At 43.7% G+C, this 72,089-nt stretch overlaps 1 protein-coding gene across 1 annotated transcript; it reads right to left on the bottom strand.

Moving 5' to 3' along the window:
- Window positions 1-45,062: 45,062 nt before the first annotated feature.
- LOC122926308 (trypsin-like) lies at window positions 45,063-54,496 on the bottom strand. Its single transcript, XM_044277681.1, has 5 exons — window positions 54,457-54,496; window positions 51,191-51,347; window positions 47,951-48,204; window positions 45,311-45,447; window positions 45,063-45,227 (listed from the first exon to the last, which is right to left on the bottom strand). Exons 1-5 carry the CDS (start codon window positions 54,494-54,496, stop codon window positions 45,063-45,065), a joined length of 753 nt encoding a protein of 250 aa, XP_044133616.1.
- Between the last annotated feature and the right edge of the window lie 17,593 nt (window positions 54,497-72,089).

Below are 72,089 nucleotides of genomic sequence, written 5' to 3'. Positions count from 1 at the left end.
TCACTTCTTGCACATTGCAAGAGTTTTTTATTTTGTTTTACAAAGCTGTAAAAAGAGTGACAGTCCATGTCAAAATCGATTTTACCTGGAGTTCCGATTTTATTAGCTCTATGCTGCATCTGTTCCTTGTATCAGACCAGCACAATCCCACCATGCTGAAGACTCTTTCAACTGCTGCATTTGAGCATGGAATGCTGATGACAAAAGCAACCACTTTCAAGAGGTTTGGCAGTTTTTCATGTCCAGCTTTCATGAATATTGTTGACCATATAACATTGGTGTTGAGGTCATCATCTGCTTCAGAACCGGTGGATATTCTTCATAAAGGTCATCCATTGAAAGAGAGTCTTCTAAATTCAGACTTTTAACTGCTGCCACCAGGTTATCAAACGTAAGGTTCTCCTTTAAATTTAAACACTGAATTTTCGACAAATAGTTTTTGTCTGAAAAATCTAACCACTGTTCTAAATAATGAACAGCTTTTTCATAAAATGCTAGGAATTCGGATTCAATTTTCATTGCTTGCAGACGAGGTAGTTTCTTCAAAGCTTTCCCAACAAGGTATCCCAAAAAATGGTCTGTCTGTCTTTGGATTAGTTTGCCTCTCACTGATGTCATGATCTCATAGACATCAACTGCAATCAGATCATTTTTCTCCAGTTTTAATATGGCTGTCTGAAAAATAGGCAAGCAGTTGTGTAAAAACTGAAGATATAACTCAGGAACTGATGGTGGGTCCAGTTCTGTGGTCTCGCTGTCTTCATCCACAATAAATTGCTATATCACCTTAGGTGTTTCGTCCTTACCAATGCTTTGAAAGTAAGCTTTTACAGCTGGCCAATTTTTTAAAACTCTCTCGATTGCTGGATAAAGAGACAACCATCTTGTTGGTACATGTCGAAGAAGTTCTGACCATTCGAGGTCAACAAAGGCCAACATTTCAGTGTGGCAACTCTCTTAGCTGTTATTGAGAAGTGATTATATAACTTCAAAATTAGACTTTACACGTCACAGTTTAAGACATCTGAAGCCTTTTTAGCTGTATTATGAAGTATATGAGCTGGACAGCCAGCTGGCAATATCAGACCATTGATAGCATGAAGCTTCTGGTACACACCATTGTCAGCAGAATATGCAGACATCATATCCACAGATAGGCCATTTGATCTTATCACATGGCAAATTTGCTCTGAAATTGCAGCAGGCCCTTCATAAAAATCCATCAAACTTTTTACTACACCTTTGGAGGGCTTAAAGTAACGCAGAACTAAGGGGAAAAGTTTGGTGTTTCCATGGTTAGATGCATCTGATCCAACACTAAAATAAGCATAGCTGTTTTTCAAGTCATTAACTATCATTTCTACACTGTAAGGAGCCAGCACATTTGTTACAATGGCTTCAGCTTTAGTACGACCACATGACATCTTTGTGGCTTTTGCAGAATCCTTAAACAGAACAGGGAGAAATTTCAGGTGCAGTCCAAAGATCTATACGAGTGACTGTGGCGCAGTGTTTTCTTTGATGGCCGAAAAGTTCAATTTTAGTCTCCTCAGACCAGAGCACCTTCCTCCATACATTTTGGGAGTCTCCCACATGCCTTTTCGCAAAATTACAACGTGCCTTTTTGTTTTTAGCTAAAAGTAATGGCTTTCTTCTGGCCAGTCTGCCATAAAGCCGAACTCTATGGAGCGTACGGCTTATTGCCGTCCTATGTACAGATACTCCAGTCTCTGCTGTGGAACTCTGCAGCTCCTCCAGGGTTACCTTAGGTCTCTGTGCTGCCTCTCGGATTAATGCCCTCCTTGCCTGGTCCGTGAGTTTTGGTGGGCGGCCGTCTCTTGGCAGGTTTGCTGTTGTGCCATGTTCTTTCCATTTGGTTATGATAGATTTTATGGTGCTCCAAGGGATCATCAAAGATTTGGATATTTTTAATATAACCTAACCCTGACTTGTACTTCTCAACAACCTTGTCCCTTACTTGTTTGGAGAAATCCTTGGTCTTCATGGCAGTGTTTGGTTAGTGATGCCTCTTGCTTAGGTGTTGCAGCCTCTGGGGCCTTTCCAAAAAGGTGTGTATATGTAATGACAGATGATGTGACACTTAGATTGCACACAGGTGACATCATTTCACAAATTTTGTGAGTTCTGAAGGTAATTGGTTGCGCCAGAGCTTTTTATGGGCTTCCTAACACATGCCAATTTTCTGTTTTCTGTTTTCTATTTCTAAACAATAGTTTTTCTCATTTCACTTCACCAACTTAGACTATTGTGTTCTGATCCATCACATAAAATTCAGATTAACAAAACATTGAACTTAAGGCTGTAATGTATCAAAACACGGTAAAAGTCAAGGGGGGTGAATACTTTTGCAAGGCACTGTAAATCGCAGAAGCTCTAGACTTAATAACACCTTTACCGGTCACCAGGGAACCTAGAGCTCAGGTATCATCTGCATGGAGACTCAAATACTCAGGAACCCCAGCCAAAAGGCCAGAGGTGAGCGCTGGAGATGAGCAAAGTACTAAAAAATTTGATTTGGCTGCTTTGTCGAATTTTACAAAAAAAAATTGCTTTGTAATTAATTACTTTGTCACAAAGCGCATTTCTATGTAAGTAGTGGGTGCAATGACAGGGAACAATGATCGCGCCGCCGCAGTCATTGTACCCCTCAGATACAGTGTCCATTGCTGATCGCGGCATCTGACAGTAATCTTAAAGTGTCAAATAAAAAGATACATAAAATCATACTTACCTCATCCATTTGATCGTGACCTTGATTGAAGCTATAGTGTGAAATCTTGTGCAGCTCAAGATAACATCACCACGTCAGCCGGCATGGTGACTTCATATTTTACCGCGCACGGGATTTCATGCGGGATCTTCAATCAAGATGGCCGCGGCGGGCTCTTCGCACTCAAACTCATAAGGTAAGTATGTTTTGTTTTTTGTTTTTTTACCCCATTTCAGGGATAATCGATTCGTTATCACGAAGCATGAGGAAATTCGCCTTTGCGGCCAATCAAATTTTCCCTGAAATTCGGATCAACACTAGTGAGCACACCCATGACCTAAGAGAAAGAGGCTGGAGCACAAGGCAGAAGATGCTATCCGTCTATTATTCTATGTGTTTATATCAGTATATACAGTGAACACTGAATGTGTTTTTCTTGTCTTGTCCAGTAGCAGACAGTGTATGATGCTGCTGTTCCTTCTGAATTACAGTCTTTGCATACACTATTCCTGCATCATCTAAGGAGGATTTCTTTCTTTTTCTTTCTTTCTTTCTTTCTTCTGTATATCTGCTTTTATTTTATTTATTTTTTTCTGCTTTTCTTTTTTCCTTTCTTTCTTTCCTTCTGCTTTTCTTTCTGCCTTTCTTTTTTTCTCTTTTTTTTCTGTCTATCTTCTTTTTTTTTTCTTCTATCTACTTTTCTTTGTTTGCTTCTGCTTTTCTTTATTTCTTTCCTTCTGCTTTTCGTTCCTTCCTTATTTATTTTACTTACTTATATAGCGCTGCCATATTCTGCAGCACTTTACAGATGTTATCATCACTCACAGTCTCCAGTGGATCTCGCAATCTACATTCCCTATCAGTATGTCTCTGGAGTGTTGGAGGAAACCGGAGAACCCGGAGGAAACCCACACATACACGGGGAGAACATACAAACTCCATGCAGATGTTGTCCTTGTGCTATGTGATATGTAGCTGGCTGTAATGTGTGTATCCTCTTCTTAACATAGACATATGGTACTACACGTACTCTAATTGGCAGATTACAGTCTGGCAGTGATAGTCCCTCTTCTTGTGTGAAATACGGCGGCCTATATATCCTTGTTGCACCTGTCTGTGACTTTAAAACTGCAGCAGGGACAGAGCACAGGAGGAAATAGCTGCTATTGGTTATTATTAGTTATTGGTAGCGAGGCTACCTCCTTGGTAGACACAGTGCCTCTATCTGTCTCCAGCTGCAGACCTCAGTTACAGGAGGAAGCAGATGGATAAATCTGTGAGGACCTGCAAGAAGTGCAGAGCATTCTTAGTGGTGGGAGGTGGTACTGCAAGGTTAGACAATTTATTTGAAGGACGTGTTATAGAATTGGGCAACAGAACCCAAAATATTGTGGCTTCCATATGCACAAATACTACAAATAATTATTGTATATGAAAGTTTGTGAACCCATAATGAGTCTAAGGGCTACAATGGGGGAGTAATACAATGGGGCTATAAAATAATACAGCTATATGGCTATTATACATTTGACTTAATAGTAGCTATTTTGTGTGTCCATTTAATGGTTTTTCTTCTTGTTCTTATAGATGAGGATAGATCCTGAGGGCTACATTCATTAGCTGACACAGATTCTTACCAATGGAGGTCCGCATTGCTCTTTTCATTTCTCTAGGTAAGTCAAATGTTTCCCCTGCTGCCCTATAAAAAGGCTCTCAGAGGTTACTTTTGGGTAGAGCACCTCTTGGTGAAAGATCGTTGACTGCTGGACATGCCTCTACAATGCACTTGAAGACATTTTGCCCAGATGACAGACTTTAAGAGGGGGTACATCACTGGATTGAAAGAAGCAGGATGGTCATTTCAAAGAATTGCCACCCTCTATGCCATTCTGCCCTAGCTGTTAGGAGCAGTGGTTACATAAGGGCACACACACATAGTGAATGGACTCAGGACAGCCCAGACAGATGACCTGTTGACAGGTTCATTTAATCTGCCGACAAACAGAAGCAGCTCCCACAGTTTTGTTGTACACATCTAGCTACAGGTGGCCCCTTCATTACACACCTCCAGCTCTGCCCGAATCATTTCCAGGCGTTTAGCAGAAGGAAATTCTGTCGTGGAGCCCATTACCTGTTCTGCCACTGACAATCAGCCACCATCACCTTTGTTTGTAGTGGTGCCATGAACAAGAAACCTGGTCTACTATGGACTGGAACCATATCGTCCATAGAAATTTATCTAGGTTCTATTTTAGATCCCAAGACAGTCGGGTTGAAGTACAGAGACCTCGTGAGGAGCTCTTCAACCTGCCTTTGTTGTGGAGCGACACACTGCCCCGCCTGCTGCTGTCATTATCTGCAAAGTCATCACATATGACAGTCGGTCAACCCTAGTAGTGATACCAGGGACACTAACAGCTAAGTGATTTGTGCAGGACTTCCTGACACCACATGTGCTCCTCTCATCACAGGGCTTCCAACTGCATTTTTCAGCACGATAATGCTCGCCACACACAGCAAGGGGTTCCCAAGAATGACCTTGCCAGATTACAACACTTCCTTGGCCTTCCCTTCTCCAAATTTATAAATAAATTAGCATTTATAGTCATCAACCTACAAGTGTGCAGGATCTACAGGCTCAGCTGTGACATCTGTGGAAAAATTTGCTGCAGGATACCATACAGAACCTGTACGCCTCCATAACCAACCATATCTCATCTTGTATCCAGGCTAGATGCAGTATCTCATCATGTATCCAGGCTAAAGGCCGTATATCATTGTGTATCCAGGCTAGAGGCCATATATCATTGTGTATCCAGGCTAGAGGCCGTATCTCATCTTGTATCCAGGCTAGAGGCCGTATCTCATCTAGTATTCAGCCTAGAGGCCATATATCATCGTGTATCCAGGCTGGAGTTCGTATCTCATCTTGTATCCAGGCTTGAGGCTGTATCTCATCAAGTATCCAGGCTAGAGGCCGTATCTCATCATGTATCCAGGCTAAAGGCCGTATCTCATTGTGTATCCAGGCTAGAGGCCGTATCTCATCTTGTATCCAGGCTAGAGGCCGTATCTCATCTTGTATCCAGGCTAGAGGCCGTATCTCATCTAGTATTCAGCCTAGAGGCCATATATCATCGTGTATCCAGGCTGGAGTTCGTATCTCATCTTGTATCCAGGCTTGAGGCTGTATCTCATCAAGTATCCAGGCTAGAGGCCGTATCTCATCTTGTATCCAGACTAGAGGCCGTATCACATCTTGTATCCAGGCTAGAGGCCATATCTCTACTTGTATCCAGGCTAGAGGTCTTATCTAATCTTATATCCAGGCTAGAGGCTGTATCTAATCTTGTATCCAGTCTAGAGGCCGTATCTCATCTAGTATCCAGGCTAGAGGCCATATCTCATCTAGTATCCAGGTTAGAGGCCATACCTCAACTTGTATCCATACTAGAGGCCATATCTCATCTTGTATCCAGGCTAAAGGCCATACCTCATCTTTTATCCAGACTAGAGGCCGTAAATCTTTGTGTATCCAGGCTAGAGGTGGCAATAAAGTGTCCTAGAACCTCCTGTCTATTGTACAGTTTTCCCAATAAATTTTTGCTCTAACGTTGTGATCCCTTACATATATCATCACTATAGTCACACATAGAAAGTTTCATTCCATTTCAACAACTCTGTATTGGTCTGCTATTTTTTGTGTCACTAGTACTTGAAAGTATGTGAATTTGACCTAAAACTACATTGTATTCTCACACAAGACCTACAAGTAGATAAAGATAACCAAATAAAATAAATGAGTCAAAAAAAATTTAAACTTGGGGGGGCGGAGCTAGCGCCAGACCTGAATGGACGTGTGCGCCTGAGCTCTGCACTCAGACCCGGCATATTAGCAGCTAAAGTCAGTTTTTCAACCTGAAAGATGGTCAAGATTGGCCAGCAACGAACAGGAGACGCGTCCCTCCACCCCAAGCACCAGTCAAATTGTGGCGACATGGATAAATTTGTCAAAAAAGCTGCAGCGATCTGTGCCGCGAGGGAGACTAAAATGGCGCCGGAGCCTAGCAGAGAGACGGAGGAGAGCGAGACCGAGATACATGCTGACACCAGCGATATGGAAGAATCAAGGCATCGCAAGCATCTCCCTATCTCCAGAAAATACCTGGACTCTGCTCTTCAACGGGCTATGGAACCGCTGATTAGCGAACTCTCCTCCATGAGGCAAGACGTCAGACATATTGGAGGCAGAGTGGAGGCCTTAGAGAATAATCAGGCCGCAATCCTGGACTTTCAAACGGCAACGGCCCTAAACCTTCAAAAATGCCAAGCTCACCTAAATGTAATGTACAACGCCCTGGAAGATCAGGAGAATCGTGGGAGAAGGAATAACCTCAGATTCAGAGGAGTTCCAGAGACCGAAGCCGCACAAGATTCCTCCGCCATAGTGAAGGAGATATGCGAGGAATTATTGGGCCAAGAGCGTTCCTCTTCAATTATAATTGAGAGAGCCCACAGAGCACTGCGCCCGAAACCACAAGGCAACGAACCCCCCAGGGACATAATTTGCCGGTTCCTCCACTTTCAGGATAAAGAAGCCATAATAAACAAGGCACGTCTGCCAGGTGGAGCTAAGTACAATGGGGTGCCGATAAATATCTATCAAGACCTTGCTCCGATGACCCTGCAGAAACGAAGATCTCTCAAGCCCCTCACAGATTGGCTTAGAAACAACAAGATCCTATACCGTTGGCAGTTCCCGTTCGGTTTGTCTTTTGCGCATCAAGGCAGGAGGATCACCATCAAGTCGCACGTGGACCTAGGCCCAGCATTCGATTTACTTGATATCAATCCCCTGGATATTGAAGATTGGGACGCCATCCAAGACATTTCTGCTCTTCCTAAACTGCCTAAGGTGACGACGTTTGAGCTGAAAGGGACACCCAAAGCACAAAGGCAGAAAGAGAAAAAGAAAAGTCATCCTCTTACCCCTAGGCGTATTGCGACCGAAGCCTTCTGAAATTGGGACTGTTCGCGGCTTAACAGTTATATTCGCATCGGATGAGTATTAGCTAATCTATCTCCTTTCCTTCCTTACTTTCCTTGACCCCCTGTAATTTGTATCTGTCATACTTTCAGATTTCCCCAATGTTATCCCTTACCACCTCTCTGACCAGTTAAACCTGCCGTATGTCATACTCTATTGTAGCTTTCAATTTGATCTGAAATGCATATCATTTGTTCGCATGCTGCGACTGGATGCGACCATTGAGCATGTACCATAGCGTGTTATTCATTAGGTTTGCTTGACGCGACATTACGTGTTTAAAACGATGTCCGTCTAGCAAATATTGTATCTAGTTGAAGGCTGTTAACTGTTTCAGTGAGCTTTTCAAAGAGCCTTCTGCTAGCTTTGTCGATAATTATTTGCCGTTATGCGCATTATTACTTCGCAGTTCATGATTTTTCGCAAGCTTTATTAGCCTGGACAAGGTGTATTCGACCTATCGTGTATCTAATAGCTGGTTGTCTAGCCGTTTAATGTTAAATGCCTAGTTATGCTGCTCGTAATGTCCTTTGCTGCTTAACGAAGGGATTTAGTGATCGTTTCGCGCTCTAACATATTCCGGTTAGGTTTCTTATTCGCAAGATTTAGTCGTATCAAGACCTCAATATTTCGGGTGTCACTGGTTTATGCGCATCATGCGATTTTGCTTATGGTATACTCCGGTGATACTAGATCGCAAGGCAGGACTTAGGCTATCGCAGCGATCGTGGTTTTACGCAGGCCCATCATTCCGACTTTTGTCCGACTTCTTGACTGTCTGAATGGTAATGTTTGACCTTTATTGCCGGGTCCAAACTAGGTGAATGCCATTTTCCCCCCTCAAGGGTGTCCTTCGGGACCATTATATAGATTCCAATTTTTCTTTGTTTGTTTTACTTATAGAGTTTATTTGTTTTCGCAGGTCTTTCATTGTGTGGAGCACTTTCCATCCGAGACAGGTCACTCCCTCATTTGGTCTCCATCCTTTCACTTGGCTGTGTTATCCCATTTTTAAGTATTGTGCTTACACTTTTATTTTGACTAATATACAGACACGCATGCTTCAGCATTTTTGTCCTTTCTCATTGTTCCCATGATGGCTTTAAAAATTGCCTCCTATAATGTAAAAGGCTGTAATTCGCCTTCAAAAAGAAGCCAGATTTTTGGAATTTTGAGAAAGGATAAAGCTAATATTGTTTTCCTACAGGAGACCCACTTCAAGTCCCAGAACTTCCCAAATTTGTCTTATTCTTATTTCTCCAATTGGTTTCATTGTGGATCCCCTACTTCCAATTCCAAAGGTGTGAGCATTGGTTTCCAGGGCAAAGTTCCCTTCATTCTAGTGGACCAGCTATGTGACCCAGAGGGCCGTTTCATTATGGTCAAAGGGAAGATAGGGCAACATTTATATACTTTCATAAATCTATATGCTCCAAATACCCGACAGATTCCTTGGATTAAATCAGTATTAGAAAAATCTGAGTCCTTCAGAGAGGGTGTTACGGTAATGGGAGGGGACTTAAATCTTGTCCTGAATCCGTTGATAGATTCCTCCTCGCATAAGTCTGTCCAATCCCAAAAAGGTATCCGCTCCCTTATTCGGACACTGTCAAAAGCACAATTAATTGACGCCTGGCGAACTATTCACCCAGACTCCAAGGACTATACCTTTTTCTCACCAATGCATAAGTCCTACCACCGCCTGGACTATTTGTTTATTTCCAAGGAACATCTTCAGCTGTGTTCTGAGGCGAATATAGGGTCCATTATCCTCTCCGATCATGCCCCGATATACCTCCAGATAAAATCCCCTCTTGCCCATAAACCCACAAGTCACTGGCGATTCAATGAGATGCTCATAAGTAATCAAGATACCAGATCCAAACTACAGCAACTTCTAGAAGAATATTTTAACATTAACTGTACCCCTGGGGTTTCCCCACAAATTGTTTGGGACGCCCATAAAGCGTTCATTAGGGGCCATTGTATCAGTCTGGGTTCACACCTTAAGAAGGAGAGGCAGAAGATGATAGATTCTTTACACACCAAAATTGCATCTTTAGAAGGTGCTCATAAAAGATCTCTGCTGGAAGCCCACTTGCAAGAACTGTCGGTATGCAGAGCCTCCCTCAGAAATCTTTTAAATATGGCTTCAGCTAAGCTCTTTCTACATTCCAATTATAAGATGTTTGCTCATGGGAACAAAGCCTCCCGCTACATGATGTCAAGACTCAAGAGTAGAAAGTCAAATAACTATATACACAAGCTGAAAACTCCAGAAGGTGGATTTACTTTTGAGCCAAATAAAATTGCCTCAATGTTCAGGGATTACTACCAGTCTCTTTACAACCTCGAATCTTCGCGCTCTCTCTCGGGTGGTACAGAACCTCTGGCACCCTTTGATTCATACATTGAAAGTCTGGCACTCCCCAAGATCTCGGAACAGGATAAGATTCAATTAGCTTCCCCTTTCTCCCATGATGAAATTCTAGGCGCGTTAAAAAATTCCCCCAGAGGAAAATGCCCCGGCCCGGATGGTCTCCCAACTCCTTATTATTTGTCCTTCCAAGAAGTATTGATTCCTCACCTCCTGCCAATCTATAATGATTCCATACGGGGGATTCCTCTCTCTGCTGACATGACTAGAGCCCATATTACGCTAATTCCTAAAGAGGGTAAGGACCATTCCCTGTGTCCCAATTATAGGCCTATTTCTCTTCTTAACATAGATTTAAAGATTCTAGCTAAAATGTTAGCAAACAGACTGGCAAAATTGCTCCCCTCACTCATTCATAGAGACCAAGTGGGCTTTGTGAAACATAGAGAGGGAAAAGACAATACGGCACAAATTCTTAATATTATCCATTACGTCAAAAGGAAAAACCTTCCCTTAGTCCTTCTTAGCACAGACGCTGAGAAGGCATTTGACAGAGTTAAATGGTCCTTTATGTACTCAGCGCTGAGTGCTCGAAACATCCCTCCCTCGTTCATATATGCCATAGAAGCTATGTACTCACAGGCTTCGGCCTCAGTTAGAGTAAATGACACATTGTCTGCTCCCTTTGTAATACGTAATGGGACTCGCCAGGGCTGCCCCCTCTCCCCTTTATTATTTGTCCTCGCCCTTGAGCCTTTTCTTCAGACCATTCGGATGGACGGGGACATCCAGGGAATTTGCCTAGGGGACCAACAACATAAAGTAGCCGCTTTTGCGGATGATATTCTGTTAGTGATCAGTAACCCCCAGGTGGCTCTTCCCAAGATATATGGCCATCTTGAAACCTATGGTTCACTTTCAAATTTCAAGGTTAACCACAATAAGTCATTGTTAATATCCACAGGTATCAAAAATTCAGTCAAATCTAAATTAGAAGCTGGCTCGCCTTTCAATTGGTCCTCTCCCTACATAACTTATTTAGGGATTAAAATTTGTACAGACCCTGGCCAACTCTTTAGTTTGAATTATATCCCTCTCCAGAACAAGCTAACGGAAGATATAAACTCCCTGGATGTCCCTACGCTTTCGTGGTTCGGAAGGAAAAATATATTACTCTCACTTATTCTTCCTAAGCTAACCTACCTTCAACAGACACTGCCCATCCATGTTCCCTCTTCCTATTACTCCAAACTCAAATCTATGTTCAGATCTTTCATATGGAACAAAAAAAAAGCTAGATTGTCTTATAAATTGCTGTCCTACCCGAGAGAGAGAGGAGGTATATCACTACCTGACCCAGAGCTATATGGCCGGGCCATCCTACTTACTAGAGCAATAGACTGGCTAGTGGCACCTAGACACAAATCCTGGGTTTCGATGGAAGAATCACTGCTGGGAGCTCCCTTCAAGGCAACCCTGTTAGGTCGGTTGACCCAGATACCTTCACACCCCGATTTTTCCCCCACCATTAAAGCTACCCTTCAGGCATGGTACTCTCTACAAAACACCCCTTTAAACTCACCACTCCCGTCACCTATCTTAACTGTAGCAGACATTTGCCACTTGGCCCCCAAAGCCCTAAGAGACAGCCTGCCCGTTGAAACTAAAAGGTCAACAGTGAAATTGGTGGACTTATACAGGGACGGCCAACAAATATCCTTGAAAGAGTTGAAAGATCTTCTAAGGGTCCCTGGTCCAGGCTTTGTAGGCCTTCATTTCATACAGGCCTATATGTCCCAGAATGCCCATCTGCATACCTTAATAAGGCCCATTACCTGGTGTGAACATTTGATTACCCAAATTTCCCCGCCTCAAAAGATGATCTCACAGTGGTACAGGAGGTTGAGAACACCTCCCTATGCCTTAACACCGGCTTTTATTAGGCTATGGGAGAAAGATTTAGGTAAAAACTTAACGACGGTTGATACCGATATTATTTTCAATTCCTCTCATAAGGCCTCGAGATGTGTTAAAATCCAGGAAAACAATTACAAAATAATCACGAGGTGGTATAAAACCCCGGACAAAACTTGTCTGTATTCAGCATCAGCATCTGATACCTGCTGGAGATGTCTGAATCAAAGAGGCACTTTTTTCCACATCTGGTGGTCGTGTCCATTAATATCAGTATGGTGGGAAAAGATTTTCCAAACCAGTAATAAAATTTGTGGTTCTCATATTATTGCTTCTCCTGAGGCGGCTCTCCTAAACCTCTTTCCAAGAGTTCCTCCTCCCCCAAATTTGCCATTGTTTAAACACCTTATGAATGCTGCTAAATTACTGATCCCCCTACAGTGGCTCTCTCCCGAGGTTCCCCCAATGGAACATTGGTTGCAGAAAATAGATCAGGTTTATAGATTAGAGGAATTATCTTCGTGGGAAATGAGATCGCACAGCAGGTTTTTGAGGTCTTGGGATAGGTGGATTTCCTTTAGAGGCTATCAGTCTGTTCCAACCAGTTAATCCTTGTCTTGTATACGACGCTTAGGAATCAAAGTGGCGCCCTTTGTGATTTCCTGTAACATAACCTGTCTCGGATGGGGAGGAAAGTGATACACAGTGACCTTTCTTATTGGTGATAATTGTTGCCCACTTTTCCGGGTAATCTTCTGTGTACTTTTTAAGTGATCTGTACCTTGGATGCATTCTCTGATTTATATACATTGCAATGCTGGACCTGCAGTTTATACTGTGATGTATTGTGTTGTTATTACTGTGTGGGGAGTGTGGAGGCTTGTCTTTCCTCCACCACTCCTATTCTGTACTTTGATGCTTTGCTAAATAAAGTATGATTTTGAAAAAAAAAAAAAAAAAAAAATTAAACTTTGTCATTTATTTATTGAGTAAAATGATCCAGTAAATTCCTCTTTACAAAACAGCTTCAACTCTGCTATGTTGGTGGGTTTCCTGCCATGAACTGTTTAATTCAGGTCCTTCCATAACATTTCTCTTGGATTAAGGTCACGTCTATAACTCGCCCATTCCATAACTTTAACTTTATTCTTCTTTAACCATTCTTTGGTAGAACGACTTGAGAGCTTAGGGTTTGTTGTGTTGCTGCATGACACACGTTCTCTTAACATTCAGCTCATGGACAGATGCTCTAACATTTTCCTTTTAGAATCTACTTAGTTTAGAGTCTACTAATTTAGAATTCATTCTTCCATCAATCTTGTTAAGCCATTCTGGCCGACATGCTTCAAAACAGGCCTAAACCATGATACTTCCATCACCATTTATTACGGATAGAGGTTTTATTCTGGATTGCAGGGTTTTTCTTTCTCCAAACATAACAATTCTCACTTATACCAAAAAAAATCTGTTTTGGTCTCATCCATCCACAAAACAATGTTCCTCTAACCTGGTTTGTCTAGGTGATTGTTAGCAAACTGCAGATGAGCAGCAATGTTCTTTTTGGAGAGCAGGATGTTTATACTTGCAATCCTGAACACCATTGTTGTTCAGTGTCCTTTCTGATGGTGGACTCATGAACATTGGCTAACGTAAGAAAGGTCTTTAGTTGCTTAGAGGTTACCTTGGGTTCCTTTGTGATGTCGCAGAATATTGCACTCTTTGCTTTTAGTGGTCAACCACTCCTGGGGAGGGTAATAATGGTCTTGATTTTCCTACATTTGGACACAGTCTCTCTGACTGTGAATTGGTGGAGTCTAAACTCTTAAGATATGGTATTGTAATCTTTTAGAGCCTTTTGCGCATCAAGAAATCTGATTTGTCCCATGATACACTTCCTCAAACATGCGTTGTGAAGACCAGTCTTTGATAGATCCCTATTTTTTAACCTTTTCAGGACCTCCGCCGTATATGTATGACGGAAATTCTGTCTTTAAACATGGCGCCCACTCACACATGTAGTGGGCACCATAGCCACCGGGTTTCTGCTGCTTAAAATAGCAGACACCCACGGCACATGATCAGCCATAAGTGACCACGGCATCAGAGCAGTACGGAAGCAGGAGCCGCATGCTTCCGCTCCTGTAACAGCATTCCCTGACTGAGATCTGGGAACCTTTTACACTGCTCTAATAGCCCGAAGCCTGAAGCCGGGTTTTGGAGTCTATTAGAGGGATATACCAATACAGGCCACTAGGTGGCAGCACTGTATTGTTATATTGAAAATGAAGTGTTCAGTGATGGCTATATAGCCATCAATGAACACAATGGGAAATCTAATGATTGCCAGTTATTGTCACCAAGAGTGACTTAAAAAAAGAAGTTACATTTTTTTTTCACATTTTAAAAAAAATTATATAAAAGTTCAAATCATACCCCTTTGCTTAAAATAAAATACTTAGCCAATAAAAAAATAAACATCATGGGTAGAGATGAGAGAATCGACTTTTTTTGTAACATAGTTTATAAGGCTGAAAAATGACAATTGTCCATCCAATTCGGCCTGTTATCCAGCAAGTTGATCCAGAAGAAGGCAAAAAAAAAAAAACTTTAGGGGGAAAAAAATTCCTTCCCGACTCCAATCAGGCAATCAGAATAACTCCCTGGATCCCGACCCCTCTCTAGTAGCTATAGCCTGTAATATTATTACGCTCCAGAAATACATCCAGGCCCCTCTTGAATTCCTTTATTGTACTCACCATCACCACCTCCTCAGGCAGAGAGCTCCATAGTCTCACTGCTCTTACCGTAAAGAATAGGGGTTATATTCAAATTTGCGATATTTCGCTAATATTTTGTAGGATATTCGGCATATATTCGCGAATTCGAGAATCCGCTATTATTTTCTTGTTTGCAAAAATCGGCAATGTAATATTCGCGTAAAGCGCGCGCAATACAGACGTGGGTCACTATAGCTACATTTTTCAAGCTGCTAGAAGTTTCCTGAGACTGGAGACAATGGTTGGCACGGCAGAACATTACAATAGCTTTATATGCAGATAGAGTGCTCCAATATATTCTCAATTGCGAAATCGGCACTAATGATGCAAATATTTTGGCGCAATATGTGCAACTTCATATTTTAACAGGTCTGACTACTTATTACTGATTGGTGCACTAAGTATTGTTGTGAACTTGTGACATCAAGCACTATGTCTGTATGAATGTAGCATGTATGTATGGACAGCACAACCTACAGTCGTGGCCAAAAGTTTTGAGAATGACACAAATGTTAGTTTTCACAAAGTTTGCTGCTAAACTGCTTTTAGATCTTTGTTTCAGTTGTTTCTGTGATGTAGTGAAATATAATTTTTGGGCAAATTTTCCATTTTAATTGTTTTGGGAGGGCAGATTTCACTGGGATAATTGTAACTTGCCATGTCACATTTGATGCACCCCTAGAGTAGAAACTCCAAAAAAGTGACCCTATTTTGAAAACTACAGGATAAGGTGGCAGTTTTGTTGGTACTATTTTAGGGTACAGATGATTTTTGGTTGCTCTTTATTACACTTTTTATGAGGCATGGTAACAAAAAAAATAGCTGTTTTGGCACTGTTATTATTTTTTATTTACAGTATTCATCTGACAGGTTAGATCATGAGCAATTTTTATAGAGCAGGCTGTTACGGACGCGACAAGACCAAATATGACCAATATTTTGTCTTATGTAGGGGCTCATTTTTTTTCAGTATGAGATGACAGTTTGATTGGTACTATTTTAGGGTGCATATGACTTTTTGATCACTTGGTATTTTTGTGATTTTTTTTTTACACTTTTTGTGATGTAAGGTGACAAAAAATGGCTTTTTTTTACACCGTTTTATTCATTTTTTTACAGTGTTCATCTAACAGGTTAGTTCATGTGATATTTTTATAGAGCAGGTCATTACGGATGTGGCAACACCTAATATGTATACTTTATTATTTATTTAAGTTTTACACAATAATATCTTTTTTGAAACAAACAAAAAAATAATGTTTTAATGTCTCCATAGTCCGAGAGCCATTTTTTTTTTTTTTTGCGATTATCTTAGGTAGGGTATCATTTTTGCAGGATGAGGTGACGGTTTGATTGGTATTATTTTGGGGTGCGTATGACTTTTTGATCGCTTGCTATTACACTTTTTGTGATGTAAGGTGAGAAAATGGCTTTTTGACACAATTTCTATTAGATTTTTTTAACGGTGTTCACCTGAGAGGTTAAATCGTGTGATATTTTTATAGAGCAGGTCCTTACAGATGCGACGATACCTAATATGTATACTTTTTTAAATTTATTTAAGTTTTATACACTAATAACATTTTTGAAACAAAAAAAATCATGTTTTAGTGTCTCCATAGTCTGAGAGCCATAGTTTTTTTAATATTTTATAGGTTATTGTCTTAGGTAGGGTATCATTTTTGTGGAATGAGATGACGGTTTGATCGGGTTCATATGACTTTTTGATCGCTTGCTATTACACTTTTTGTGATGTAAGGTGACAAAATGGCTTTTTGACACCGTTTTTTTTTTTGTTTGTTATGGTGTTCACCTGAGGGGTTAAATCATGTGATATTTTTATATAGAAGGTTGTTACAGACGTGGCGATACATAATATTTATAATTTATTTATTTATTTAAGTTTTATACACTAATCATTTTTTAGAGAGCCATATTTTTTTTTATTTTTTGGGTGATTTCTTTAGGTAGGGTATTATTTTTGTGGGATGAGATGACGGTTTGATTGGTACAATTTTGGGGTGCGTATGTTGTTTTGATCGCTTGCTATTACACTTTTTGTGATGTAAGGTGACAAAAAAAAGGCTTTTTTAAAACCTTTTTTTTTTTTTTTTTTTAAGGTGTTCACCTGATGGGTTAGGTCATGTGGTAATTTTATATAGCAGGTTATTACAGACGCGGCGATACCTAATATGTATACTTTTTAAAATTTATTTTACATTTAACACAATAAAAGCACTTTTGAAACAAAAAAATCATGTTTTAGTGTCTCCATAGACTGAGAGCCATAGTTTATTTTTTTATTTTTTAGGCGATTGTCCTATGTTGGGGCTCATTTCTTGAGGGTTGAGGTGACGGTTAGATTGGTACTGTTTTGGGGGGCATACGCCTTTTTGATCGCTTGGTGTTGCACTTTTAGTTATGTAAGGTGACAAAAACGGGGTGGATCATGTGATATATTTATAGAGCCGGTCGTTACGGACGTAGCGATACCTAATATGTGTGTTTTTTTATTTTTTTTATTTTTTTTAATTCTAAAATCAAGGAAAAGGGGCATTTCTTTTTCTTTTTTTAACTTGAAACTTTATATTTTTTTATTGAAAACACTTTGCCTTGTGATTTCCCAAAAATATAATGAATTTCTTCTACTGTATTTAAACAAAATGAATACTTTTCTTTTCCAGCTGCATTCACTGTGCTGCAAGCAACATCTTCATCCGCAAGTATATATCTGAACTTCTAAAATAAAATCTCTACTACAGTAATATTGATCACTAACGAAATGCTCTGTCCACCAGGTCTTCTCTACCCATATGGACCCGGGAAGGACTCTGTCTGCTCCAAAGTAGATGATGGCTCATCACCTTTGATACAACTTAATTCTAGTATTAAACTTTTTGGGACTGTTTCATCATCTCTCTATGTGAGTAATATGTGATCAGTAAATGATGGACTAAGTGATGGATAGTTGATAGATAGATAGATAGAATATAGATAGATAGATAATAGATATAAGATAGATGATAGATAATAGCTAGATAGATAGATAGATAGATAGATAATAGATATAAGATAGATGATAGATAATAGCTAGATAGATAGATAGATAGATAGATAGATAGATAGATAATTAGATAGACGGTGGCTCAGTGGTTAGCGCTGGGTCCTAAGTTCAAATCCAGCCAAGGACACCACCCGCATGAAGTTTGTATGTTCTCCCCGTGTTGACGTGGGCTTTCTCCGGTTTCCTCCCACACTCCAGAGACATAATGATAGGGAACGTAGATTGTGAGCCCCACTGGGGACAGCGAGTGATGATAACATCTGCGAAATGCAATATACAGACGTGGACAAAATTGTTGGTACCCTTTGGTCAATGAAAGAAAAAGTCACAATGGTCACAGAAATAACTTTAATCTGACAAAAGTAATAATAAATTAAAATTCTATAAATGTTAACCAATGAAAGTCAGACATTGTTTTTCAACCATGCTTCAACAGAATTATGTAAAAAAATAAACTCATGAAACAGGCATGGACAAAAATGATGGTACCCCTAGAAAACACAGAACATAATGTGACCAAAGGGACATGTTAATTCAAGGTGTGTCCACTAATTAGCATCACAGGTGTCTACAACCTTGTAATCAGCCATTGGGCCTATATATATGGCTCCAGGTAATCACTGTGTTGTTTGGTGATATGGTGTGTACCACACTCGACATGGACCAGAGGAAGCAAAGGAAAGAGCTGTCTCAAGAGATCAGAAAGAAAATTATAGACAAGCATGTTAAAGGTAAAGGCTATAAGACCATCTCCAAGCAACTAGATGTTCCTGTGAGTACAGTTGCACATATTATTCATAAGTTTAAGATCCATGGGACTGTAGCCAACCTCCCTGGACGTGGCCGCAGGAGGAAAATTGATGACAAATCTAAGAGACGGATAATCCGAATGGTAACAAAAGAGCCTAGAAAGACTTCTAAAGAGATTCAAGGTGAACTTCATGCTCAAGGAACATCAGTGTCAGATCGCACCATCCGTCGTTGTTTGAGCCAAAGTGGACTACATGGGAGACGACCAAGGAGGACACCATTGTTGAAAACGAATCATAAAAAAGCAAGACTGGAATATGCCAAACTACATGTTGACAAGCCACAAAGCTTCTGGGAGAATGTCCTGTGGACAGATGAGACAAAAATCGAAGTTTTTGCCAAGGCACATCAGCTGTATGTTCACAGACGAAAAAATGAAGCATATCAAGAAAAGAACACTGTCCCTACTGTGAAACATGGAGGAGGCTCTGTTATGTTCTGGGGCTGCTTTGCTGCGTCTGGCACAGGGTGTCTTGAATCTGTGCAGGGTACAATGAAATCTCAAGACTATCAAGGAATTCTAGAGAGAAATGTACTAGCCAGTGTCAGAAAGCTTGGTCTCAGTCGCAGGTCATGGGTCTTGCAACAGGACAATGACCCAAAACACACCGCTAAAAACACCCAAGAATGGCTAAGAGGAAAAAATTGGACTATTCTAAAGTGGCCTTCTATGAGCCCTGACCTCAATCCTATTGAGCATCTTTGGAAGGAGCTGAAACATGCAGTCTGGAAAAGGCACCCTTCAAACCGGACACAACTGGAGCAGTTTGCTCATGAGGAGTGGGCCAAAATACCTGCTGAGAGGTGCAGATGTCTCATTGACAGTTACAGGAAGCGTTTGATTGCAGTGATTGCCTCAAAAGGTTGCGCAACAAAATATTAAGTTAGGGGTACCATCATTTTTGTCCATGCCTGTTTCATGAGTTTATTTTTTTACATAATTCTGTTGAAGCATGGTTGAAAAACAATGTCTGACTTTCATTGGTTAACATTTATAGAATTTTAATTTATTATTACTTTTGTCAGATTAAAGTTATTTCTGTGACCATTGTGACTTTTTCTTTCATTGACCAAAGGGTACCAACAATTTTGTCCACGTCTGTATATAATATATAAATAGATGCCATATAATGACTGTTCTTCTCTCCATTGATTCTGTTACAGGTAAATCATAATGGTTTGCTGTCTTTCGCGTCCCCCATCTCAGCATATACACCAAGAGATCTTCCTGTGATAGACAGTAACCCATTCTTAGCTCCATTCTGGGCGGATGTGAACAACGCCATAGCAGGCGAGATTTATTATCGGCAGAGCAATGACTCTGACCTACTCAGCCAGGCTTCGTCTGATATTCGCTCCTACTTCAACGTCTCCAGCTTCTCTGCTTCGCTGGTGTTTGTGGCCACCTGGTACAATGTGGCTTATTTTGGTTCCAGCTCTTCATCCAGTGTGGTATGTGTCCCTTACTATGTGACGTCACTCATAGAGATCATAATGTTTTCAATTCAGGAGAGAGAACATATATATCTACATTTCTCTACAACCATGAGAGACATCTATAGGGTCATAGACTTAGAGCCCTAGAAACCCTAAATTAATGAATGACTTCATAAATCAATCACAGGCTACCCTGCTCCATAGACTGTGTGACCTCACTGCCCTTCTTCTATGACATCACCATCCAATCACAGGCTACCCTGCTCCATAGACTGTGTGACATCACTGCCCTCATTCTATGACATCACCATCCAATCACAGGCTACCCTGCTCCATAGACTGTGTGACGCCACTGCCCTCATTCTATGACATCATCATCCAATCACAGGCTACCCTGCTCCATAGACTGTGTGACGCCACTGCCCTCATTCTATGACATCACCATCCAATCACAGGCTACCCTGCTCCATAGACTGTGTGACGCCACTGCCCTCATTCTATGGTCCCCTCTGTATTATTACTATATATAATGTCCTCCTCTGTATTATTAGTATATATAATGTCCTCCTCTGTATTATTAGTATATATAATGTCCTCCTCTGTATTATTAGTCTATATAATGGCCCCCTCTGTATTATTAGTATATATAATGGCCCCCTCTGTATTATTAGTATATATAATGGCCCCCTCTGTATTATTAGTATATATAATGTCCCCTCTGTATTATTAGTATATATAATGTCCTCCTCTGTATTATTAGTATATATAATGGCCCCTCTGTATTATTAGTATATATAATGTCCTCCTCTGTATTATTAGTATATATAATGGCCCCCTCTGTATTATTAGTATATATAATGTCCTCCTCTGTATTATTAGTATATATAATGGCCCCCTCTGTATTATTAGTATATATAATGGCCCCTCTGTATTATTAGTATATATAATGGCCCCCTCTGTATTATTAGTATATATAATGTCCTCCTCTGTATTATTAGTATATATAATGTCCTCCTCTGTATTATTAGTATATATAATGGCCCCTCTGTATTATTAGTATATATAATGTCCTCCTCTGTATTATTAGTATATATAATGGCCCCTCTGTATTATTAGTATATATAATGGCCCCCTCTGTATTATTAGTATATATAATGGCCCCTCTGTATTATTAGTATATATAATGTCCTCCTCTGTATTATTAGTATATATAATGTCCTCCTCTGTATTATTAGTATATATAATGGCCCCTCTGTATTATTAGTATATATAATGGCCCCTCTGTATTATTAGTATATATAATGTCCTCCTCTGTATTATTAGTATATATAATGGCCCCTCTGTATTATTAGTATATATAATGGCCCCCTCTGTATTATTAGTATATATAATGGCCCCCTCTGTATTATTAGTATATATAATGGCCCCCTCTGTATTATTAGTATATATAATGGTCCCCTCTGTATTATTAGTATATATAATGTCCTCCTCTGTATTATTAGTATATATAATGGTATTTCTTTGCTAATATTCTCGTAGTTTTTTACCTTATTGACCAAATTTATCCAAGTATTCACGTCTGGAGTATGTCGTTAAAACCAGATCCGAGTAACCAATAGTCTGGCCAAGAATAATATTCTACCTAAAAATATCTTAGAGAGATCACTCAATATAAAAGATTGTACCTCAAAAGAAATCTGTAACTTCAGTTTATAGATAAGAAACGTATTAATACCATTCCAATATTCTTTAAGTTCTGGACAAGACCAAAACTTGTGTAGATGATCCGCACCTAAGCAATCACACAGCGGGCACCTAGAGCTATGTCTTAGCCCACATTTACTGAGCCATATGGGTGTGACATATAATCTATGAAAAATTTTAAATTGTACCAAAATGTGATTAAAATTATGAGATAATATCCCAAATTCGAAAATATATTCCCCCATCCCTCTAATTGAATACTTGGACAATCCACCTCCCAGGCCCTTTGTCCTCTTAATAAATCGTGCCTTAAGAAACAATTAATAAATATTTGCAATCTTCAGTCTCAGTTCTAAATTCCCTGTCAACTCAGAAGTAGTATCTATCTCTAAGGCCTCTTTCACACGGCCGTTTTTTTTTTTTTTTCCATTTACGGGCCGTTACGTTGAACGATAAAACATGTCCTATTATTGCCCGCAAAATCACGTTCCATTGCTCCATTTAAGTCAATGGGTCCGCAAAAAAAAAAATGGAACACATACGGAAATGCATCCGTAAGTCTTCCATATCCGTTCCGTTTTTGCGGAACCATCTATTGAAAATGTTATGCCCGGCCCAATTTTTTATATGTAATTACTGTATACTGTATATGCCATACGAAAAAACAGAACGAAAACACAACGGAAACAAAAAACGGAACAACGGATCCGTGAAAAATGGACAGCAAAACACTGAAAAAGACATACGGTCGTGTGAAAGAGGCCTAACAGTGATTTATCCTTCAAACTAGAAAGTGGCGATCGCAGCGAAAAATATCTAAACCACAATAAATTATTCACCTTCTGTGCTAAGTCCAAAAAACTGCAATCTCTCTCTATTCTTCACCACCTGTGTAATATAGAAAATCCTATTCTTTTGCCAAAACTGATACTCAGCTTTACCACCTAAAACCTGTAACTAGGAATTGTGCCAAAGAGGGGTGAATTGAAGCGACCCTTTTACCCCCAACCGTAATCTAATAGTGTCCCAGGATTTAGACAATAACTTTGTGGCCTCTTTATAGTCCTGCTCCCGGATGATCAATTGTCCAGATTCTAAAAGAGTAAATATATTGTTATACGGAGAACGCCTCACCAAAGTCGATAGAAATGCACTTTTCTGGTATTCCTGACACAACCATAGCTGGCCGGCAATGAAGTAACCCTTGAGGTAGGGGAGATTTAAACCCCCCTGCTTGGGTGGTTTATACAAATATTCACCTTTGAGCCTTAGGCCTCTTTCACACTTGCGTTGTCCGGATCCGGCGTGTACTCCACTTGCCGGAATTACACGCCGGATCCGGAAAAACGCAAGTGTACTGAAAGCATTTGAAGACGGATCCGTCTTCAAAATGCTTTCAGTGTTACTATGGCAGCCAGGACGCTATTAAAGTCCTGGTTGCCATAGTAGGAGCGGGGGAGCGGTATACTTACCATCCGTGCGGCTCCCGGGGCGCTCCAGAGTGACGTCAGAGCGCCCCATGCGCATGGATGACGTGCCATGTGATCACGTCATCCATGCGCGTGGGGCACCCTGACGTCACTCTGGAGCGCCCGGGAGCCGCACGGACTGTAAGTATACCGCTCCCCCGCTCCCCACTACACTTTACCATGGCTGCCAGGACTTTAGCGTCCCGGCAGCCATGGTAACCATTGAGAAAAAGCTAAACGTCGGATCCGGCAATGCGCCGAAACGACGTTTAGCTTAAGGCCGGATCCGGATCAATGCCTTTCAATGGGCATTCATTCTGGATCCGGCAATGCGGCGAGTCTTCAGGATTTTTGGCTGGAGCAAAAAGCGCAGCATGCTGCGGTATTTTCTCCGGCCAAAAAACGTTCCGGTCCTGAACTGAAGACATCCTGATGCATCCTGAAGGACGGACTCTCCATTCAGAATGCATTAGGATAAAACTGATCAGGATTCTTCCGGCATAGAGCCCCGACGACGGAACTCTATGCCGGAAGAAAAGAACGCAGGTGTGAAAGAGCCCTTACTCGCTTCCCTCCCCACAGTAAATCATTAATGATTCTCTCCATAAGCTTAAAATATTTGTCCTCCATACGGGTGAATTTCTAATATAAAGGAGTTGGGGTAGAATCACCATCTTGACCAGGGATACTCGATCAGCTCTAGATAAAGGAAGCCGCAGAAATGTCCCAATTTTGTGGCATCAAATTCAGCTGTAAAAAGTCTTCAATCTTGGGGGTTATAATCCTACCCCAATACTGAAAAGTATCAGAAACATTCAACGTAGTCAACAAAGCCACAGACAGAAGGAAATAGGACAGTTGTGCAGAAGGCTACTCAAGCCTACTCTGACTTAATTTTTGGAGAAGGCTCAACAGAGGTTATTCTTTAAGGGTCAAATACATTTCGGGCGGGTGCTCTGCCTGTAGGCAGGGAGAGATCTAGGAATGGAATAGGGATACATATATTATTCCCAATAACACCTGGATCTGGAGAGATAATTGGGACATGTCGAACATCAAAAGATTGAGAATATAAAAGACATCTATAATCCCATCCTCCCATCTCATGTCCCACCTCTGGATATACTTGTCTATAACCCAGACCCTATAGAGATGGTGTATTATATGACGGCTAAAGATTAAAAATTATACTTCCTTGAGAGGTTTTCACATTTTAATGTACTGTATATTTAATAAAAGGTATTTTTTAAAATAAGGGAGATTAATACAATATTTGTTTGGTTTCAGTCACAGACTAACCAGCTACATAGACTGTGTGACCTCACTACCCTCGCTCTATGACATCACCATCCAATCACATGCTAACCTGCTACATAGACTGTGTGACCTCACTACCCTCGCTCTATGACATCACCACCCAATCACATGCTAACCTGCTACATAGACTGTTTAACCTCCTGCCCCCACTCTATGACATCATCAGCCAGTCACAGACTAACGAGCTACATAGACTGTATGACCTATCTGCCCTCGCTCTATGACATCGCTATCCAATCACATTAAACTGCTGGATACACCGTGTGACCTCACTGCCCTTACTCTGTGACATCACCACCCAATCACATGCTAACCTGCTACATAGACTGTGTGACCTCACTGCCCTCGCTCTGTGACATCACCACCGAATCACATGCTAACCTGCTATATAGACTTTATGACCTCATTCACAGGCTAACCTGCTACATGGACTAGGAGTCTAAGTAGTAGCCTAGAACTATTGATCAGTTTCTTATTGTGTCGTACTAGAGTGCATGACCTCACTGCCCTTACTCTGTGATGGCACATAGCTGATAGTTTTGCATATTTGTAGGTGAACACGTTCCAGGCCGTCCTGTGCTCTAATAGAAGTCTTACTTTTATTATGTTTAACTATGAGAGTATTGGGTGGACTACAGGGACCTCAAGCAATGGGGACAGCAAAGGACTTGGAGGGACCCCAGCTTTGGTAAGTACCAAACATCTTGCAGAAAATCCACAGAATCCAACTCAACCATGTATAATATCTCCAAATCCTCTGCGGAGACACAAAGTTAGATGATAATTTTTTATTTCCCAGAAGTCACCAATAGGAGGCACTCAGGAGCTTATTGCATACAGCTTTAATATTCAGATCCATGTATAAAAAGTGTGATGTGTGGTCCTAAGCTCCCCCTAGTGGTGACTGCCAGTAGATAAAAAAATATCATTTGTTTCTTTGGAGTGGAGTTGGAACTCTGCGTTACACTATAAAGCTCTGACCGTGATATAAATGCACTAATAAATAATCAGCACAGAGTTTTGGAATTGCCACAGTCTCAGTGCGACTCTCTGTCTTAGGCCTCATGCACACGACCGTTGTGTGCACCCGGGGCCGTTGTTCCGCTTTCCGTGATTTTCTGTGGATCCATTGACTTTCAATGGGTCAGTTGTAAACTCGGAAAATGCACCGTTTGTCATCCACCTCCGTGATCCATGTATCCTGTCCGTCAAAAAAATATGACCTGTCATATTTTTTTGACGGAACACGGTTCACGAACCCATTCAAGTCAATGGGTCCGTGAAAAAACACGGATGCACACAAGATTAGCATCCGTGTCCGTAGGTTATTGTCATACAGACGGATCCGAAGATCCGTCTGCATAAAAACTTTTTCAGAGCTGAGTTTTCACTTCGTGAAAACTCAGATCCGGCAGTATATTCTAACACAGAGGTGTTCCCATGGTGATAGGGACGCTTCTAGTTAGAATATACTGAGAACTGTGTACAGGACTGCCCCCTGCTGCCTGGCAGCACCCGATCTCTTACAGGGGGCTGTGATCCGTACAATTAACCCCTCAGGTGCCGCACCTGAAGGGGTTAATTGTGCGTATCATATCCCCCTGTAAGAGATCCAGGGCTGCCAGGCAGCAGGGGGCAGACCCCCCCCCCTCCCCAGTTTGAATATCATTGTTGGCCAGTATGCGGCCCCCCCCCCTCCCTCCCTCTATTGTATTTATAACATTGGTGGCCAGTGTGCGGCCCCCCCAGCCCCCCCTCCCTCTATTGTATTTATAACATTAGTGGCACAGTGTGCGCCCCCCCCCCCGGCCCCCCCTCCCTCTATTGTATTTATAACATTGGTGGCCAGTGTGCGGCCTCCCCTCCCCCCCCCCGATCATTGGTGGCAGCAGAGTTCCGATCGGAGTCCCAGTTTAATCGCTGGGGCTCCGATCGGTAATCATGGCAACCAGGACGCTACTGCAGTCCTGGTTGCCATGGTTACTTAGCAATATTAGAGGCATCATACTTACCTGCTGGCTGCTGCGCTGTCTGTGACCGGCCGGGAGCTCCTCCTACTGGTAAGTGACAGGTCTGTGCATCACATTGCTTAATGATCTTTCACTTACCAGTAGCAGGAGCTGCCGGCCGGTCACAGACAGCGCAGCAGCCAACAGGTAAGTATGATGCTTCTAATATTGCTAAGTAACCATGTCAACCAGGACTGCAGTAGTGTCCTGGTTGCCATGGTTACCGATCGGAGCCCCAGCGATTAAACTGGGACTCCGATCGGAACTCCGCTGCCACCAATATTTGGGGAGGGGGGGGGGAGAGGAGGCCGCACACTGGCCACCAATGTATTAATACAATAGAGGGAGGAAGGGGGGGCCGGGGGGGCTGCACACTGGCCACCAATGATATTCAAACTGGGGAGGGAGGGGGGTCTGCCCCCTGCTGCCTGGCAGCCCTGGATCTCTTACAGGGGGATATAGTAACATAGTAACATACATAGTACATAAGGCCGAAAAAAGACATTTGTCCATCCAGTTCGGCCTGTTATCCTGCAAGTTGATCCAGAGGAAGGCAAAAAAAAATTCCTGTGAGGTAGAAGCCATTTTCCCCCACTTTAGAGGAATAAAAAATTCCTTCCCGACTCCAATCAGGCATCAGAATAACTCTCTGGATCAACGACCCCTCTCTAGTAGCTGTAGCCTGTAATATTATTACACTCCAGAAATACGTCCAGGCCCCTCCTGAATTCCGTTATTGTACTCGCCATCACCACCTCCTCAGGCAGAGAGTCCCATAGTCTCACTGCTCTTACCGTAAAGAATCCTTTTCTATGTTTGTGTACAAACCTTCTTTCCTCCAGACGCAGAGGATGTCCCCTCGTCACAGTCACCATCCTGGGGATAAATAGATGATGGGAGAGATCTCTGTACTGACTCCTGATATATTTATACATAGTAATTAGATCTCCCCTCAGTCGTCTTTTTTCTAAAGTGAATAGCCCTAATTGTAATAATATTTCAGGGTACTGTAGTTGCCCCATTCCAGTTATTACTTTAGTTGCCCTCCTCTGGACCCTCTCCAGCTCTGCTATGTCTGCCTTGTTCACAGAAGCCCAGAACTGTACACAGTACTCCATGTGTGGTCTGACTAGCGATTTGTAAAGTGGTAGGACTATGTTCTTATCACGGGCATCTATACCCCTTCTGATGCAACCCATTATCTTGTTGGCCTTGGCAGCAGCTGCCTGACACTGGTTTTTGCAGCTTAGTTTGCTGTTTATTAAAATTCCTAGATCCTTTTCCATGTCAGTGTTACCGAGTGTTTTACCATTTAGTATGTATGGGTGACTTGCATTATTCCTTCCCATGTGCATAACATTTCTCATTGTTAAACCTCATCTGCCACTTATCTGCCCAAGCCTCCAATCTATCCAGATCCCTCTGTAGCAGTATACTGTCCTCTGTAGTATATATACAGTATACTGTCCTCTGTAGTATATATACAGTATACTGTCCTCTGTAGTATATATACAGTATACTGTCCTCATCAGTGTAAATTACTTTACACAGTTTAGTGTCATCTGCGAAAATTGATACTTTACTATGCAAGCCTTCTACAAGATCATTAATAAATATATTGAAGAGAATAGGGCCCAATACTGACCCCTGAGGTACTCCACTAGTGACAGTGACCCAATCTGAGTGTGTACCGTTAATAACCACCCTCTGTTTTCTATCATTGAGCCAGTTACTTACTCACTTACAGACGTTTTCTCCCAGTCCGAGCATTCTCATTTTATATACTAACCTTTTATGTGGTACAGTGTCAAATGCTTTGGAGAAGTCCAGATACACGACATCCATTGATTCGCCGCTGTCAAGTCTAGAACTTACCTCCTCAAAGAAACTGATTAAAGTAGTTTGGCATGACCGATCCCTCACGAAGCCATGCTGATATGGCGTTATTTGCTTATTTCCGTTGAGATGCTCTAATATAGCATCTCTCAGAAAACCTTCAAACAGTTTACCCACAACAGATGTTAAACTTACCGGCCTATAGTTTCCAGGCTCTGTTTTTGGACCCTTTTTGAATATTGGCACCACATTTGCCATGCGCCAATCCTGTGGGACATTCCCTGTCAGTATAGAGTCTGCAAATATCAGAAATAAGGGTCTGGCTATGACATTACTTAATTCCCTTAGGATACGGGGGTGTATGCCATCCGGTCCTGGCGATTTGTCTATTTTAATCTTTTTAAGTCGCTGATGTACTTCTTCCTGGGTCAGACAGGACACTTTTAATGGGGAATTTACTTTTACATTCTGCATGTCACCTGACAGTTTATTTTCCTCAGTGAATACATTGGAGAAAAAAATATTTAACAGCTTTGCTTTCTCCTCGTCGCTCTCGGCGACTCCCCCCTCATTACTCTTTAAAGGGCCGACACCTTCAGATTTATACTTTTTAACATTTATATAATTGAAGAACATTTTAGGGTTAGTTTTAATTTCTCGGTCTCTAGTTTGACCGCTTTTATTTGTTTTTTACATGTTCTATTTTTTTCCTTATAGTTTTTCAGTGCTTCCTCGCTACCCTCCTGTTTCAGTGAATTATATGCTTTCTTTTTGTCATTTATTGCTTTCTTTACAGTTCTATTTATCCACATTGGTTTCTTTTTGTTCCTTAACCTTTTATTCCCATACGGTATGTACCTCTCACAATGAGATTTTAGGATGTTTTTAAAGATATCCCATTTTGTGGCTGTATTTTTATTTTTGAGGACTTTGTCCCAGTTAGTTTGGCCTATGGCCTCTCTTAGTTGGCTAAATTTAGCTTTTTTGAAGTTTGGTATTTTTGTTCCTCCCTGTAGAAACGCTCTCTTGAATGATAATTGGAAGGTTATTACTTTGTGGTCACTATTTCCCAGGTGTCCCCCAACCTGCACGTCTGTTGTTCTGTCAGGCCTATTGGTTAGTACTAAGTCCAGTATGGCCATCCCTCTAGTCGGGTCCTGAACCAGTTGGGAGAGGTAATTGTCTTTGGTTATTGCCAAGAACCTGTTTCCTTTATGAGATATACAAGTTTCAGTTTCCCAGTCTATATCTGGGAAGTTGAAGTCCCCCATAATAACCACCTCATTATGATTTGCCGCCTCGTCTATCTCGTTTAGTAGTAGATTTTCTGTGGACTCTGGTATATTAGGTGGTTTATAGTAAACTCCTATTAGTAATTTATTGTTGTTTTTAGCTTCATGTATCTCTACCCACACTGACTCCACATGTTCATGTCCCTCACTTATATCTTCGCGGAGTGTGGTCTTTAGACAGGACTTTACATAATGGCAGACCCCTCCCCCTCTCCGGTTTTGACGATCCTTTCTAAACAGACTGTAACCTGGTACATGAACTGCCCAGTCATAGCTATCATCCAGCCATGTCTCAGTTATTCCCACTATGTCATAGTCCTCCTCACACATCACTAATTCCAGTTCACCATTTTTATTGGTCAGGCTTCTGGCATTAGTATACATACATTTGAGAGGTTTATGTATATTTTTTACACTACACCTTTCCTTCTGAACTGTTCTAGTCCCTCCATCCATTCCTCCCCCAGTCTCACTACCTTGCCCCCGGTCTCTATCTGCACTATCTTCCCCTCCTATAATGTAATTTTCCTCCCCCCCAGTCCCTAGTTTAAACACTCCTCCAACCTTCTAGCCATCTTCTCTCCAACACAGCTGCCCCTTCCCCTTCGAGGTGCAGCCCATCACTACGATAGAGCCTGTAGCCGATAGAAAAATCGGCCCAGTTCTCCAGGAACCCAAACCCCTCCTTCCTACACCAGTTCTTGAGCCATTTATTAATCTCCCTAATCTCCCGCTGCCTTTCTTGTGTGACTTGTGGTACAGCCAGTATTTTGGAAAACACTACCTTTGAGGTCCTTGTCCTAAGCTTTTGACCTAAATCCCTGAAATCATTTTTAAGGACTCTCCACCTACCCCTAACTTTGTCATTGGTTCCGATATGGACCATGACCGCTGGATCGTCTCCAGCCCCTCCCAGTAAACTGTCAACCCGATCCGCGATGTGTCGAACTCTAGCGCCAGGAAGACAGCACACTGTTCGGCGATCACAGTCTTTGTGACAGATTGCCCTATCTGTTCCCCTAATAATGGAGTCTCCCACTACCAGCACCTGTCTGGCCTGCCCTGCTCTCCTGGTCCCCTGCTTACTGGAGCTGGCATTCCCCTGACTGGCAGAGGAAGTGTCTGGCTGCGGCAGTGCCATCCCTGGACTGACATCCCCCTCATCTGCCTAACGTGCAAACTTGTTGGGGTGTGTCAGATCAGGGCTAGCCTCCCTGGCACTCTTCCCTCTACCCTGCTTTCTAACTGTTACCCAGCTAGCTACCTCACTTTCCTCAGCCTCCTCTCTGTCACCCTCCCCCTCGTCTACCCCAAAGAGTGCTTGCTCGGTGAGAAGCAAACTCTTTTGCAAATTGTCAATGCCTCTCAGTGTTGCAACTTGCCCGTTTAGAGACTCGATTTGCGATTCCAAACGGGTAATTCGCTCACATCTTGTACAAAGATATACACCCTCGAATGGCTGTTCCAGGACTGCATACATCATGCAAGATGTGCACTGGACTGCGTTGTCACTTGTGCAACACATACTAAATGGGGATTACAACAGTAAAAAAGCAAAATAGTATATATGATTTAGAATTAGACCCTGTCTGCTGTAGTTGAAGGACTACGTAAAATTAAGCCAACAACACACAAGGAAATTATATCCAACCTTAGTTTCCAACTCCTTTTCTTAAACTCCTTGTTTTTTTAACTCCACTTAATAAGAAGCCACTTAGTAGAGCAAGCCTCAGGAAGAGCTAGCTCAGGTGCGGCACCTGAGGGGTTAGTTGTCCTGATCACAGCCCCCTGTAAGAGATCGGGTGCTGCCAGGCAGCAGGGGGCAGTCATGTACACACTTTGTAGTATATTCTAACTAGAAGCGTCCCCATCACCATGGGAACGCCTCTGTGTTAGAATATACTGTAGGATATGAGTTTTCACGATGTAACTCAAATCCGATAGTATATTCTAACATAGAGGCGTTCCCATGGTGATGGGGACGCTTCAAGTTAAAATATACCATCGGATTGGAGAAAACTCCGATCCGATGGTATAAAAGGGACTCCTGACTTTACATTGAAAGTCAATGGGGACGGATCCATTTGCAATTGCACCATATTGTGTCAACGTCAAACGGATCCGTCCCCATTGACTTGCATTGTAATTCAGGACGGATCCGTTTGGCTCCGCACGGCCAGGCGGACACCAAAACGACTTTTTTTTCATGTCCGTGGATCCTCCAAAAATCAAGGAAGACCCACGGACGAAAAAAATGGTCACGGATCACGGACCCCGTTTTGCGGACAGTGAAAAAATACTGTCGTGTGCATGAGGCCTTATACATATATTATCATTGTAACTTTATATTTTTCTTACTGTTTTGCTCTTGACTCTCACAGGCCGGTGTAAATAGTGGACATTATACTGGTTATTACAAAATCCCTAGATCCTTATCAGCAGATATTATTTATATAACGTCCACCAGTAATGTCTACATCCCTGGACGCTGGGTCTTCAGAGTGGACAATTTGCATCCGGAAGATCCCAGCGGAGTTGTAGGTAAAGTACATGCATAGCTGGTTCCATAAAAAATTCTAAAAGGTCTTAAGATGATTGTTACAATGATACTTACTATTCCTTTGGCTGGTGTTTTATATAAATAAGGATATGACCTGATATGATATTTTAAATCTCTCAGTATTATGCGCGTGCGCTCTAATCATGTGATACGTTTTCCTTTTAAATTGTGCCTGTGCTCGTGAAAGGACGTACCCTGCATCATCATCCAATCACAGACTGACTTGCTGCATACACTGTGACCTCACCCTGTGACATCACCATCCAATCACAGACTGACTTGCTGCATACACTGTGACCTCACTGCTCTCACCCTGTGACATCACCATCCAATCACAGACTGACTTGCTCCACACACTGTGACCTCACCTTGTGACATCATCCAATCACAGACTGACTTGCTGCATACACTGTGACCTCACCTTGTGACATCATCCAATCACAGACTGACTTGCTGCATACACTGTGACCTCACCCTGTGACATCATCCAATCACAGACTGACTTGCTGCATACACTGTGACCTCACTGCTCTCACCCTGTGACATCACCATCCAATCACAGACTGACTTGCTGCATACACTGTGACCTCACCTTGTGACATCATCCAATCACAGACTGACTTGCTGCATACACTGTGACCTCACCCTGTGACATCACCATCCAATCACAGACTGACTTGCTGCATACACGGTGACCTCACCTTGTGACATCATCCAATCACAGACTGACTTGCTGCATACACTGTGACCTCACCTTGTGACATCATCCAATCACAGACTGACTTGCTGCATACACTGTGACCTCACCTTGTGACATCATCCAATCCCAGACTGACTTGCTGCACACACTGTGACCTCACTGCTCTCACCCTGTGACATCACTATCCACAGCAACCACAAACAAATATCCCCCTCTTTGTGCTATTAAAAAAGTCTAATAAATTAGAGACATTGAATTATTTTTTTCATTTTCTTGGGCATAAAAAATGAACGCAAAAAAAATAAATACTAAAATAAAAATGGCATGAAAATAAAGCTTCACGTATCTCGAAAAAACAGTAGCAAAAAATGTTTAAATAAACAGACGGAAAACAATGAAAATGTGTCTGGCCATGAAGGGTGAAAGTAGATATTAATGGGGTTGGCCCAACTGGGACATTGATGGGATATCGCTAGGATATGCCATCAATGTCAGACAGGTGCTGGTCCCACCGCTGGGACCCTCTCCTATCTCTAGAACGGGGCCCACAAACATGTTTGATCGTGAAATGGCGCATTCAAATCAATGTCATTCAAATATATACAAAACTATTTAAATTTGCAATACAATTTGGATACGTGGACTCATCAAGGCTGTCACATGCAGTGTAATTGTGGTAGTGGCTGTATGTGTGTACTGTCTTGCCGTTTAGTATATTGTAGGGTTGATATGGACGATGTCACGGAGATGGAGACGGCTGTGCGGCGTAAGTATTATTTTCTAGACCTATATAATCTACACTGTGCTGTTATATCTGATCGGAGCAGGGCAGAGCTCCACCACCATTTTTCAACAGACACGGGAAGGACCTTGTCGCGGTTCTGTTGCTCACAATCTGTGGACATTACTGCTGCCAAAATTTTAAGTGGCGGAGAACTTGGCTACCACAACTGGTGATTTTTATTTTTTAAAGGAAAAAAAGAGCTTCAGAGCTGGAATCTGAGTGAGATGCAAGCGGGAACTGTTCCTCTTTCTCATTACACTAGTTTGGATACTTTTTCCGCATGAACTTTTTATCCCCTTGTGTATCCATTTTTTTAATTGGACCCTATGTGCTTTTAAGACCTATGGATGTGATAGAAAGTGCCCCCCCATCCCCCCCCCCCCCATCAGGACCGCACTCTGTTAGCAAGAGCAGAGAGCTTTTATCACATCTGATCAAGTCTGTTTTAGTAACTACTTGCATTCCCAGCCAGCCGGATCCATTGTGATTTGCTGATATCGGGGACAGCTTCAATCTTAGTGCAGGTCTTCTTCATGAGACTCTCCCAATAAGCAGCAGTATTTTCCACAGGTTGTGCTAACGATTCCCCCAATTTTTTTTTTGCCTCTTGTGATTGGATAAAAAGGAGCATCGGAACTTGATATATAATACAGAGGTGTCCACCCTTACCTTATCTTAAATATAGTTAAAGACTTAACTTCTGATGAAGCAAATACAATATTACAACATATTAACGAAAACCCTTGGCATGCTGCAATTCATAACACAGCCACTGGGTGGCAGCACATAGACAAAGAATAAAAAAATCTAAATCATGTTTTTTTGCAATGTTGAGTTAGATATGGACACATCTGAAGCACTCCACTGAAAGATGACTGTCACCGAAAAATGCAATGCAATCTGCAGGCAGCATGCTATAGAGCAGAAGCTGAGCAGATCAATATATAGCTTGGTAGGAAATAAATCAGTTAAACTTGTAATTTGCACATTTATATATCTGTTTTTCCAACTTAAGACTGTGTATAACTATCAGTGACTTACAGCTATCTGTATACACACTTACACAGAGAATGCTATCAATCACCGATAACACCTCCCCTGTGTATAACTATCAGTGACTTACAGCTATCTGTATACACACTTACACAGAGAATACTAACAATCACTGATAACACCTCCCCTGTGTATAACTATCAGCGACTTACAGCTATCTGTATACACACACAGAGAATGCTATCAATCACTGATAATACCTCCCCAAAGTACAGCTATCAGTAACTGACAGCTATCTCTGTATACACACTTACACAGAGAATGCTATCAATCACTGATAACACCTCCCCTGTGTACAGCTATCAGTGACTGACAGCTATTAGTGACTTACAGCTATCTATATATACACTTACACAGAGAATGCTATCAATCACTGATAATACCTCCCCAAGTACAGCTATCAGTGACTGACAGCTATCTCTATATACACACTTACACAGAGAATGCTATCACTGATAACACCTTCCTGTGTACCACTATCAGTGACTGACAGCTATCTCTGTATACACACTTACACAGAGAATGATATCAATCACTGATAACACCTCCCCTGTGTATAACTATCAGTGACTGACAGCTACAGTATCTCTGTATACACACTTACAGAAAGAATTCTGTCAATCACTGATAACACCCCCCCTGTGTTCACATCGTGGCATCCTAATATTTCTAAGTTTTAACTTTAACTTTTAACTTTTTATTTTTCTGTTGATGTATCAGTATGAGGGCTTGTTTTTTGCAGGACAAGTTGTAGTTTTTGGTGGCACCATTTTGAAGAACACATAAGTTACTGATTAACCTTTATTAACTCTTTCTCTGAGGCTGTTAATGCTGCCACTAAGTTTTTACATTATACATTTTGCGGTGTTCCTTTTTTAAGCATAAATAACATGATAATGTTATTTTCTGGCTCAGTATGATTACAGCGATACCAAGTATGTACAGATGTTTTTATGTTTAATTACTTTTGTACAATAAAAATCCTTAAAAAAGAAAATGTTTTTGCATTGATGCTTCCCAAGACCCAGAACTTTAATTTTTTATTTTTCTTTATACAGAACTAAGTGCTTGATTTTTGGTGGATAACCTGCCCTTTTCAGCAGCAATTCTGGCATTTTTTTATTTTTTGTTTTGTTATTTTATTTCTACAGCGTTCCACATATGGAATATATTACCACAAATCACTGAATAAGGTGGCCTGCTGGGAGGAAATGCTGTAGCGTATTTATAACCGGGGGAGCAAAACTTCCACATAGGATCCGCTGCAAACGGCAATCCCCAGGAAATAACGCATACAATGGAGGACGCCGGCAGCGGAACACATGTGCCACAAAAAAAATCAAAAAATCCTACACAATGTGAAACAATGTGTGGATTAGACTATGAGAATAAATAAATCACTGCAAAGGTGCACTACAATATATGCAAATAAAAAAACAAGGCTAAACCGTCACGCTAGATGTTAAAATAAGATTTTAGCCAATATATTCCGTTCAAGAACATATCGGAGCCCGCGCACCCCGTCAAGGTATCTCAGTTGGCGCGGGACCTACCACTAAACCTATTTATAGTGTGTGAACACTGTCAGATAGGTGCTAAGGTCTGACTCACAGCCAAGTCTCCACAAACCTCCAAAGTAAGATCACAAATACAATGCGAGGAGGCTGTGAGCCCCACCTATAACAGGCCAGTGTGGCACAGGCTACCAGGTGCACCAGAATGTTACCAAAGATGAAAATTGGCACATTTAATAAATCATGAACGGATCCGGTTGTATTATCTTTAAAATAGCAATGACGGATCCGTCATGAACTCCATTGAAAGTCAATGAGGGATGGATCCGTTTTCTATTGTGTCCGAGAAAACCGATCCATCCCCACTGACTTGCATTGGGGGTCATGCCGGATGCGTTTGGCTCCGCACCCCATTCTATCTTCATTCAGCCGGCCCTGCGCTGAAGTCACCATGCTCACCACGTGGTGAGCGCGATGACGTCAGCGCAAGTCCTTTTGCAGGTCCTGCAAGAAGAAGAAAGAAGACGATAACGGCTGCGCGATCAAGTGGAGGAGGTGAGTAATTTTTTTATTATTTTTTAATCCTCATGGATAGAGTTGAGCGAACACCTGGATGTTCGGGTTCGAGAAGTTCGGCCGAACTTCCCGGAAATGTTCGGGTTCGGGATCCGAACCCGATCCGAACTTCGTCCCGAACCCGAACCCCATTGAAGTCAATGGGGACCCGAACTTTTCGGTACTAAAACGGCTGTAAAACAGCCCAGGAAAGGGCTAGAGGGCTGCAAAAGGCAGCAACATGTAGGTAAATCCCCTGCAAACAAATGTGGATAGGGAAATGAATAAAAATAAAAAATTTATAAATAAAAATTAACGAAAATCAATTGGAGAGAGGTCCCATAGCAGAGAATCTGGCTTCACGTCACCCACCACTGGAACAGTCCATTCTCAGATATTTAGGCCCCGGCACCCAGGCAGAGGAGAGAGGTCCCGTAACAGAGAATCTGGCGTCATGTCAGCAGAGAATCAGTCTGCATGTCATAGCAGAAAATCAGGCTTCACGTCACCGAGCACTGTAAGAGTCCATTTTCATAAATTTAGGCCCAGCACCCAGGCAGAGGAGAGAGGTCCCGTAACAGAGGATCTGGCTTCATGTCAGCAGAGAATTAGTCTGCATGTCATAGCAGAGAATCAGGCTTCACGTCACCCAACATTGGAACAGTCCATTGGCATATATTTAGGCCCCGGCACCCAGACAGAGGAGAGGTTCATTCAACTTTGGGTAGCCTCGCAATATAATGGTAAAATGAAAATAAAAATAGGATTGAATGAGGAAGTGCCCTGGAGTCCAATAATATATGGTTAAGGGGAGGTAGTTAATGTCTAATCTGGACAAGGGACGGACAGATCCTGTGGGATCCATGCCTGGTTCATTTTTATGAACGTCAGCTTGTCCACATTGGCTGTAGACAGGCGGCTGCGTTTGTCTGTAATGACGCCCCCTGCCGTGCTGAATACACGTTCAGACAAAACGCTGGCCGCCGGGCAGGCCAGCACCTCCAAGGCATAAAAGGCTAGCTCTGGCCACGTGGACAATTTAGAGACCCAGAAGTTGAATGGGGCCGAACCATCAGTCAGTACTTGGAGGGGTGTGCACACGTACTGTTCCACCATGTTAGTGAAATGTTGCCTCCTGCTAACACGTTGCGTATCAGGTGGTGGTGCAGTTAGCTGTGGCGTGTTGACAAAAGTTTTCCACATCTCTGCCATGCTAACCCTGCCCTCAGAGGAGCTGGCCGTGACACAGCTGCCTTGGCGACCTCTTGCTCCTCCTCTGCCTTGGCCTTGGGCTTCCACTTGTTCCCCTGTGACATTTGGGAATGCTCTCAGTAGCGCGTCTACCAACGTGCGCTTGTACTCGCGCATCTTCCTATCACGCTCCAGTGCAGGAAGTAAGGTGGGCACATTGTCTTTGTAGCGTGGATCCAGCAGGGTGGCAACCCAGTAGTCCGCACAAGTTAAAATGTGGGCAACTCTGCTGTCGTTGCGCAGGCACTGCAGCATGTAGTCACTCATGTGTGCCAGGCTGCCCAGGGGTAAGGACAAGCTGTCCTCTGTGGGAGGCGTATCGTCATCGTCCTGCCTTTCCCCCAGCCACGCACCAGTGATGGACCCGAGCTGCGTTGGGTGCCACCCCGCTGTGACCATGCTTCATCCTCATCCTCCTCCTCCTCCACCTCCTCCTCATCCTCGTCCTCCTCGTCCTCCAGTAGTGGGCCCTGTCTGGCCACATTTGTACCTGGCCTCTGCTGTTGCCAAAAACCTCCCTCTGAGTCACTTCGAAGAGACTGGCCTGAAAGTGCTAAAAATGACCCCTCTTCCTCCTCCTCCTCCTCCACCTGGGCCACCTCCTCTTGCATCATCGCCCTAAATGTTTTCTCAAGGAGACATAGAAGTGGTATTGTAACGCTGATAACGGCGTCATCGCCACTGGCCATGTTGGTGGAGTACTCGAAACAGCGCAACAGGGCACACAGGTCTCGCATGGAGGCCCAGTCATTGGTGGTGAAGTGGTGCTGTTCTGTAGTGCGACTGACCCGTGCGTGCTGCAGCTGAAACTCCACTATGGCCTGCTGCTGCTCGCACAGTCTGTCCAGCATGTGTAAGGTGGAGTTCCACCTGGTGGGCACGTCGCATATGAGGCGGTGAGCGGGAAGGCCGAAGTTACGCTGTAGCGCAGACAGGCGAGCAGCGGCAGGATGTGAACAGACGGCCCGCACTTTATGCAGCAGCTCTGACATGTCGGGGTAGTTGTGAATGAACTTCTGCACCACCAAATTCAGCACATGCGCCAAGCAAGGGATGTGCGTCAAATTGGCTAGTACCAGAGCTGCAACGAGATTTCACCCATTATCGCACAGCACCAGGCCGGGCTTGAGGCTCACCGGCAGCAACCACTCGTCGGTCTGTTGTTCTATACCCCGCCACAACTCCTGTGCGGTGTGGGGCCTGTCCCCCAAACATATGAGTTTCAGAATGGCCTGCTGACGTTTACCCCGGGCTGTGCTGAAGTTGGTGGTGAAGGTGTGTGGCTGACTGGATGAGCAGGTGGAAGAAGAGGAGGAGGAAGCCGAGAAGGAGGAGGTGGCAACAGGAGGCAAAGAATGTTGCCCTGCGATCCTTGGCGGCGGAAGGACGTGCGCTAAACAGCTCTCCGCCTGGGGCCCAGCAGCCACTACATTTACCCAGTGTGCAGTTAGGGAGATATAGCGTCCCTGGCCGTGCTTACTGGTCCACGTATCTGTGGTTAGGTGGACCTTGCTACAGATGGCGTTGCGCAGTGCACACTTGATTTTATCGGATACTTGGTTATGCAGGGAAGGCACGGCTCTCTTGGAGAAGTAGTGGCGGCTGGGAACAACATACTGTGGGACAGCAAGCGACATGAGCTGTTTGAAGCTGTCTGTGTCCACCAGCCTAAATGACAGCATTTCATAGGCCAGTAGTTTAGAAATGCTGGCATTCAGGGCCAGGGATCGAGGGTGGCTAGGTGGGAATTTACGCTTTCTCTCAAATGTTTGTGAGATGGAGAGCTGAACGCTGCCGTGTGACATGGTTGAGACGCTTGGTGACGGAGGTGGTGGTGTTGGCGGTACATCCCCTGTTTGCTGGGCGGCAGGTGCCAACGTTCCTCCAGAGGCAGAGGTAGAGGCCGAGGCGGCAGCAGCAGAAGAGGCCGAGGCGGCAGCAGCAGAAGAGGTAGCAGGGGGAGCCTGAGTGACTTCCTTGGTTTTAAGGTGTTTACTCCACTGCAGTTCATGCTTTGCATGCAGGTGCCTGGTCATGCAGGTTGTGCTCAGGTTCAGAACGTTAATGCCTCGCTTCAGGCTCTGATGGCACAGCGTGCAAACCACTCGGGTCTTGTCGTCAGCACATTGTTTGAAGAAGTGCCATGCCAGGGAACTCCTTGAAGCTGCCTTTGGGGTGCTCGGTCCAAGATGGCGGCGGTCAGTAGCAGGCGGAGTCTCTTGGCGGCGGGTGTTCTGCTTTTGCCCACTGCTCCCTCTTTTGCTACGCTGTTGGCTCGGTCTCACCACTGCCTCTTCCTCCGAACTGTGAAAGTCAGTGGCACGACCTTCATTCCATGTGGGGTCTAGGACCTCATCGTCCCCTGCATCGTCTTCCACCCAGTCTTGATCTCTGTCCTCCTGTTCAGTCTGCACACTGCAGAAAGACGCAGCAGTTGGCACCTGTGTTTCGTCATCATCAGAGACATGCTGAGGTGGTATTCCCATGTCCTCATCATCAGGAAACATAAGTGGTTGTGCGTCAGTGCATTCTATGTCTTCCACCGCTGGGGAAGGGCTAGGTGGATGCCCTTGGGAAACCCTGCCAGCGGAGTCTTCAAACAGCATAAGAGACTGCTGCATAACTTGAGGCTGAGACAGTTTCCCTGGTATGCATGGGGGTGATGTGACAGACTGATGGGGTTGGTTTTCAGGCGCCATCTGTGCGCTTTCTGCAGAAGACTGGGTGGGAGATAATGTGAACGTGCTGGATCCACTGTCGGCCACCCAATTGACTAATGCCTGTACCTGCTCAGGCCTTACCATCCTTAGAACGGCATTGGGCCCCACCATATATCGCTGTAAATTCTGGCGGCTACTGGGACCTGAGGTAGTTGGTACACTAGGACGTGTGGATGTGGCAGAACGGCCACGTCCTCTCCCAGCACCAGAGGGTCCACTAACACCACCACGACCATGTCCACGTCCGCGTCCCTTACTAGATGTTTTCCTCATTGTTATGGTTCACCACAACAACAAAAATATTATTTGGCCCAATGTATTGTATTCAAATTCAGCGGGATATAAATTTGAGGCCTAGTATTTAGGCGCTGGGTGACCGGTATGGATTTAGTGACAGAATTAGACTTGGAAATGCACAGTAGCGGGTGTGTGAAGTTATTCTGAATGACCCTATGTGCACCTTGAATATTATATACCCTTTTAGGGATAGATTTCAAATAGCTCTGATATAGCAGAAACCACTAAATTATGAAATTGCTAAAATGGGAATTGTATTTCAACCCAGAACAAAAAATGTGCTTTGACGGACACTAAATAACTTTCCCATCCACAACAGGACAGCGGTAACGACAGATTTAGCGGGATATAAATTTGAGGCCTAGTATTTAGGCGCTGGGTGACCGGTATGGATTTAGTGACAGAATTAGACTGGGATATGGCCAAAAAATAACCACACTATTGCTGGTTAAATGCACTTGGTGTGACAGCTTGACCAACCACACTACTGAGGGTTAAATGCACTTGGTGTCGGGCGCAGCTTGCCCCTGATGTAGTATATGGCCAAAAAATGAACAGACTATTGCTGGTTAAATGCACTTGGTGTGACAGCTTCACCCTGATGTAGGCTTTAGCCAAAAAACAACCACACCATTGAGGGTTAAATGCACTTGGTCGCAATGTTATTTTGAATAAAAAGTCATCTAAACCTTTCTGGAAGCATCTCCTGTATTTGCTGTGACCATCTCCTGCCGCCATTCCAGAGATTCACAGATCTTTGTAAAGAATGCTTGCCTCCTCTTATAACTAAATCTTTTTTTTCTCCAGGCATAGGAAGTGGCCCTTTGTTTTTTGAGGGGGTTTAACACAGAATAGCTTCCCTTGATATTTTTTGTATGGTCCGTTTATATATTTGCACAGGTTAATCATGTCCCCCCTTAGACGTCTTTTTTCAAGGCTAAACAATTTCAGTTCTTTTAATCTTTGCTCATAACTAAGATCTTCCAGTTCCCTTATCAGTTTAGTCGCTCTTCTTTGCACTTTCTCCAGCTCCAGGGCATCCTTGTTATGGACTGGTGCCCAGAACTGAACTGCATATTCCAGGTGAGGCCGCACCAACGCTTTGTATAGTGACAATATTACATCCCTGTCCATACTTCTTTTTATATCCTGTTGGCCTTAGAGGCAGCTCGCTGGCATTGTATGCTGTTATTTAGTCTGTGATCTACTAATACACCCAGATCCTTCTCAACCAGTGACTCTCCCAGAACTATTATGAAGTACAAGAGATATGTACCAGATTGCTGTGGGAGTGCTGCAAATAGAGGGGAATTCTGAATTATTTTGTATCCACTGATGGGAGACACTTACCAACATCAATGGTGCTAAGAGACGTTAACACATCTGAGCGTCGTCCATGGCCTGCTCATCATGTCAATCCTAAACCTAAAGTCCTGTGACCAACTTACTATCCAATTCTATACCATAAAATGTATCAAACCATATAAAATAATAACTCATTGAGAGCTCTAATACATCTGATAATGCGTTTATTAAGTTGACCTAATTTGCATTAACCTTTAAAGGGGTTTTCCAATCACATACAATGGGGGCATATAGCTAGGATATGCCCCCATTGTCTGAGAGGTGCGGGTCCCACCTCTACGACCTGCAACAGAGCGGGGAAATGAATTAATTTCAATGCGGCTGCCGAAAATAGCCGAGCTATTTCCATCTGCCCCATAGAAATTAATGGGAGCAGGAGCCGCGCATGCGCAGTGCACTCCCATTCACTTGTATGGGAGCAGCAGCGCTTGGTGGTGGACCGACCCCGGGAAATGCAGGGTCCTCCAGCCACAGCTCTCCCCGCTCTGTTCTCCTTGTAGGTGCGGGTTCCACCTATCAGACAATGGGGACATATCCTAGTGACATGCCCCCATTGTATGTGATAGGAATACCCCTTTAAGTCTAACATGTTGCATCCTTTTGCCTAATGCAGATCTTCAAATCCCCAACTCACCGTCACAAAGCCATGTTAAATGATACAACTCTTACTACCTGCAGCCACCACTAGAGGGAGCTTAGGAGCTTACTGCAGCCTGAATTTTACCATTTTAACTTTACGCAGTGGATTTGTCGTTCTGTATCAGAAAAATAAAGCCCCGACTACTATAAGGCCCCTTTCACACGAGCGAGTTTTCCGCACGGGTGCAATGCGTGACTCGAACGCATAGCACCCGCACTGAATCCTGACCCATTCATTTGAATTGGTCTGTGTACATGATCGTTGTTTTTTTTTCACGCATCAGTTCTGCGTTGCGTGAAAAACGCTGCCTGTTCTATATTCTGCGTTTTTCACGCAGCCCTGGCCCCATAGAAGTGAATGGGGCTTTAGTGAAAAATGCATTGCATCTGGAAGCAAGTGCGTTTTTCACTGATGGTTGCTAAGACATGTTGTTTATAAACCTTCATGTTTTTATCACGCGCGTGAAAAACGCATCAAAATGCATTGCACTCAGGCAGAAAAAACTGAACAATTTAACGCAATCGCAGACAAAACTGACTCAACTTGCTCGTAAAATGGTGCGAGTTTCACTGAACGCACCCTGAACGTGAAAGAGGCCTTAGGCCTCTTTCACACGGCCGCTGTGGGAAAAGGTGCGGGTGCGTTCTGGGAACATGCGCGAGTGCAAAACATTGTAATGCGTCAGAAAAATCGGCATGTTTGGTACCCAAACTCGAACTTCTTCACAGAAGTTTGGGCTTGGGATCGGTGTTCTGTAGATTGTATTATTTTCCCTTATAACATGGTTATAAGGGAAAATAATAGCATTCGGAATACAAAATGCATAGTACAATAGCGCTGAAGGGGTTAAAAAAATAATTTAACTCACCTTAATCCACTTGCTTGCGCAGCCCGGCTTCTCTTCTGTCTTTCTTCTGTGCTGTGTGCAGGAAAAGGACCTGTGGTGACGTCACTCCGGTCATCACATGATCTTTTACCATGGTGATGGATCATGTGATGGCCCATGTGATGACCGGAGTGACATCACCACAGGTCCTTTTCTTGCACACAGCACAGAAGACAGACAGAAGGAGATGTCGGCTGCGCGATCAAGTGGATTAAGGTGAGTTAAATAATTTTTTTATTTTTTTAACCCCTCCAGCGCTATTGTACTATGCATTCTGTATTCAGAATGCTATTATTTGCCCTTATAACCATGTTATAAGGGAAAATAATAATGATCGGGTCTCCATTCCGATCATCTCCTAGCAACCGTGCGTGAAAATCGCACTGCATCCGCACTTGCTTGCGGATGCTTGCGATTTTCACGCAGCCCCATTCACTTCTATGGGGTCTGCGTTGCGCGGAAAACGCACAAAATAGAGCATGCTGCGATTTTCATGCAACGCACAAGTGATGCGTGAAAATCTCGCTCATGTGCACAGCCCCATAGAAATGAATGGGTCGGGATTCAGTGCGGGTGCAATACGTTCAACTCACGCATCGCACCCGCGCGGAATACTCGCCCGTGTGAAAGGAGCCTAACACTGCATTAAAAAAAAAAAATTACCGCACCTACGTGTATTTAAATTAAAAATGAAAATGAAATGACAGGATGAACATTTAATTTTACTAAAATGCATGAAATTTCTCAGAGTAAGCAAAAATATATGTGGTTTTTGGGAACCCGAGGAAACAGACTGCGAGAATCTAAAGCCGGCCGCACCAATAAAACAAGAATAAGCTGAAGAACAGAAGCAGGACTACAGTGATTAGTGATAATTAGAATCAGCTCTCCAATGCCCCCTGCTGGATCACTGGAGCGTCGTTGTTTCCATAGGCTTCCATAGTGTAGACAATTTATTGGAGACAGTTGCCATTTGTAATGGTGTCTTGGATCCAGTCCAGGTAATTGCACAGTCTAGTGTATACGCCTGGAAGATTGGGTACGGCGCATGGTACGTTACCCCATGAAGTGATTCCGGATAATTTTGAATTGCACACCAGGGGTCCCCCAGAGTCTCCCTGCAAGAAAACCAAACATAACTTATCCATATGGATACGCAGCACCTATAGGTTTACCTTCCTCCGGATTTACTGAGCCGTACCTGACAGGTGTCCTTCCCACCCTCCATGACTCCGGCGCAATGCATGTTCTCCGTTATCTCCCCGGGATAAGCGTCCATGCAGATATTGTCGGGAACAGTGTTCAGTTTCACACAGAGCAGCTCAGCTGGATAGGTTCCTGCACAGACAGGAAATGTGTCAGGGGGTAGCCTAGTTCTCCAAATCGTTATCTGCACAGCCAATCAGCAAGCAGCAAAGGCGCCTGCGCTTTAATGTGAATTGCCGCGGTTTTACAATTTTGCTACATTTACATTTAGTTTTTTGTTACATGCGCAGCATTGTTGTGAACTACTCCCCTTTAAGCGTAATGTACAGAATATCTGCTTGGGGAGGGGTCATCAATCAGGTGGGGTCAAAGGTAGTGGACTTCGATCCAAATTTTGGAAAAATTTGATTTGCCGCGAAGCTGAATTTCCTTGTGCTTCGTGGTAACGAATCAATTAGGTGGTACATTTTTTTCTAAAAAAACATACTTGTTTCATCCATTTGAGCGCGAAGAGGCCACTACCGTCATCTTGCTCGAAGATCCCGAGCGAAATCTCGTGCGCGGTGCTGCACGACGTCACCACACCGGCTGACGCGCCGCAAGAGATATCACTCTGGATCTTCAAGCAAGATGGTCGTGGCAGCGCGATTAAATGGATCAAAAATTAGTATAATTGGTATAATGCTTTAATATGGATCTGAGATGCCGCAATCAGCAATGAACGGGGCATCTGAGGGGTTCAATGACGGAGGGGGCGGCGCAATCGCCGCTTCCTGTTATTGCGCCCGCTATTTACAAAGAAATGCGCTTCGTGAAGAAGTAATTTGTCACAAAGCTAATTTTTTTGTAAAATTCGATTCGGCGAAGCAGCCGAATCGAACTTTAGAGAACTTCACTCTTCTCTAGTCAAAGGTGAAGAGACGGCATTACCAGTGCTTAAAGGGTATGTCCACCTTTGCAAGCAGGACATATACTTGTATCCCAAATCATGTGACATCTGACCAGTCCAATCATCAGCACTCCAAAAGCAACTAAAAGCATCCCCTTACTGCACATTAAAGGGGTTGTCCCGCAAAAAATATTCTACATTCCTCAAAGCAGCCCCTGGATCTGAATACTTCTGTGGTTTCACGTAATGATATATATATAATACGGCCACTGAGTTATTCAACAAAATGTATCTTTATAGCGCCACCTGCTGGTTGTCCTTTATCTATCTGTTCCCCTCAGTAACATCGCTGTGGTGGTCACACATGCTCAGTTCTATCCTTCAATTGCCACCAGCCGTATCTACTGTTAGATGTTGTGACAGATACAGGGAAAGAACTGCGTAGGAAAGTACACGCTCTGGGGGAAAGGACACGTCCCCTGAGCTGCAGCATAAATGATACACCCCCTGAAAAGGGACAAGCACCTGAACTGCAGCAGAGAGGACGTGACCCTGAGCTGTGACAGAGATGCAGAAGTAAGGACAGGCCCCTGAGCTGTGATAGGGAGAGAGCTGTAGAAGAAAGAGCATACCCTCTCTGAGAAAGGACATGCCCCCAGAGAGTAGGCATACGCTCTGAGCTGCAGCAGAAATGACACACCTCAAGAACAAGGACATGTCCCTCAGCTGCAGCAGAAAGTACACACCCTTTCTGAGAAAGGACATGCCCCCAGAGAACGGACATGTGCTCTGAGCTGCAGCAGAAATGAAACACCTCATGAAAAAAGGACATGTCCCTGAATGGCAGGGAGAGAGCTGCAGCATAAAGGACACACCCTTTCTGAGAAAGGGCACGCCCCCTGAGCTGCCAGCCTGAAATAAATCTAGCTGAGCAATTTAAGCAATAAATGGGGAGATCTCTGGATCCCTGTGATGTACAGGGCTGGTTCTAGATTTGTTAGAGATTGTCGTACTATATGATGTCTGATTTAATTTTTTTATATTAAACATGGAAAAATCCTTTTAAATCAGCCCCATGTAAAGGTTTTGCAGCACAGCCGGCCATAATTCTTTATTTACTCTACATTTAGTCAGTTGTCAAGAAGTAGGGGACAGGTGGAGGGAAGTAACACGTGTCTGCAGGATCAGACTACCCAGGGTTTGTTTGTAGTCTGTAACCATGGAGACACATAGGTCTGCAAAGCTGTGTACTGTACTGTCAGAGAACAGCTGAGCAAGCATGCATGCTGGGAATGTTTCTAAACGTGGAGTACCGGAGGTTGCTTTCCCCTGCTCTAATGTGTTCCAAAAATCCAGCGACTTAGTCTTGACTAAATATCTCCTGCCGTTTTGTGCATACAGCTCCTTTGCAGATCCATCATGTGTCTCCATGGTCACAGACTACGAATAAGCCCTGGGTAGTCTAATCCCGCCGCCGTGTTACTTTGCTCCATCTGTCCCCTCCTACTTCTTGCTAAGATACTAAATATACAGTGAAAAAAGAATTATGCCGTCTGTCCCGCGAAACCGACCTTTTATATGGGACATTAGAGCAATAAGATGCGGACATGGCCCTCAAGTCTCGTAGACCTGGTAGAAGCACATAATAACCAGGGAACTTGGATGTGACAGGTAGAAATGTAGCAGTGGATTGTAGCAGAGAAGAAGGCAACATGTGATTAGCACTCAATATGTGGAGCTTATTACCATCAGGACTGGTGGTGGACCCCCATCCCGAGGCAAGGCACTGGGTCCCATCAGGGGGTAAGGGGCAGCCGATGGGGATGGTCTGGACGTACTCATTGAGGGTGGCAGGAGAAGCCAGTTTCAGTAGCATGATGTCATTGTCATAGGTCCGTGGGTTAAAACCTGGGTGAGGACATATTTTATCAGCGTAGTTGAACTGCTCTGTCTCTTCATAAACCTCCAGATTATGTTCTCCAAGGCGAATCTGCAGACTCCTAAGGAGGACAAGAAATGTCAGAATGTGCATTTAAAGGGAACCTCTGGTCATCACGTAATGCTGATCATCCATACGCTGCTGACTCACTGCCGGCAAAACACGAAGATCAGGGTAAAAATTTTAATTTTTAATTTTTTTTTTATTTTAGCTCCCTCTCAGGATGCACTATTTCCACTCGCCATTTTCTATCGCTCCCTCAACCCTGAGCCTGCGTCCCGCTGTCTCTTCTCTCCTGTTGGGTCCAGCTCTGTCCTTCTTTGCAGGCTGCAGGCTGTTTGCAGCGAGGCCCCTTCTCCTCTGCCTGTAGCGTGCTCCCTTCGTCTCTTAAAAGGTCAGCACACACACACAAATCTTCCCCAGTCAATGGCTGGGAGCCCTGGGGTATTTGAAGCATATTCCCCTGTGGGAAGGTGCCTGAACAATAAGGTTCTTAATTCAATCATTCCTGCAAAGGTGTGATATATCCTGTTGTCTGCCTGAGTACTGATCTCTGCCTGTTTACCGGTTTCTGATGCTTGGCCGGCTGACCTGACTTCTGTATTGTCCTTTCACTTCCTGCTCCAACTTAGACTTTTTACCATATAGCACATATTCTACCTGTTCTGACCTGGGCCTGTCCCTAACTATGGCTTCTCTGGACCCTGTGCGTCAGCTGTCAATCATACAGAGGTAGGAGGTAGCAGCCTGGTTGTCCCCTGCAGCAGATTCCTGTACAGGGGTTAAAGGGTAAATACCAGAGGACTGCAAGGTTCATGCCCTTGGAAGTAGCCCAAAGTAAAATCCGTTGGTTGACACAGTGGTCCACACCCACTGCCGTAACAGGACGCTTCTGCCAAATGACGCCTGTCTGTGGACAGGAAATTAAAGGATAACTGTCATATTTTCACTCAAAATTAAATTTTCATATATGTTGTTGCTGCTGTGGTGATAATCCATAATCACTTGTTCAATAAGATTCCGTCCATAGCAACCGCTCCTCACAAGACTTCTTTCTGTCTATCTTCTCAAGATGGCCACCGATGCCCTTACCCTGAGGCTAAGACCTCCCTCCCTAACTACCCAAGATTAATTCTAATCACAAATTTTTATTGCGAATATCGGCACTATCCTGGTCCAACGGGAGCGCACACGCAGCGTTGGGGACTGCCCACTACTACGTCTTCCGTCTTCTGTATATAGAAGATAAGAGACGGAGGAGACGCTGTTTTAGCTGCACCACTAAAATGCCTGGGGGAGCAAAGAACATGCTGCAATTACTAGGTAATTCAATACCTATACAAAAGTATTAACTAGGGAACTAAGGTAAACTTAGTCGGACCAATCCATTTACATAAAAAAATAAAATGACAGTTACCCTTTAAGGTTAAGGGGGGGGGAGTCTGGCTTTCTGCAACCTCTTGGTTCTAATGGTCTGTAAGTAAGATTGTGGCAGAACAGGCTTAGCAGAGCTGATTCCCATGCAATTTTAGGAACTTCAGACTGCTGTCTCAGGTGCCCCAATCACTTAAAGGGGTTCTCCGGGAATTAAGAAAATGAAAATACTTAAATATTACTTTATTATAAATATATTCCCAAACACCTTTCAATAGTTAGAATGGCTCATTTTGTCTGGGGAGCAATCATCAGGGGAAATACAAAATGGCCTCCGTCCTATTATTACACACAAAACCTGTCCTAATTACACAGGAGGACAAGTTACTTCACAACACTGCGCTAAAGAGCTGCCTCATCCTCCTCTCTACTTGTCAGGGGTAATGATCCTGAATACAGCTGATCTTCAGTTGAATATGTGTAGGAATGGAGTTCATAAGGAGACAAAGTACAGAGAGCACAGACAGGACAGACTGTGGTAATGGAGGCTGCAGATAAGTGCTGCTGCTCATTATCCACATCCCCGCCTCCTCTCTGTCCTTCATGTCTCCTCATGAACTCCATTCCTACCCAGATTCAGCTGAAGATCAGGACAGTTTTTGTGTGCACTGATAGGACGGCGGCCATTTTATTTCCCCTGATGATTGTTCCACAGATAAAACAAGCCATTATAACTGATGAAAGATATTTGGGAATATATTTATAATAAAGAAAAGTTTTTGAATATTTTTATTTTCTTAATTCCCGGAGAACCCCTTTAGGAGAACCCCTGCAGTCCTCTTCTAGCTCTCAGCTTTGCAGAGTCCTCTGCTGGTCCAAACTCTGGACCTAATGCACACATTTGCCTTCTCTGGATACTCGACAAACCCAACCACACTGGTGGGAAGTGGACCAGTCTATAAGCACTACCTGGACTTCTTCTAGGTGGGTCACATAACCAGCCACACATGTCCCCGCACTGGCGAGCAGTTCCTCTCTCATGCTTATCACTGTGGAGACCTACTATTTCCAATGGAGTCTTGCACTCCCATGTGGCATGACTTCTGCACCTCCAACAACATGGAGTCTGTGGTCTAACACTCCACCTGGTCACAGCCTTACGCAACCAACACAGATGCTTCGCCCATTTCATATGTAAAGAAATCACGTTTTCCCCATATGGAGACCAGTAAAAACCCAAAATGGCATACTACTGGCAAGACAACCGGGAAGGACACCTCCCCCGTCCATATATATATGATGTTGATAGATTAGGACAGTTTTAAGGACACTGGAGGTAGGTCTGGGTCAAGGTTTGTGAGGGTCCGCAATGGGATCAACCTCCAGTCTTTTGGCAAAGAGGAAGATTGTACTTCCAGTCACTATAAAATATGCATAATAGTTATTATACAGCATGGCATCAAGCTGTGCCTAAATAATACTGCCACACAGTGCCCACCATCAATAGACATCCACACAATATTAATATACAGTGCCAGCCTGATAATACTGTATAGTACCCAAATCACTTTACTTTCACATTCGTAAGATTTAAAAAAGGCCATGTGTAGGTGACGGCCCAATTTTGCCCCCTTCTATAATCCTGACCCTGACTGTAGGACGGGAACACTTACGGCAATTCACAATGTGCTGCTGTCAGGACCCAGTTCTCATCTATCAGGACTCCTCCACAAACATGCTGGTCGAAATATTGAAGGCTGACTTGCCAAGGCTTGGAGTTTCGCGGACATACGTAACCCCCAATAATCCGGTTATAGGAGCGTCCATGGACTATGGGGAAACGGAGACAAATCAAATGATCAAAATAATTAAATGTTCATGTTTCACTGTCTGGATAGTTTAAAGGGAACCTGTCACCGGTTTTTAACCATAAGAATCATTGGCGTCCTCAGATAGTTCTCCCCACCCAGGGGTGTCGTTAGGTCAAAATATTCGCGGCTGGAGCCCCGGATGTTTCATCCAGTGCCCCGAATGCAGGGCCGGCGGGGGCCCCCGGCGCCATCTCTTTGCTAATTTATTCACTTCACTTGCCTCTGTGTAATCTCGACAAGCGCCCTGGCAGAGGCATCGTCGAGCGAAGTGCGCATGTGTCGTCTTCCAGCGCACCTCGTTCGGCGATGCCTCTGCCAGTGCGCCTGGGCGAGATTACACAGAGGCAAGTGAAGTGAGCAAATTAGCTAGGAGGCGGTGCTGGGCGGGGATCTGTGGATGACACCTCTGAGGATCTGTGGTGGATGACATTTATGGGGGATCTGTGGATGACATTTATGGGGGATCTGTGGATGACATTTATGGGGGATCTGTGGATGACACTTATGGGGGATCTGTGGTTGACACTTATGGGGGATCTGTGGATGACACTTATGGGGGATCTGTGGATGACACTTATGGGGGATCTGTGGATGACACTTATGGGGGATCTGTGGATGACACTTATGGGGGATCTGTGGATGACACTTATGGGGGATCTGTGGATGACACTTATGGGGGATCTGTAGATGACACTTATGGGGGATCTGTGGATGACACTTATGGGGGATCTGTGGATGACACTGATGGGGGATCTGTGGGGTTTCCAGACGGCTAGGCCCTTCACTGTAGTTATTAACCCCATTCAGCAGTCCCCCATTCAGTGAAGGGGGGACTGCCGAAAGGGGTTAAAAACTACTGTGAAGGCCCCCCCCATTGGCGATGAGGGTGTGGCTTCATGGGGTGGGACGTGGCTTCACGTGGGCTCATGCCCCGGATCTCTTCAGACTCTAGCAACGCCACTGCCCGACCCTAAAAGTACTTCTTTTACAGTCTACTTTTGCTTTTTTCAAGTTATGTAAATTAAGTGCTTACCTCATCACTTCCCATTCCTAACGCCACCTCCCATTACATGAGTGACAGAATCTAAAGCTCCTACCCTCCTCCCGAACTCACGTCCCAAATCCGACACATGTGCAGAACCTCACACTGATCATATAATGTATACTGCGCACCCTGTAACCCCTTCGCGTATCTATACGTCATAATGTGTGAGGGGATGTATGGAGTGTGCCCCTGCAGCGGGCATGCTACATATACATATCATACAGCTGGCACCCGCCCGCACTGACAGTGACCGCGCCGCCTTCGTCATTTAACCCCTCAGGTGCTGCGATCAGGAGGCTCCCTCTACCTTCCAGTTGGAGCCCCCGCAGTAAAATCGAGTGGACGCTGCTGAAGCCATGATGTTCTCCATACTGAGCTATGCACGAGACACAGCACAGCAAGGAGAGTGTAAAAATCCTATTCACTCTAATGCAGATCTATTAGGGGTAAAAAGGAGAGGGGATCAAAAGATCCCATGTACTAAGCCCCTAAGGGGGCTAATAGTTATGAAAAAAAAAGTAAAAAAGGCTAATAGTTATAAAAAAAAGTAAAAAAAAACTATATATTAAAGTTTAAATCACCCCCCTTTACCGATTTTGCATATAAAAATATATAAGCAATAAAAATAATAAACATTGTGCGTAAGAAAAGTACGATGAACGCTGTAACAGAACAATTTTTTTTTTCAAAAACGCGCGATTCACAATTTTTTGCCATCTTGTCCTCCCCCAAAAAATTTATAACAGTGATCGAAAAAGATGTGCATACCACATACACACCAATAAAAAATACAGTTCGTTATACAAAAAACAAGCCCTCATACAGCTCTGTAGGCCGAGATATAAAAAATCTATGGCTGGCAGAATATGGCAATGCAAAGATTTTTTTTTTTTTTAAGTTTTTTTTTTTTTTTAAAGGTAGTAAAAAAAAAAAAACTATACAAGTTTGATATTGCCGCATTCGTATTGAGCTGCAGAATAAGGACGTTGGGTCATTTTTAGCGCACAGTGAACGTTGTGACGTCAAAAACCCCAAAACCTTGGTGGAATTCTTTTTTCTTTTTTTTTTTTTTTAAATTTGGCACACAGTTAGTTTTTTTTCCGTTTTCCAATACAAGATATGGTAAATTAAATGGTGGTAGTAAAAAAATGCATCTTATCCCACAAAAAAATAAGCCCTCCTATAGCTATGTGAATGGAAAAATAAAAAGGTCATGGTTATTGGAACATGGGGAGGAAAAATCCAAAATGCAAAAATGAAAATAGGCCTTGACGGCAAAATCCAAGATCCAGTTAGGTCCATAGCTTTTTTCATTGCAGCTCATTGTTCCAGACTCAAAGCACTAAATAATAAAAATAATAAAAATACACATCTGTCAACAGCAGCTTTTTCACAGTTGTCATCTAGAAACAGGGTATTCTATCTCTAATGTGGAAGGTAAAAACAAAAATACGTTTTAAAAAAATGTGGTAGGGGGGGGTGGATTATACAGCCAGTGTTAGTGAAGGGTACAGAGGAACTTTATACCTTTCTTAAAAAAATAGCTTCCCACAAAATTTATCAAAAATTTACAGCAATATTTTGTACACAGGTACCCGCTATGGTCGTACAGGTGACATGTGCTTTGTACTATAAAAAAAAAGTTTTTACAGTATATCCACCCAGTGTGTCTGAAGAGGGATGTTCGCCCTGAAATGTGTGATACTGGGACCGAGTCACAAAAAGAAAAAAAAATTCCTCCACTGGAGTCGATCAGCACAGGTTCATGACAATTTTTTCTAATATTGATGTAATCAAAGTCAATAAAAAAATTCCTCCAAAAATTGAAAATTAAAAATGATTCAAAACCAAAATAGCTTTTTCCCTTTGACTTTTTTTTTTTTGATGTTTAGTTTATTTCCCTATGGAAGTCAATAGTGTGGAGTTATGAATGGAAGGCCCCCCCAAACACACAGTGCACAACCCCTGTGTTTTATGTGACACACCACACTAGGAAACACCATATCTGAGTAGATCCACTTACCGCTGGAACCCAGGAGAGCAGCCACCAACAGAAAGAACATGGTGAGGGACTTAGTGCTCATGATTTTCCGTCTTCCGACACCGTTTCTGTCTCTTCTACTTAAGATTAGGGGTAAATAATTAACTCAATGACCCTCCGTTTGCTCCAGACTATGTGGGAAGGTGCAGGGGACTGGAGACTTGTTTACCAGCTGCTAATACCGTATATATAAATGAGACGTGCACTTGGGAATGCGTCACCATTGGGAACATAATGCTTGATGTATCTCACATCTGAATGTCTCAGTTGACGTCCTTCAAGGGCTTCTTATATCACTAGTAAGGAATATATATTTCCTTCAGAACTAATCATGATGACACTTTATACAAACCCGTGACTCTTGGCAAGATATGAGGAGGTATGGGTCAGTCAACATTGTGCTACACTCCCCCCCTCCCCTCACCATTACCCCTAATCCTATAGCCTTCATTTCTATTTAGTGAATGACCTCCCAGTGACTGCCTTGAAATGGTGCTCTTCTAGGGTCACGACTAAGAACATATTTGTTCGAAACGCGTAGACGTTCATTTGGAACACTGAGGTGATGCTGTCACTGTATGGATTTGTACTATACTGAATAAAGGAACCCATGATATTTTCTAACTTTGATGCTGGATCCATTGCTTTATTTCTACTATTTCATGGTGCTCTTCTACTTGGATTCACCTGGGCTCAGATAACTTGATCAGAATTCAGATAAATAAACGGTATGTGTCAAATCACAGTTAAGTATTTATGATGCACTAAAGTAAAAAAAAAAAAAATTAAGGGGTTATGGTATGACTGATGAAAAAAATGAGAATCCGAAACCAAATAGTCCATGGCAATCTCTTTCCAACAAACCTGGAACCAGCCCTGTACCTTGTGTGGATCCAGAGATCTCGCCATTCGTGCTGGAACAAAATAGGGCCTTCCCCAAACAATTGTCTACAATGTCTTGGTCTGCTGAAGATTTTTCTTCACTGCAACTATGGGCCCAGGGCCAAACCTTGACCCTCACCCCATAGCATTATCCCTCCTCCAGCAGACCATACAGTCAGGCAGGTAACATTCTCCTGGCATTTAATAAACACAGACTCGTCCATCAGACCGCCAGATAGAGAAGTGTAATTCATGACTCCATAGAAGACATTTCCATCGCTCAGTGGTGTCATGCTTTACACCTCTCCATCTGACACTGGGCATTGTGCTTGGTGATGTAAGACTTGCATGCAGATGCTCGGCCATGGAAACCCATCTCTGATGTTAATATAAGCGAAGGCTTGGTGTGTAGTTATGGAGTCAGCAGAGTGTTGGTGACTTTTATGCACTATGCTCCTCAGCACTCGGTGATCCCGCTCTTCTCATGTTCTCCACTTCATGGCTGAGTTGTGGTTCCCTCCACTTTCCAATAATACCACTCACAGTGGATGGTGGAATAAATTTCAGGAAGTGACTTGTGGCAGCGGTAACCTCCTATTACAGGACCATGCCGGAATTTAGTGAGCTGTTTAGAACAAGCCATTCTATCACAAATGTCTGTAAAGGCAGACTGCATGTCTAAGGGCAGGATTTTTTTACACCTGTGGTAATGGCAGACTGCATGGCTAAAGGCTGGATGTTGTACACCTGCGGTAATAGAAGACTGTATGGCTAAGGGCTGGATTTTATACACCTGTGGTAATGGCATACTGCATGGCTAGAGACTAGATATTATACACCTGTGGTAATGGCATAATGCATGTCTAGAGACTGGATGTTATACACCTGTGGTAATGGCAGACTGCATGGCTAGAGGCTGGATGTTGTACAACTGTGGTAATGGAAGACTGCATGGCAAAGGGCTGGATTTTATACATCGGTGGTAATGGTAGACTGCATGGCTAGAGGCTGGATGTTATACACCTGTGGTAATGGCAGACTGCATGGCTAGAGGCTGGATGGTGTACAACTGTGTTAATGGCAGACGCCATGGCTAAGGGCTGGATTGCATACACCTGTGGTAATGACAGACTGCATGGATAGAGGCTGGATGTTGTACACCTGTGGTAATGGCAGACTGCATGGCTAAAGGCTGGATGTTGTACAACTGTGGTAATAGAAGACTGTATGGCTAAGGGCTGGATTTTATACACCGGTGGCAATGGCAGACTGCATGGCTAGAGACTAGATATTATACACCTGTGGTAATGGCATACTGCATGTCTAGAGACTGGATGTTATACACCTGTGGTAATGGCAGACTGCATGGCTAGAGGCTGGATGTTGTACACCTGTGATAATGGCAGACTGCATGGCTAGAGGCTGGATGTTGTACACCTGTGATAATGGCAGACTGCATGGCTAGAGGCTGGATGTTGTACAACTGTGGTAATAGAAGACTGCATGGCAAAGGGCTGTATTTTATACATCGTGGTAATGGTAGACTGCATGGCTAGAGGCTGGATGTTATACACCTGTGGTAATGGCAGACTGCATGGCTAGAGGCTGGATGTTGTACAACTGTGTTAATGGCAGACTCCATGGCTAAGGGCTGGATTGCATACACCTGTGGTAATTACAGACTGCATGGCTAGAGGCTGGATGTTGTACACCTGTGGTAATGTCAGACTGCATGGCTAAGGGCTGGATGTTATACACCTGTCATAATGGCAGACTGCATGGCTAGAGGCTGGATGTTGTACAACTGTGGTAATGGAAGAGTGCATGGCAAAGGGCTAAATTTTATACATCTGTGGTAATGGCAGACTGCATGGCTAGAGACTGGATGTTATACACCTGTGGTAATGGCAGACTGCATGGATAAGGGCTGGATTGTATACACCTGTGATAATGGCAGACTGCATGGATAGAGGCTGGATGTTGTAGAACTGTGGTAATGGCACACTGCATGGCTGGAGGCTGAAATTTATACCCCTTTGGTAATGGCAGACTGCATGGCCAGGGTCTGGATTTTATACACTTGTGGTAATAGCAGACTGCATGGCTATAGGCTGGATGTTATACACCTGTGAGAATGGCAGACTGCATGACTTGGGCTGGATGTTGTAGAACTGTGGTAATGATAGATTGCATGGCTGGGGGCTGAATGTTATCCATCTGTGGTAATGGTAGACTGCATGGCTAAGGGCTGGATGTTATACACCTGTGGTAATGGCAGACTGCATGGAGAGGGGCTGGATTTTATACACCTGTGATAATGGGACCTGGATTCAATAATTAAGAGGTGCATGTCAATAATGTTCTCAATATAGTGTCCTTGGTGTAAACGCACCCTTTACAAGTGACCAATAACCACTGACCGGTTGTGAGAAGTTTACTGGCATCCTACTCAATGAACACATTTTCAGTTTTTCAGTATAGTCAATGAATTGTCGTATTTACTCTTCCATGTGTTGACCTCAGAGCTGTTAATGACAGAGAAGGTGGCTGTGCGCCATGACAAATCTGATCTTCACCTGCTGCGTTCTCAACTAATCCTATCAGCACAATTGCTATATTTTCCATGACTGTGAAATAAAAGGCACAAGACGTTATACAGTATACTGACTACTCTGATGTCAGAATCCTCTAATTGTATGCCCCGTGAAATTGGCAAAACCAAGTAGAATGGCTCTGCTTATGGTAATCTGATCTATAGAAAGAATACATCCAGTAGGGGGCATTAGCGGGATTTGATTTCTCCATTTCTCTGCTCTAATGTCTCTTCAGATAGCAGAGGGATATAAGGGAATTAATGTGCTCCTATATACAATCAACTAGCAAGTAAGGGCATGGGGAAAAGCATGTAGTTAATTTATCAATCCAGGTGAAAGGAACTTGTCTCCAACCAGCGGCATATTAACCAGAATCCAGCTACAAAACTACAACTCCCAACATACCGTAATCTGTCAGGAACAGTTGGCAGACAATAATTCAAAGGGATCATACAATTGAGTAGGACTGTGCAAAATAGCTAATTTTATAAATATTATTAAATCAATATTATCAAAATATTGTGTTCTAATACATAATTACCATATCACCGTACCGTCCTCACACTTTACACTGCAGCACGGCATGTTCAGGTTGGCTGCACGGTATAAGCAGAAGCTCAGCAGAAACTCAATGCATGGAGAGATAATTGCCATGACAGTCAGGACTGAATGACCAGTGAAATAAAGATTGAGGATGAGGAGCTTGCAATTCCATCTAATTAGATACCCAGAAAACTAGTTTTCACTAAAAATACCTTAATTTTATACATTTTAACTAGAGATGAGCGAACTTCCCAAAATTTCATCCTGCAGAAGAAGCTGAAGCTTTTCAGACGAATCAAGTAAAATATAATGCAACGCACTGAGAAGGACGAAGAAGGAGTCTCACATGACCATAAGAGGAAGTGGGGGCAGGGCTTGGCATTAGGCTCAAATCTGTTAGTGGCGCCAATACTGCTTCATTTCCAAAGTCAGTTGCCAGTAGCAGTGTCTTCAGTGTGTTTGTGGAAAGGGAAGGACATTTTATCACGCCTCCCTGTATTTACGTTCAGAAAACATTCATAAACAAGAGTTACAGGCTTTCACCGACCACATCAACTCAGTGGATCATAACATCAATTTCACACGGGAAGATAGGCAGAACAACAAATTGGCGTTTCTGGACTGTCTTATAACAGTGGAAGAGGGAAGGAAGCTGGGAATAGAGGCCATCTATGTAAAAATGGAGAAGCCAAGCTTGAATAGAGGCGGGGGGGGGGGGGGGGTTATACATTTTTTGTCTGCCACATACAATGCTGTCTTGACACCTTTTTCTGGGAGGTCATCATCACCTACTGACTCCAATTAGGATAATAGAATCAACACCTTTGACCCCGTGCTGGGTATAATGACCTCTGACCCCATGCTGGGTATAATTACCAGATGTGGATTCAGTTACATATTTATTCCCAGAGAATTCTTGTACAGTCACTCAGAATTGAGAAAACTCGTTGGAAGAACGAGTGAAACGTTTTCAAGAAATCTATAGTAAGTCCAGTTGCCTTGATTCATTCTTTACAGATATACCATTACCTGGATAAATGAGAACCTTCACAGACGTTCCAGAAAACAGATTTCCAAACCGTTCCGTAATTTGTGATTGTGTACATTTAGACCCAAAATGTCAAGAATACAGAACGGTTCCAAATGAAAGACCCAGAGCCAGAATGTAGGTCATAATATTACCAGCTATGCGGTCAGAAGAAGTAGTAGTAGGCTACAGTTGTCCCTGGCTTTGGAAAAGTTCAACATTTTCACTTAAAAAGAGGATGAGATTGTAGATTGGATGGTTCACTCCTCCTCTCACTCACAGCAGGATGGCGTGGAGGTGACTTTGGAGTCTGACACCGTGCCGAGTCACTGCATTCCTCCTGCTCCCCCTCCTTGCAGCCCCAGAGAAGTCTTTCAGTGGAGTCGTCTCTGTCTTCAATGCCCCTTCCTAGTGGGACACCCAGGAAGAAAATACAACCATGCCCTATGGCAGATAGGGAAAGTGTCCAAGAGAGGACTCATAATGACTTGCCCTGAGGAGGAGGTTCAGGAGGAGGCTGGGGACCCCATGCATAGTTGTACTGGTGGTGGTAATAGAGGCATCCACATCCACTGTATTGGCTTGGGGGCAGCAACAGTGGCAGTTGGGGCAAATGCAGAGCAGGGGAGGGGGCCAAGGAGTCCACCATGATATCTCACAGGGGCAGGAAGGGTGAGGGCTCAGACGACGATTTTGTGTTGGACAGGATCTGGCAGCCAAATCAGGGTGCTAAGATGGAGGTAACATCAGAGGAGGAGCGTGGTGGAAGCAGCAGCAGCCAGTGCCACATCTGTTTCAGGATCTGGTGATGCCACTGACACTGTGGATGGTTTAGCCCCAAAACGTGCCAGAACTAGGCCAAGCTCGGCTGCCTCTAGCTCTGTGCGAGTATCTCACATCTGTCGTAAGACAGAAACTTTGCCCTGTATAGGCTCTACAAGAATATAATAAGCCATGGTCAGTCAAATACAAACATAGGACCCACAGCTCTTTTGACGATCATGAAGCAGCATCACCCCATCCCGTGGGTAAACAAAGGAGGCAGCCAGAACAGCACAACAGGAGTTCCCTCCTTCTCCCAGACCCCCTTGCAGCAGCCAGATCACATCAAGGGACAGTACGTTGTCTTTCATGTTGTCCTCACTTTCTGCCTCTCCCGCTCAGACTGCTCCTCCCTCTACGCTGGATTGTCAGCCACCGATAACGGTATGCACGGCCAGGAAACAACTCTACACACCCAGCAATCCGCTGGAGCGCAAACTTCAGTAAATAGCATTTAGTATGTAGTGGAAGTTAATACAAGGCACTTACTCATGTATTGTAATTGTCCATATTGCTTCTTTTGCTGGCTGGATTCATTTTTCCATCACATTACACATTGCTGGTTTCTATGGTTATGACTAGAGATGAGCAAATTTTAAAAAATTCGATTTGCCGAATTTTACGAAAAGATTTGAGTCGATCCGAATTTATTTGTGGTGAATAGAGTTAAAAAACTGCTATTTCCTGGCTGCAGAGAGCCTGTATAGTGGTGTAGAACACTGTGCCTTGCAGTAACACACATAGGGAGTCTGCTGTGGTAGTAAAACAATACTGTGAGTCCATATGACATGCAGATGACAGGCGTCACTCGTAGAATCACTGCACACTTCACTTATTAGGGCAGTTATGGGGCCTAAACTGACCAAATAGCTCAAGTATGAACTCAGCCTTACAGGTCGATGTTAGCACCAAGAAGAAGCGCACTCCTTTTACACCCTCGTCAGCTGATTCCACATACAGTACAGACCCAAAGTTTGGACACACCTTCTCACTCAGAGTTTTCTTTATTTTCATGACTATGAAAATTGTAGATTCACTCTGAAGGCATCAAAACTATGAATTAACACATGTGGAATTATATACATAACAAAAAAGTGTGAAACAACTGAAAATATGTCATATTCTAGGTTCTTCAAAGTAGCCACCTTTTGCCTTGATTACTGCTTTGCACACTCTTGGCATTCTCTTGATGAGCTTCAAGAGGTAGTCACCTGAAATGGTTTTCACTTCACAGGTGTGCCCTGTCAGGTTTAATAAGTGGGATTTCTTGCCTTATAAATGGGGTTGGGACCATCAGTTGCGTTGTGGAGAAGTCAGGTGGATACACAGCTGATAGTCCTACTGAATAGACTGTTAGAATTTGTATTATGGCAAGAAAAAAGCAGCTAAGTAAAGAAAAACGAGTGGCCATCATTACTTTAAGAAATGAAGGTCAGTCAGTCCGAAAAATTGGGAAAACTTTAAAAGTGTCCCCAAGTGCAGTCATAAAAACCATCAAGCGCTACAAAGAAACTGGCTCACATGCGGACCGCCCCAGGAAAGGAAGACCAAGAGTCACCTCTGCTGCGGAGGATAAGTTCATCCGAGTCACCAGCCTCAGAAATTGCAGGTTAACAGCTGCTCAGATTAGAGACCAGGTCAATGCCACACAGAGTTCTAGCAGCAGACACATTTCTAGAACAACTGTTAAGAGGAGACTGTGTGAATCAGGCCTTCATGGTAGAATATCTGCTAGGAAACCACTGCCAAGGACAGGCAACAAGCAGAAGAGACTTGTTTGGGCTAAAGAACACAAGGAATGGACATTAGACCAGTGGAAATCTGTGCTTTGGTCTGATGAGTCCAAATTTGAGATCTTTGGTTCCAACCACCGTGTCTTTGTGCGACGCAGAAAAGGTGAACGGATGGACTCTACATGCCTGGTTCCCACCGTGCTTTGCGGTGTAGGAGTGGCTGAAGTGCATGCAAAGTTTCCTGGCAATTTTTAGGATGTCTTGCAGATGGGGTGAAGACTTTACAACCAGATTGAACACATGCGCCATACAGGGCGCATGGCTCAGCCCTCCTTGACACAGCGCCGACACCATGTTCTTCCCGTTGTCAGTCACCATGGTTCCGATTTTGAGTTGTCAAGGAGAAAGCCAGGATTTGATTTTTTGATGAAGGATGCAGAGCAGTTCCTCCCCTGTATTACTCCGTTCGCCCAGGCAAACATGTGGTATGCTGGAGGAGCACAGTGAATTCTCCCTGCAGTGGAGGCCAGGGACACAGTGGAGAATGAGGAGGCTGAGGTGGACATTGTCACAAAAACAACGGCATGAGAACGTGGAGGCGGAAGTGGCATCACCTGGCCAAGTTGCTGGTGTGGCTGGGCAGATACCACATTTACCGCTGCCTCCATGAACCCATGCACCGCTACTTTCCGGGCCGGTAGGCTTCTGCGAAGCAGGTGATCTACTCCGGGCACGTTTAGCTCCCCACCTTCCACTGCTGCCACCCTGCTGTCTCACAACCATGCTGCCACTCTGCTGGCTCAGCCGCTGCCTCACACGCAAGCTGCCACCCTCTTCTCCTGATAATGATGAAGCCCCTTCCTCACCCGGCTCCCAAGTGCGCACATTCATCCGCTACTGTCTGCACGTCACTGATGTCCCCCTTAACGGTCTCAGGGCCAGGAGCTGGACCGCTCGCAACACCTACTCCCACACGACTCTCATCATCACTACTTGCCCGCCTACCGGAGGAAGCGGTGGATGTCTCCTCTAGATCTTGGTTGTTCAGTAGCTGCTGAATGTCCTATAGTAGCTCGTCCTCGCTGAAAAGTGGATCTGAGCCCACAGCATATAATACTTCTTGCGCTGAGGGAACTGAAAATGACAGAGGAAGGTTCAGCACAGGTGGGGGCACAGGGCCTGCTCCCAGGCCATGCCAACTAAGCATCGTGTCAGAGCAACCCACCAACTCTTGGCTGTGGGTGTCTGATGTCACTTGTGACGAAGTTGAAGTCTGAGTCAACTATTTAAGCACCGCTGGGTTGCTGGTCAAGACATGACCGCTAGATGATACCAGGAGCTCAGGCCTCTTGCTGCAACTCCTGCTGACACCCCACCCTTCTTCTGCTGCCTGAAACAGAAACATTTTGGCCACTGCCCATTCCCTTTTAAAGGCCTGTCACGTGTCTGTCTGACATACTGTATAATAATTTAATGAAAATAAAATAATACCCCTTAAAAAAGGCTGTAGTACAATGATACTTCACCGCTGAACAGCAATTAAGACATATATTTTTCTTTTTTAATAAATGAACCCCCCTAAAAAAAAAATATATATACCAATCACAATTCACAGGAGAAGGTCAATTAAGACGTACTCTTTTTCTTATTACTACAGAAGAAATATAACAATGACAACTCACCGCAGAACGGCTAATGGGACGTACGTATATTTCTTTTTTATACACCCTGTAATTGGCTGTAGTACAATGTAACTTCACCGCTGAACGGCACTTTTTTTCCTATTAATACACCCACCCCACCAAAAAAAGTAAAACAATGTAAATTCAATGCAGGACGGTTAATAGGACATATGTATCTATCCTATTGATACATCCCGTAAAAGGCTGTAGTACAATGTAACTTCACTGCTGAACGGTAATTATGAATATATTTTTCCCTTTTTTTTTTCTATTACTACACCCCCCATAAAAATAAAACTATGTAAAGTCAGCGAAGAACGGCTAATGGAACATACGTATCTTTTGTTGGGGATGCAACACCATATACCATATAGAGTATTCTGTATTAATATCACTTGACCAGTAGATGGCACTGTATGTTAAGGTTACCAGTTGTGTAGATCTGTTAAACTTGTTGGTTCTTTCTCTCTTTATACCAAGATGGCTGCTGTTACAGTTTGCTGAAATGTCTTGTATGTTTGGAACTTAATCCACACAAGTAAACCAAGTTCTGCCTCATCACAAGCTACTAGTGTCTTCTCTAACCCATAACCAACAGGTCATGGGCCCAGCTCTAGACACTTGAAAAAGAAAAACTACAAGCAAGTAAGTGTTGCATCTAGGATCCTACAAAATCCTGTGTGAGGAAACAAGAGCTGCATCCAATTCACTGAAAGATGGAGATATGAAATATGAAGTTTACAATAGCAAAGCTCAACAATACCAACTACCAGCTATGGAAGTTTAAGCTTGAAATGCTGATATCCAAAGATGACTTGTGGCAGGTACTAGATAGACACAGACCCAATGACAACCCGGACGAATGGGACAGAAAAAACAGGCAAGCAAAAGCAGTCGTAAGCCTGTTAGTGGAGGATGATCAACTCATTCATATAAGGAAAGAAAACACAGCTAAAGGTATGTGGACGGCATTACAGAAACTGCATGAACGTGGAAGCCTAAACAGTAACCTATATCTGCTGCGCAAACTGTATAAGATGAGGCTGGAAAAAGGGCAGGAAATGGGTGACCATGTAAAGGCTATGCTAGAGATTGTGGACCAGCCGGGTGCAATAGGTAAAGAAATGAAAGACAATCCGGTAGTAGCATTACTGCTGTGCAGCCTTCCAGAATCATACACTGCCCTTATAAATGCTCTAGAAACTAGACCGGAAACTGAACTGACGCTAGAATATGTTAAGGGAAAAGTAATTGATGAATGCAGCAGAAGAAAGGAAAATCTGCATAGTGAAGAGAACGAGAGATCAGAGACAGCTCTGAAGGTGCATGAAGGGATAAGACAAAGCAAAGGTACCAGGCTATGTTTTCGCTGCAAAAAGGCTGGTCCTCCGAAAAAGAACTGTTCAATCTGGAAAGCTGAGCAGCGAAAGCGGGAGCCACCCACAGGAGAAAGACCTAAAGCGGTCATGAAAGAAAATAAAAGTGCATCATGGAGTGGTACTTTTATAGTGACTCAGAATAGTACCTCACACGGATGGTACATTGATTCAGGGGCAACAAGTCACATGACAAGCGACGAGACATTCTTCACAGAAATAGATTTAAGTGTAAAAGGCAAAATCTCCGCCCCGTTGCGAAGTTACAGCTCATTACAATACAGCGTGCCAAAATAACGGGGGACCACAGCGGATGAACGGAGGGAGGGGGGGGTTGAAAAAATAAATACACCCATGGCATCAGTGGGGGCCGCTCTACAAGTTAATAACATAATTAGCCAATGTCAAAACAGATGAAAGGTCCTCTTTAATCCCCACAAGTAAACCAAGTTCTGCCTCATCACAAGCTTCTAGTGTCTTCTCCAATCTTTTTCCTATTTCTACGACCCAAAAAAAGAAATATAACAATCACAATTCACTCCAGAACGGCTAATAGGACGTAGGTATATTTTCTATTAATACACCCCGTAAATGGCTGTATCACACAGAGCTTGCACCCCAATCACAAGCAAGGTTTGCTGGAATTACTGATGTATCATATAGTGAAAACCTAAAAGCAGCAGTATAACTGCAATTTGGATCCCCAATTAGTGCAGCAAGGTGTAATAGAATCACTCCTATAACCCAGACTGTACACTCTCCTATTGCACCCTGTTCTCCTTTTATAGTGTAGATGATGCCTCCATATCCTTTCCCTCCACCTTGACTAATCTTTCCCTGAACTTACAGTCAGTCCATAAATATTGGGACATCAACACAATTCTAACATTTTGGCTCTATACACCACCACAATGGATTTGAAATGGAACGAACAAGATGTGCTTTACCTGCAGACTGTCAGCTTTAATTTGAGGGTATTTACATCCAAATCAGGTGGACGGTGTAGGAATTACAACAGTTTAAATATGTGCCTCCCACTTGTTATGGGACCAAAAGTAATGGGACATAATAATAATCATAAATCAAACTTTCACTTTTTAATACTTGGTTCCAAATCCTTTGCAGTCAATTACAGCCTGAAGTCTGGAACGCATAGACATCACCAGACGCTGGGTTTCATCCCTGGTGATGCTCTGCCAGGCCTCTACTGCAACTGTCTTCAGTTCCTGCTTTTTCTTGGGGCATTTTCCCTTCAGTTTTGTCTTCAGCAAGTGAAATGCATGCTGAGTTGGAATCAGGTCAGGTGATTGACTTGGCCATTGCATAACATTCCACTTCTTTCCCTTAAAAAACTCATTGGTTGCTTTTGCAGTATGCTTTGGGTCATTGTCCATCTGCACTGTGAAGCGCTGTCCAATGAGTTCTGAAGCATTTGGCTGAATATGAGCAGATAATATTGCCTGAAACACTTCAGAATTCATCCTGCTGCTTTTGTCAGCAGTCACATCATCAATAAATACAAGAGAACCAGTTCCATTGGCAGCCATACATGCCCACGCCATGACACTACCACCACCATGCTTCACTGATGAGATGGTCCTTAGGATCATGAGCAATTCCTTTCCTTCTCCATACTCTTCTCTTCCCATCACTCTGGTACAAGTTGATCTTGGTCTCATCTGTCCATAGGATGTTGTTCCAGAACTGTGAAGGCTTTTTTAGATGTCGTTTGGCAAACTCTAATCTGGCCTTCCTGTTTTTGAGGCTCACCAATGGTTTACATCTTGTGGTGAACACTATGCATTCACTCTGGTGAAGTCTTCTCTTGATTGTTTAATTTGCCATACATACAACTACCTCCTGGAGAGTGTTCTTGATCTGGCCAACTGTTGTGAAGGATGTTTTCTTCACCAGGGAAAGAATTCTTCAGTCATCCACCACAGTTGTTTTCCGTGGTCTTCCGGGTCGTTTGGTGTTGCTGAGCTCACTGATGCGTTCCTTTATTTAAGAATATTCCAAACAGTAGTTTTGGCCAAGCCTAATATTTTTGCTATCTCTCTGATGGGTTTGTTGTGTTTTTTAGCCTAATGATGGCTTGCTTCACTGATAGTGACAGCTCTTTGGATCTCATCTTGAGAGTTGACAGCAACAGATTCCAAATGCAAATAGCACACTTGTAATGAAATCTGGACTTTTTATCTGCTCATTGTAATTGGGATAATGAGGGAATAACACAGACCTGGCCATGGAACAGCCGAGAAGCCAAATGTCCCATTACTTTTGGTCCCTTAACAAGTGGGAGGCACATATGCAAACTGTTGTAATTCCTACACCGTTCACCTGATTTGGATTTAAATACCCTCAAATGAAAGCTGACAGTCTGCAGGTAAAGCACATCTTGTTTGTTTCATTTCAAATACATTGTGGTGGTGTATAGAGCCAAAAATGTTAGAATTGTGTTGATGACCTAATATTTATGGACCGACTGTATAAATCATTTTTTCAGCACAATGAAATATTTTCTAGCACTGTCCCTAGCGCCTGCTTACATCTCTCCCTGCACTAAGTGCAGTGGAAAATGGCAGAATCCAAAATGGCTGAGGCTATTTATAGGGCTGTGACAGCAGAGGGCTGGCTGGCTGCTGATTGGCTGCATGCATGGCATTGTGGGTGATTCCTCGTTCCCAGAGTTCTTTGCTCCATGTACTAACACGTGCAGCAGCCATTTTAGGAAAAAAATGTGATTTATTACCACGAAATGGGGAAATTCGGATTCCATTTTGTCAACTTTGATTAGCTCATCTGTAATTATGATCACTCTGCAATCCAGCAGAGGTGGCTGCGCTTGCACACTACAGGAAAAAGTACTACCCTATGTGCGGTCCCGGCAACTAGGGAGGCCGCCGCTTTTTCCACCACTGATGGAATGCAGGGTGGTCATAACCGTAGAAACGAGGAGCATATAGTGTGGTGGAAAAATTAATCAGGCCCGCAAAAGAGGCAATATGAACAATCACAATACATTAGCAAGTGTCTTTTTTTTTTTTTACTTTCTCTACGTGATAAATGCCATTTAATGAAATGAGACAACCCCCTTACGTCACCACCTGGGCAAGTTGCAGTCGTTGCCATACCTTCTGTACAGTCTGCTGCCTTTAGGCTGGAAGATGCCTAGCTGACATTATTTCTCCCAAAAAGCTATCCCTGCCTTTTACTCTCACGGGACGCGCAACGTTTCCCCCCCCACTCCCCCCTGCAATTCTCGCTGTGTGGCAAGGTTCACCCCACGGTGGACACCTGGAGTGACTGTTAAAGAGAAGGGACAGTACATGTCTTTTGCAACCCACTGGGTCAATGTTTTTTGATGCAGCAGCAAGGCATCACCCCAGCAACGAGGCCAGAACCTTTTGAGCCCCCCCCCCCCCCCCCCACGATTGTGCTGGCCTGGCTCCCACACCAGGCACAAATCCACCTCCTCCATGGACACTTTCTCTTCCCCAACAGCAGCAGGGCACAGGGTCGCTCGTACTCCACCTCTTTCCTATCACGTGTCACGTCAAGCGTTGCCACACCGTGTTTGAGTTGATTGGCCTGGGAAAGAGTAGCCACACTGGCGAGCAGTTGCTCAAGTACATCAAACCGCAAACATCCCACTGGCTGTCACCCTGATGACTCAAACTGGGCAAAGTGGTCAGCGACAATGGCTGCAACATCGTGGCCACCTTGAACCTGGGGGAAATAACACATGGTCCCTGCATGGTGCACATCATTAACCGAGGCATGCAACACTTTAAAAAAAAAGTACAGTGGCATGCACAAGTTGCTGGCAAAGTACAGGAGACTGTGCTCGCATTTCAGCCATTCTTACATGATAAAGAATGCTCTGCTGGACATGCAGTGACAGAATGATGTGACGCTGCACCACTTAATACACAACGTTCCAACTGACTGGAATTCAGTATTGTACATGGTAGAGCGTATGTACTAACAGCGGAAAGCCATGAATAATTTTGTCATTCACAGGCAGCCTCTTCCTGGAGCATATGTTGTTTCAAGGTCAGGCAATGGCAGCTCATTCAAGATACCTGTCGGGTGCTGAAGCCCCTCGAAGAGGCCACAAAGTTTGTCATCAGGGACCACTGCAGCACAAAAGATCCCATTGTCCTCATATTTATCTTAGAACAGATGCTGATACTCATGCAGCAGGGGATGACGGTGGAAGAACAGCTAACGCATCTTAGTACCCACCATGCATCTGTTGGTGACCCACAAGAAGAAACTGCCATGAAGGAGGAGTATGAGGAGCTGCCTCTGGAAGAGGAGAAGTAAGAGGATGATGATGGCATCAGCCAGGACACCCAATCATCACAGTGGGGGATGGATCCAGAAAGAACTGGCTCCTCGGCCACGCTTGACATGAAGCAGGCTGTTGATTATTGCATAGCCATGATTTTAGACCCTCGCTACCAAGGCAAAATTGGGGAATGTTTTCCTCTTGCAGAAAGGGAGGCCAAATTATGTTATTACCAGGAAACACTGTGTACACAACTTGAATATGTACAAGAATATAACTACAATACATTTCCTCACAGTGAAGGCTTGCAGGCCTTCACTGGGAGGAAACTCCCAGACCCTTTCAATTGTGGATGCAAATCCAAAAGTGAACCCTGTGGGAAGAAATGCTTAGGATGGAAGCGTTTCCAGCTCCAGAAAAGGAAATGAAGAAATGGAAATAAGGAAAACAATGAAAAAAGCAGTAAGTGATGTGAGACATTCTGCCGTGGAAGATCTACAGAATCCTAGAAAACCAAGTGGATCTGAAAATGAATGTTTTATTGAAATCAAAAAAAGTACAAAGAACATCCAGCAAGGTTCCCAGCATGGAGGACAGAGCTCATCGCGGGCAGCAAGTGTGCATCTCACCCCTCCAGCTCAGAGACAGCAGAGAACTTCCCTGGAGAGACTGACATTACCAGAGAACTTACAGCAACATGATGTGGTGTCCAATATGGCGTGCTCAGGCCACACAAGATCTTAGGCTGGTAGTGGGAGCATCAAGCATGCTGAGAAGCCTCTGGAGATGGCTGTAGCAAAGTCTCCAGGAGTTTCCAGGACTGTCACATGTGCAGACTCTGGGGCCAGCGGTGAGACAATCAAGCCAGGAATGGGGAAGCTGAAGGACTCTGTCTTTAAACAGGCTCAGATATTGCCCAAAGAAAGACCACAGGTGAAGGAGACGGCTCATGCACCTGAGCTGCAACTGGCAGAGGAGATCCCAATGCTGGTAAGGAGAATGGGGGAGCTGAACCACTATAAGCAAATACTGCAGATGCAGATGGACTGTTTATACAAACTAAAGACGGCAAATCAAGGGAGTCAGACCTTATATGATGGCAGGCTGCACCCACTGAGCGTAGAGCTAGCTGGGGTGGTGAGGTGGATGGACCGTGTCCTTGAGAAGATGGGGTCCCTGGCAGAGTCCTATAGGAACCAGGAATAGTTTGCCACATACAGGCAGAGCACCGAACTGGAGTCCAGATCCTCAGATATTTCCCAAGTTGAGCCATGGCAGATGACACGGCCTGTACTGCAGGCTGCAAGCTTCTCCTTCCAGGATGGAGATACACGCAGAAGGAGACAAGCACAACAACAGGGTCCTGCACCACAAGTTCCAGCAGGCACCATACAGCCTATATAGCAAGTCCCAGCAAGCACCATGCAACAGCAGCAAGAATACACAACAAGTCCCAGCAAGCATCATACTACATCAGCAGCAGATACCTACACCACAAGTCCCAGCAGGCACCATGCAGCCTGTACCACAAGTTCCAGCAAGCACTGTACAACAACAGCCACAGAGACCTACACCACAAGTCCCAGCAGGCACCGTGCAACAGCAGCAACATAGACTTGCACCACAAATCCCAGCAGGCACTATGCAACAGCAGCCTCGGAGTTCTGCAGCTGGCCCTGAGCAGGAGCATGGAGCCCAGGAACCAGCAGAGGCACCACAAATCCCAGCTGGCACTGCACAGCAGCAGGAAAATGGACATTCATCCGTGTCTCAGTGTGATGTGGGGACAGAGTAGAGCTCTATTGCTAGGTAAAATGGCGGACATGGACCTGCTGGGTCAGAGATGGGAGGGTACATACAGTTGAACCACACAAGGTGTGACAGATCCTTCTAGAGCAGACGTCCCCCCTGTAGATCAGGCCCGTGAGACCCGCCAGGACCCCCCCAGAAATGCTTGTAGCCACGGCGCTTCATCCTTCTCCTCTAGTGCAGGCTATACAGGCCAGGCATTTAAAAGAAGGAATGTGGTGAGGTTCAAACACAGAGACACCAAAGAAGATAGGAGGTTTGTGGTCCAGGAACGTCTATGTCGCCAGATGGGGTTCGTGCCAGAGGACATCTTGGCAGTGATAAACCTACTAGATAGACAGGGCTATGATGTCAGCTTTAGGGCTCGTTCACACGAACATTTTTTGCGTTCCGTATATGGGCCGTTTTTTTTTGTTCTGTATACGGTCCATAAATGGAACCATTTATTTCAATGGTTCCGCAAAATAAAACTAATGTACTCCATATGCATTCCGTTTCCGTATTTCCATTTTTCCATTCACAGATAGAACATGTCCTATTAGTGCCAGCAAATCACGTTCCTTGGCTCCATTCAAGGCAATGGGTCCGTAAAAAAAATACTCTGTATGTTTTCTGCATCAGTTCCGTTTTTGCGGAATCATCTATTGAAAATTTTATGCCCAGTACAATTTTTTCTATGTAATTACTGTATACTGTATATGTCATACGGAAAAACTGAACGGAAAAACGGAATGGAACCGGAAACACTACTGAAACAAAAAATGGATCCGTTAAAAACGGCACGCAAAACACAGAAAATGCCATACGGTCATGTGAATAAGCCCTTAAGCTCATGTGTAATCTGAATAGGTTC

The sequence above is a fragment of the Bufo gargarizans genome, chromosome 2, assembly GCF_014858855.1.
Source record: "Bufo gargarizans isolate SCDJY-AF-19 chromosome 2, ASM1485885v1, whole genome shotgun sequence".
NCBI lineage: Eukaryota > Metazoa > Chordata > Amphibia > Anura > Bufonidae > Bufo > Bufo gargarizans.
Note: the sequence above shows the minus strand (reverse complement) of the source record. Positions and strands in the feature narration are given on the sequence as shown.

What these genes read in the sequence shown, in the direction of transcription:
- LOC122926308 (XM_044277681.1), bottom strand. Translation starts at nt 54,496, where the DNA reads ATGTTCTTTCTGTTGGTGGCTGCTCTCCTGGGTTCCAGCG. An exon ending in GTCCACCACCAGTCCTGATG is followed by an intron (nt 45,448 to 47,950) that starts GTAATAAGCTCC and finishes CTGTCTGTGCAG; the next exon opens with GAACCTATCCAGCTGAGCTG. An exon ending in GTGGGAAGGACACCTGTCAG is followed by an intron (nt 45,228 to 45,310) that starts GTACGGCTCAGT and finishes GTTTTCTTGCAG; the next exon opens with GGAGACTCTGGGGGACCCCT.